This window comes from Maniola jurtina, chromosome W, assembly GCF_905333055.1.
Source record: "Maniola jurtina chromosome W, ilManJurt1.1, whole genome shotgun sequence".
In the NCBI taxonomy this organism is placed as follows: Eukaryota; Metazoa; Arthropoda; class Insecta; order Lepidoptera; family Nymphalidae; genus Maniola; species Maniola jurtina.
This window is the reverse complement of record NC_060057.1, coordinates 5812978-5873925: the sequence shown is the minus strand read 5'-3', so window position 1 is coordinate 5873925 and position 60948 is coordinate 5812978. Positions and strand designations below refer to the sequence as shown.

At 37.1% G+C, this 60948-nt stretch overlaps 4 protein-coding genes and 2 long non-coding RNA genes across 6 annotated transcripts; 2 read left to right on the top strand and 4 right to left on the bottom strand.

The window, feature by feature from the left end:
* Positions 1 to 3651: 3651 nt before the first annotated feature.
* On the bottom strand, positions 3652 to 9558 carry LOC123879849 (transcription factor EC-like). Its single transcript, XM_045927740.1, has 8 exons — positions 9534 to 9558; positions 9092 to 9333; positions 7826 to 7960; positions 7211 to 7325; positions 5146 to 5270; positions 4660 to 4777; positions 4259 to 4378; positions 3652 to 3945 (listed from the first exon to the last, which is right to left on the bottom strand). The coding sequence occupies exons 1-8, from the start codon at positions 9556 to 9558 to the stop codon at positions 3782 to 3784; spliced, it is 1044 nt and encodes a 347-aa protein (XP_045783696.1). The 3' UTR covers positions 3652 to 3781.
* A 7844-nt stretch (positions 9559 to 17402) lies between these two features.
* Positions 17403 to 18257, top strand: LOC123879848. Its single transcript, XM_045927739.1, has one exon. The coding sequence runs from the start codon at positions 17403 to 17405 to the stop codon at positions 18255 to 18257; it is 855 nt and encodes a 284-aa protein (XP_045783695.1).
* A 9092-nt stretch (positions 18258 to 27349) lies between these two features.
* LOC123879868 lies at positions 27350 to 38225 on the bottom strand. Its single transcript, XR_006799080.1, has 4 exons — positions 38081 to 38225; positions 34574 to 34580; positions 34519 to 34522; positions 27350 to 27361 (listed from the first exon to the last, which is right to left on the bottom strand). It is a non-coding gene; the product is annotated as an uncharacterized LOC123879868 (long non-coding RNA).
* Positions 38226 to 39003: 778 nt separating this feature from the next.
* Positions 39004 to 45526, bottom strand: LOC123879846 (protein will die slowly-like). Its single transcript, XM_045927738.1, has 6 exons — positions 45509 to 45526; positions 44811 to 44955; positions 44001 to 44103; positions 42853 to 43084; positions 40186 to 40383; positions 39004 to 39636 (listed from the first exon to the last, which is right to left on the bottom strand). Exons 1-5 carry the CDS (start codon positions 45524 to 45526, stop codon positions 40195 to 40197), a joined length of 687 nt encoding a protein of 228 aa, XP_045783694.1. The 3' UTR covers positions 39004 to 39636; positions 40186 to 40194.
* A 62-nt stretch (positions 45527 to 45588) lies between these two features.
* LOC123879869 lies at positions 45589 to 47011 on the bottom strand. Its single transcript, XR_006799081.1, has 2 exons — positions 46410 to 47011; positions 45589 to 46188 (listed from the first exon to the last, which is right to left on the bottom strand). It is a non-coding gene; the product is annotated as an uncharacterized LOC123879869 (long non-coding RNA).
* A 6211-nt stretch (positions 47012 to 53222) lies between these two features.
* Positions 53223 to 55929, top strand: LOC123879845 (WD repeat-containing protein 5-like). Its single transcript, XM_045927737.1, has 4 exons — positions 53223 to 53240; positions 53794 to 53938; positions 54646 to 54748; positions 55665 to 55929. Exons 1-4 carry the CDS (start codon positions 53223 to 53225, stop codon positions 55927 to 55929), a joined length of 531 nt encoding a protein of 176 aa, XP_045783693.1.
* The last annotated feature ends 5019 nt before the right edge of the window (positions 55930 to 60948 follow it).

Genomic DNA, 60948 nt, shown 5'->3' with positions numbered 1-60948 from the left:
ATTTAAAAGTTTTAATTTAGAAAACATTTTTGTTGAGCCCACACGTGTAACTGCAACTTCAGCTACTTGTATTGATAAAATTTTTGGTGATTGTAAAATTGTTAAAAAATCCATTATCACCACTCTTAGATCCGACCACTGTGGACAAATGATATCTGTTCCCAGCTCTCAACAAAATATAACAAAAGTTATAAAGTATAGGCCAGTCACCACCAAAAAAGTAAGGCAATTCAAACTCAATATTTTATCTACTTTACCTACAATTGACCTTACACAGGGTGGTCCGGATGAACTCTATAAAGCTTTTTTTAGCTGTATAAACTCCCAATTTAATTGTATTTTTAAAGTCATAGAAAAAAGATTGTTTAAAAATCTTAAATTTAGTGAGTGGGCTACTGCTGGCATTTATAAAAGTAGGAACAAGCTGTTTGACTTGTATGCAGAAAAGCAATATAATTATACTCCAACATTTGTTCGTATGTAAGAAATTATTATTTTTATTTTATTTTTTTTATTTTTATTTATTTATGTACCGCCCACAGAGTTACACATTTAGATTAAATACATGTTGTTCCTTAAATTCTTGGGCTCTTATGCAACTCCACTTACGGGCAGTCACAGCATACATTAACATAAACATAAGTCGTACAGTAAAATATAAAATATAATATAATTGCTAACCTAAGGAATATGAAAAAATACCTAAGTTATAAATTTTAAAAGAATATAATAAGATGGAAATTAAATTAAAGTAAAGTTAAGTTAAACTAAGCTAAATTATCTAAATCATCTAAAATACAATATACTTACGGCTAGGGACTGACACTAATTATCGTTATCCTATTGAGGAATCGAATGATTTGAACAACTTGGCTTTAAATTTAGCCAGGTTATCGCAAAACAGATCCGTGGTAATGTCCTTGTCCAAAAATTCCTTATATGTACTACTAAACCTTGGTATTAACGAATGACGACCTAGATTGGTTCTACTGATTCGGTGAGTGAACAGAGGAATAGGATACCGCGGTATACGGGAGGGAACTTTGAAGGATATTTGGCTCAACAGTTCCGAGTTATCCATGGTTCCGTTTGCAAGTTTGTGGAAGAATACCATGTCATGAACTTTGCGTCTGTCCGATAATGAATTTAATTTAAAAAGTTTAAGCCGAGAGATATAGGATAGTCTTTTGTCTTGTCCAATAGAATAAAACTTGGTGAATCGTCTTTGTATGCTTTCTAGACGGTCCTTGTGTACTTGGTAGCTAGGGTTCCATACCACCGAGCCGTATTCTAGTTTGCTTCTAACAAGCGTAGCGAAAAGTATTTTTTTAGTTTTAAGGCTTTTAAATGGCTTAGCATTTCTAAACAAGAAGCCCAACATTTTACGAGCCGATCTACAAATGTTTTCGATGTGTACATTGAATCGTAATTTGGCGTCAATGGTAATTCCCAGATCGCGGACGGCTTCGAGTTTTTGAAGCGAGCAATTGTTGATCGTATATTTGCCTTCAATTAGAGTACGACGACGCTACGAGTAGTTTAGAAATGTTTGCATACAAGCTAAGTCAATTCACATAAAACAGAAAATTATTAATTCTGATAATAAAATCAAAGCAGCTTGGGATATCATCACAGATGAAACTGGGAAACGTAAAGTGGAAAATAATAAATTGGAACTTAAAATTAACAACCATATTACTGACTCCGACTTAGAAATAGCAAACGTATTTGAGGACTTTTTTCGAAACATTCCAGTTACCACTACCAGTTCCCTTAACTCGTCGCCAACGGAAGCCTACACTCTTCTAAGGAGCAATGTTTCTGAGTGCAGTGTATTATTTAAATTTGAACACGTTACCCCATATGATATTGTTAAAGTATTCAAATCGCTACAGTACAAAAAAACCGGAGACCTATGGGGAATTTCAGTAAAAGTAATCAGCAATATTATTGATATTGTTGCTCCATATCTTGCTCTAATCTTTAATGAGTCCGTAGATTCAGGATCCTTTCCAGATCTTATGAAATACAGTAAATTAATTCCTCTTTTTAAATCGGGTAGTAAAACTGACCCAAATAATTACAGGCCAATTTCAATTTTACCGACTTTTAGCAAGATATTTGAAAAAATTATGCTCAACCAACTGCTCCAGCACTTTAATCTGAATAAATTACTTCATTCGGAGCAGTATGGTTTTACTAAAGGTCGATCAACAATCGATGCGGGCGCAATGCTTTTAAAGCATATATTCGATGCATGGGAGAACTCACAGAATGCTATTGGAATTTTCTGTGATTTGTCTAAAGCATTCGATTGCGTTTCGCATGAGACTCTCTTGGCTAAATTGAACCACTATGGAATCAAAGACTCTGCGCTTAGTCTCATTGCGGCCTACCTCAGTGATCGTATACAAACTGTATGTGTAAATGATGTGAAGTCATCCGGATCAGCCTCACTAATGGGTGTTCCACAAGGCTCTATCTTAGGTCCCTTCATGTTTTTGGTATATATAAACGATTTACCATACGATATAGTACAATATCGCAATCATTTTGGACGAAATCGTCCAAAATGATTGCGATATTGTACTATTTGCTGATGATACGTCTTTGATTTTTAAAGTCGATAGAAATTATAATAATTTTGACGATGTAAATAGAACCATATCGCAGGTTACTCATTGGTTTACTGTTAATAATTTGCTTTTAAATGCAAAGAAAACTAAGTGTGTCGAATTCGCATTGCCCAATACTAAGACGGCAAATGATTTTAATTTAATGGTAAATAATGATATGTTGAAAGTAGAAGAAACTACCGTGTTCCTAGGGATAACTTTAGATGCAAAGCTTCAATGGAACGCCCATATATCAACACTTGCTGGTAAACTCAGCTCTGCTGCTTACGCTGTTAGAAAGATTCGACAGATAACTGATGTGGAAACTGCAAAAATTGTATATTTTGCCTATTTTCACAGTATTATGTCTTACGGAATCTTACTATGGGGTAAAGCGGCAGATATTGGAAAAATTTTCGTATTACAAAAAGGGCAATACGCGCAATCTATAATTTAAAACCGCGCGATTCCCTACGAGAGAAATTTAAGGAAATAGGTATTCTTACAGTAGCTTCTCAATATATTTACGCTAATATAATTTTTGTACGACAAAACATTCATAGTTACAAAAAAATCGGTGATTTCCACGACCGGCAAACTAGAAACCGTAATAGGCTCGCATATCCTACGCTCCGCCTCAGGAAAGTGGGAAAATCGTTTGTGGGAATGAGTGTAATATTTTATAATAAAATTCCACAATCAATTTTAGACTTGCCTTTACACAAGTTTAAAAAATCTATTAAAAGTATGCTCCTGAAAAAAGCTTATTATACAATCGAAGATTATGTAAATGACAAAAAAGCTTGGATTTGATTCGCTCCAGCAATATACGGCGCTGCAATTGCTTGTATACAGTATGGCATATTATTGTAAATTGTACATTTGAAAAGAGCAACCGCCGAGTTTCTTGCTGGTTCTTCTCGGTAGGAACAGCATTCCGAACCAGTGGTAGATTATTTTGACGATTCAAAAGCACTTGTAAAAGTTTAATTGAATAAAAATAATTTGAATTTGAATTTGAATTTGAATCATTAAGGTGCTAAACGACTTACGGCGTTTGACTGTACAATATTTCCTGCCAGCTACTGTACTAATTTAGGAACTCTGTTTGAAGATTACAAACCATAGTCGATTTTATTCACTATAGCCGCCGGTTTTTCGCCATGCTAGGCCCCTAGGTCCATGTCAAAGCAGGGCCTGGGATGGGTGTGAGGTGAGTGCGGCGCGTGAGTGGACCCCAGTAGTAGGGGCAGGCTTTCCCCTAAACCTCCTAGACCTCCTAACCCGCCTAGGCCGAGCGACATGCCGCCTTCTGACATTAGTGATGAACCTGGTGAGAAAAAATAAACATTAAAAAAAATCTACAATATTACCTATAGGTACAAACAGCGATAAAGCTAGGTTTGCACTACCAGTGTAAGCGACTATGGACGGGTGCAAATCTAACTTTGTCGTTGACCCTACATAATTTATACGGTTTGGAAATTTTTTAGTTGTCTTAGAAAAGCAGGGAGATTTATGTGCAGCATGGCGGCACAGGATTGGTTCACTGCCTCCGCTACGGCCATACTGAGTCCAAAGTGTGACGTGGGAGACGCACAGAGCATGGGGTCCCCTGAAATATTCAATGATGGTGATCTTACCAGGCGCATGTGAGGAGAGATCTATGTGCAGCATGGCGGCACAGGATTGGTCCGCCGCCTCCGCCACGGTCGCACTGAGCCCGAGGTGTGACGTGGGAGACGAACAGAGCATGGGGTCCCCTGAAATATTCAATAGTTTAATTTACTAATTTTAGACGTTCAAAAAATGGTAACTACTTACTTTCAATGAAATATTTGATTTTGACCTTGACTAAAAATAACTTTTTCGCCACCCAAAAATAATATTTGAAGTAATTAACTCTTTACAGAATTTAATAGTGAGTACGTATACCTACATTTTCCGTAACAGTAAAATTTTTGACCAACAAAAATACAGCAATTAATTATTAAAATGTGTGTGTAACGTATGTGTGTGTGCGTGTGTGGTGCAAAAGACGTACCTGACGTGACAGGGTTATGTGAATCGTCATCCATAAGGTCTTCTATCTGCGCGAGGTTGAGCACCGCGTCGTTGTCATCGCTGCCTAGCATCCCTGGGGTCGGTGATAACCTCATTTGCTGCAAAAACATAATATTTTTAGAATCAAAGAGTTTTTTATTTTTAAACAATATATTTTTACTGCTTTTTATCGCATTCAAGTCATCATCAAAATGACACTACGGAAAAGAACCAGCAAGAAACTCGTTGGCTGCTCTTTTCTAAAAATTGAACGAAATACATGAAAAAAGTCCTGACTAATTAACTGATCCATCAAACCCTTGGATATAGAAAGCTGAAATTTCATACAGAGTTTTATATTGTAGATAAAGGGTACACACCAGGATTATTTGGTTTTAACTGCCGATATTTTCGTACCGAGGCTCCTCTTATGATTATAGACTAGGACATAATAGACAAAAGCGTGTTACTTATTATGTGGACTTACCTTAATGTCTTTGTGGGTGAAGAGATGGTCGGTGACGGGTTCGAGGCAGAGGTCGGGCTCCAAACAGCCCAAGGACAGGCCCTCTTCCCGGCTGAGTGGCGAACACGAACCTAGTTTTAGACCATCTGTAAAAAAAAACTGCTATTGTAATATTATAAATGCGGAAGTGTGTGTGTCTGTCTGTCTGCTAGCTTTTTACAACTGAACGACGAAGTTTTTACGACGAAGTTTTACCGATTTTGATGGGCAGAGTTAGCTCACATCCCTATTCTATTGCAAATCTCGGAAAATCACCCAAGTAGCACATTAGCGATGAATTACGTTATTAGCAAGCTACATTACAGGCTATTGCTTTTATGCAGATGTACTAAAGGATAGAATGAGTCTTTAGGCTGTACTAAGGAAAGATTATACACTATTGAACAGCATAGCTGACTAATGACTTTATAATGGCGAAAAATTATACTAAAGTCATTTAAGTAGAATTTTAAAATGATCTTGTCCAGCTATTGGCTGCATATGATACTACTAGCTGATCTAGAAGGCCAAAGCTTGTTAACGACTGGTTAATACGACAAATTCACCACTCTTGTAATGCGGCGGGCTGCATTGAAGCATCCACTGGTTTTAAATTGGTGTACACTAATTCAATTATAATTCTACTTCAACGAGCTTGTTAATGGCTGATTAAAAGTGCATATGTAATCTCTAAAAATGCCGTGAGTTGTAAATTGGAGTAGCTGTACTCCTTTCTAATTACAATGCATAGAGTATAGCTGGCAGCCAACATAATGCTATAAGCTAGTAAATAGACTTTGGTAACACCACTGCACATTAAAAAACTTTTTAAAAGCATTTATGGAGAATTTGTGCTGGTTAACAAATGGACACCATTTTAGCAGTGCAAAAACGATTTGTTAATAAAAAATATCCAAACACATAGATATATCAAAATGATTTATCTCATATATTTCGGGGTTCTTGATAGCTTTTAATTCAAACTATATATTTTCCACTTATTTCCTAATAGAATACAATGAGTTAGAAAGCTAATCGTTTGAGTGATAAATTTATTTAGTATTTGTATACAATTTATCTTGAGAAATATTTTCGTTAACGCGATATTATTTAGATGGCGCATGAAATATTTGATGTAATTATCTATACACATTTACAGTAAAATGGTACTCGCAACTCAATTTACTTACAATGACACTCAAAACCTAACTGTGAAAAAATATTATGATCTTATAAATAAGTAATGTCCGCCATGCATACTCTAAACAAAAAAGAAATGTAGCTGTCACATATTACACAATTTATAAATAAAAAACTTTTTTTTTTTTTTTTGGTTATTTACATCTTAATAAAAGCTATTACGAAGCGTCAAAACATCTAAAAGCTGTTGAAGAGAATTAAAGTAGCTGAATCTTATGCTGCAATCTGTTGTATACCTGTATAAGCTATTGTACAGGCCCTGTTCAGCTATTTCAATGATTATGCTGCCGTTAACCAGCCACTGTAATGCTCGGAGCTGGTTAATTTGGGGCCCAAATTAGCATTATAAGGTCTGGGTAGCTAGCTACACAGGCCTTATGCAGGAAACTAAAACAGCCTTAAGTAGTCACAAATTCTATAATCGAGTCACTGTGCGGCTGTCATGTGCTACTTGGGCAAGAGTTCTCTCGGGATTTCCAAATACTAAATCCACGCGGACAAAGTCGCGGATACCAGCTAGTATTTAATAAAAAACGGTCAAGTGCGAGTCAGACTCGCACACAAACGGTTCCGTGCCATAGTAAAAAAATAATTTTTTAATTTATGTAAGCAAAAATTCACGGTTTTCGTATTTTTTCCTTTACTTGTGCTATAAAACCTACCAACCTACTCGCTGCTAAATTTCATAAGTCTAGATCAACGGAAAGTATCTTCAAAGCTAGAATGAATAGGCATCTTTTTGGCAGGCGCACTCCAACCTAGACATCATCGCTTTTTTAGGCATGATTGTTGTCAAGCGCAAGCCTGTCACTAAGTATCACATAACGTAATATTCTTCTCTACTAACCAAGTGCATCCAAAGCCTGTAGCGCCTCACCGGACGGCGTGTCCCTCAATAAGTCTGGCGGGGGATCCCCCAGCTCCATCAGTGATGCGGGCTCCGATTTCGGCAGCACCACCTCCTGGAATAAAAGGAGAAACTACCTTAAGAAACTGCTGAACATACCATGTTTCTAGCCTCAACATACCTTCGAGGCAAGAGTGAATCCTGAACAGAGAGTTTTTTGAAGTGAAGCTTAAGAAACTGACGCTTGAAATCGAGACACAAAAGCATAGAAACTATCTTTTTGTCTAAGGTCGTGTGATGGTTATTATACTAGTGTAAATTAAAAATTTATAACACCCCTGACAAGCGAAGGTTACAGTAATTAGAAAAGAGCTGATAACTTTCAAACGGCTGAACCGATTTTCTTGGATTATAGCTAAGAACACTCTCAATCAAGCCACCTTTCAAAAAAAACTAAATTAAAATCGGTTCATTAGTTTAGGAGATACGATGCCACAGACAGATACACAGATACATAGATACACAGATACACACGTCAAACTTATAACACCTCTCTTTTTGGGTCGGGGGTTAAAAATAAATATTAAAAAGGAGTAAATATAAATAAACATTTACCGGTAGAGATTTGGGGGGTTCAGAGAAGTTCTCTGACGGGGTTGTTTCCACCCCCGAGTCGGAGTGGTGCGACGGTGACGACCAGCCATCTGAAGACTTGGGTAGACCGTGCAATCGCGCTAGCCTTTCTAATTCCTGGAAACAATTTTTTTTTTTATTTTTATTCACTATAGGTAAGCGCTACCAGGATGAGCATTGTAGAGTCAGTTTTTTTTTTTAAATTTAAGCGTAGCTCCTCAAAAGACTTTGGGATTGGGATAAAAATCAAGTTTCAGGTGTCTGGTGATATAGGCGGAATAAAATAGTGTCTTTTCTAAAATGATCAAGAAATATGTAAGAAATAAGAATCCTTGCGGACGAATTGTGCACAAAAACACGAAGATTTTTCTAGATCTTCAGTTCGTAACTTGGTTTAGAATTAATTTCAACTACGACGTAAATATGATGGTTTTTAGGGTAAAAGGAAAAACGGAACCCTTATAGGATCACTTTGTATTCTGTCAAGAAAACCTATAGGGTACTTCCCGTTGATCTAGAATCATGAAATTTGGCGGATAGGTAGGTCTTATAGCACAAGTAACGAACTAACACCGAAAACCGTGAATTGTGTTTACATCATTTTTAAAAAAAATTGTTAAAATTTTCAGTAGTAAAATAACTATATCAAGTGGGGTATCATATAAAAGGGATACCTGTTCATCCTAAAACAGATTTTTATTTATTTTTATGCATAATAGTTTTTGATTTATCGTGCAAAATGTCGGTAAAAATACCCGAGTACGGAACCCTCGGTGCGCGAGTCCGACTCGCACTTGGCCGGTTTTTTTGTACTGACCTGTATCCTTAAGGTTAGTTTTCGATTGTGTAGTTCTATTTGCTTCCTCCTCTGCCCGCTGTGCTTGAGTCTGTTGACCTCGTCCCTGAGGCACTTGATATAGTCCATACTACTTTTGAGGATGGTACCCATATTGGTACAACCTCATACAATCTATCAGCTTTCTTCATTAACTGATCTACCATTACGTTTTTTATTAATTATTGGATGTATGTCAACGTACCAAGTGGTCAGAAACGTAGGGCTTGACCCTACGTTTCTACGTCCTGTCTGGTGATATAAGCAGAAAACAATTGTCTTTTCTTAGGGTCAAGAAATATATCAGAAATAAGACTCTATGTGCACGAAAACACGAAGATTTTGCTAGACCTTCATTTCGTAACCTGGCTTAGAAGTAATTTAAATATTATGATGGATTTTTTTCTGCTAACCTGTATCCTTAAGGTTAGTTTCCTATTGTGTAGTTCTATCTGCTTCCTTCTCTGCTCGCTGTGCTTGAGTCTGTTGACCTCGTCCCTGAGGCACTTGATATAGTCCACGCTACTCTTGAGGATGGTGCCCTTGTTCGGCCGCACGTCCCTTATGACGTCATAGAAAGGGTCGTTGGTCTTGGGCAGGAGGGTACCGAGCTCTTTTATTCGATCGTTGATGTTGAATCGGCGTCGACGTTCAACTGGAAATAAAAAGTGGCTGTAACATACGGATGGGCAGACAGACAGACAGACAGACATGACGAAGGGTTCCGTTTTTTGCCATTTGGCTACGGAACCCTAAAAAGCGATGAAATTAATTCTATAAAATCTATGTAGTCTTGAAGTAATTCGCCTGCAATAAAGTTCTTTAGGGATTGATTTTTGGAAGAATACGTCGTACATGCAGCAAAGATCTGAGTTACCATAGTGGTCTAATGGCCAAAGGTATGATTGCATAGATATCTACTTTTTTATTACAAAATGGTTTGCGCTTGATGACAATCATGCCCTATGGAAAACAACGATGAGGTCAAAAAATAGCAACGTCGCATCGGAAGGATGTTCCAAACCATAGCGATACAAACACGTTTCATGCAAGTACGTCAACCACATAAGAATACAAACTCTTGCTCTTTTCCACTCTTCTGTGATTGATTGTCACTTAGAACCGAAACCCAATGCGATCACGGAACGGTATAAGTTTGGCCAGAGATGTCAAATGCCGGGTGAATCGGTAAATAGCTATGTGGCTGAATTAAAGAAGCTGTCCTTATATTGTAATTATGGGGAAAGCTTAACAGAGCAAATAAGAGATAAATTCATTGCGGGGCTAAGTAATGAGAAAATTAAACAAAAGTTGCTCAATGAAAGTGAAGTTTCGTTGGAGAGAGCATACAACATTGCTGTGCAGATGGAGAAAACTGACCAAGACTTGGAAGTGATGACAACCAAGGTGCACAAGATAGGAGTGGCAGGAAAGGATCAACAAGGACAACAGAATGATACCCGAGGTCATCCGAGGCATGTTAGAAGTGATAACCAGTACAATAAGTTGTGCAAGTGCTGTGGAAAGGGGAAGCATACAAAGGAGTTTTGTTGGTTTAAGGATAGGAAGTGCAGAATTTGTGGAAAATTAGGACATTTAATGGCAGTTTGTAGACTTAAAAGGGGTAAAAAGCCTTGTAATTATATAGAAAATGAATATGAACAAGAAAATGTTTTAGAAGACATACAAAATTTATTTGTATTAAGTGATACTCATGTTTCACCCTACAAACTGGAATTACTAATAAATGCAAGAAAGGTAATCTTTGAAATAGATACCGGAGCGGCTATTAGTGTTATAAGTAAAAACATGAAAGACAAATATTTTAATGACTGTGAATTGTATAAGTGTAACCTTAAACTCAGATCATATGTAAATGACTTAATAACTCCTTTAGGTTTTATAAGTGTGGATATTGTATATGATAAAAAGCAGATTAAAGCTGAGGTTAAGGTGAGGTGAGGGTGAGGTAAAGGGAGATTAAGGTTGTATGTTGTTGAGAACGGGGGACCTTCTCTCATTGGACGTGACCTTTTGAAAAAATTAAATATTAAAACATTAAACATAAATTCATTAAGTTGTGAGAATATTAAAGATACATTGGTCAGTAAATTTCCTGAAGTTTTTAGTGATGAGTTAGGCACGTACAAAGGAGAGCAGGTCAACGTCGTACTAAAAGAGAAAGTATCACCCAAATACTTTAAAGCTAGACCCTTACCCTTCAGTATGAAAGAATTGGTTGCAGAGGAAATAAATAGGCTGGTAAGTCAAGGTGTGTTGACCCCGGTAAAAAGTAGTGAATGGGCCACACCCATAGTACCAGTGTTAAAAGGAAATGGAAAGTTAAGAGTGTGTGGTGATTTTAAGGTCACAATCAACCAATATTTGGAGGAGGACAAGTATCCTTTACCAAAAATTGAGGATTTATTCGTTAATTTAAATAAGGGTGAAAAATATTCCAGAGTTGACTTAGCACATGCTTATCAACAATTGATGTTGACAGAGGATGCGAAGAAGTTAGTTTGCATCAATACACATCTTGGATTATTCCAATATAACAGGTTACCTTTTGGTGTTAAAGTAGCTCCGAATATTTTTCAACATATTATGGATCAGCTATTAGCAGGAAGGCCAGGTATAGCTGTATTTATGGATGATGTGGTTATAACAGGGAAAAATGATCAAGAACATTATGAAAATTTGTTGTTTGTTTTTAGCCAATTGAAGGAAATGGGTCTCACTGTCAGTGCAGATAAATGTGTATTTTTTGCAGATAGTATACATTATTTGGGTTATATTTTGTCCAAGGACGGGTTACAACCGGATCCTAAGAAAGTGGAGGCAATAACTAAGGCTCCAGATCCCACAAATGTCACAGAATTAAAAGCATTTCTTGGTTTAATAAACTATTACATGAAGTTCTTACCAAATGTGTCAACAGTGTTAGCACCACTGTATAGTCTATTAAAAAAAGATACTAAGTATAAGTGGAACCAAAAATGTAAACATACTTTTGAAAGTATCAAGAAAATGATGGTATCAACTCACATTTTATCTCACTACGATCCATCGCAAGAGTTATATTTGGCATGTGATGCTAGTGCATATGGGGTAGGTGCTGTTTTATCTCAGAAAAGGAATGGTATTGAAAAACCCAATTGCTTTTATGTCTAGGACGTTAAATGAGGCAGAAAAGAAATATAGCCAAATTGACAAAGAGGCTTTAGCATTGATATTTGGTGTTACAAAGTTCAATCAATACTTGTGGGGTCGAAAGTTTACCCTGATAACAGATTCTAAGCCTTTAGTGAGCATCTTTGGTCCTAAGAAGGGTATACCTACCATAGCAGCTAGTAGACTTCAGCGTTATGCATTATTGTTGTCTGGCTACAATTATAACATTATATATGTCAAGTCAGAGAATAATAATGCAGATGCATTGTCAAGGTTACCATTAGAGAGGGTTGAAGGTAAAAACACATCAGAATATTCATATTTAAATTTTTTGAAGGATAATGTAAGCTTGCCTATTGATTATAAATTAATTAAAAAAGAAACTTTATTAGATCCAGTGCTAAAAAGTGTGTTGAATTTTATACATGAAGGTTGGCCAAAGCATACTAGTGATGATAATTTAAAACCTTACTTTCTTAAGAGAGAGCAATTGTCGGTGGAGCAAGGAATCATTATGTATGGCTATAGAGTTGTAATACCTAACAAGTTAATTGCAAATATGTTACAGGAACTCCACTCAACACATTTAGGTATTGTCAAAATGGAATCAATAGCTAGAAGTTATTTCTGGTGGCCTTCTGTAGATAATGATATACAATTAATGTCAAACAGTTGTACTACTTGTTTATTGGAAAGGCCAAATCCACATAAAGTAAATTTACATGTGTGGGATTATCCTAAAAACCCATGGTCACGATTACATGTAGATTACTTGGGTCCTATACATGGAAAGTATTATTTTGTAGTGGAGTGTGCTTATACAAAGTGGATTGAAGTGGAGGAAGTTACTTCAACAACAGCAAGTCAAGTTATTAAAATTTTAAGCAAGTTGTGGACTACTTTTGGTTTTCCAGATTTGGTCCAGAGTGACAACGGTCCTCCGTTTCATTCCATGGAATTTACATCATTTCTTAAAAATTTGGGAATCAAACAATCATTTTCACCACCATATAATCCCCAAACGAATGGTTTAGCAGAGAGTGCTGTTAAAATAATAAAAAAATGAATTAAAAAAGCAGTTTATGAAAAGAAAAATGTAAATGATTGTATTAATTCATTTTTGATAATGTATAGAAATTGTAAACATATGACTACAGGAGAAAGTCCAGCGTATTTAATGTTTAAGAGAAACTTAAAAACTAAATTTGATTTATTAAGACCTAATGTAGAAAAAAATGTTCAGTATAAGCAGGAGTTGCAAAAGAAGTATGCAGGGGGTAGTAGAGTTAGGGAATTGGAAATAGGGGAATGTGTGTTAGCTCGAGATTATAGAAGTAATGGTAATAAGTGGATGGAAGGAATAGTATGTAAAAACTTGGTCCAGTTACATATTTAATTAAGCTGCAGAATACAAATATAATTTGGAAAAGACATATTAATCAGATTCTTAATAATGTAAACAGTAATTTGGAGGAAGATACCTATGAGTCAGTACCATTAGTGGACACTCAGTTTAAGCAAATAGATGGTTCAAGTGTGACTGGGTCAAGTGTACCAAATTCAAGTGTGCCAGTACCATTGGTGGAGCCTCCGTTTGAGCAAAAAGATAATTTAAGTGTGCAAGTACCAGTGATGGAGCCTCAGTGTGAACAAATAGTTGGTTCTCCACAGAAGGCAGAATCTCCACCAATAGTATTGAAAAGATCAAGTAGAATAAGGAAAAAACCCGATAGGTTGAATTTGTAGCGGGAGAGATGTAATGTCTGACGGGTTTATTACTCTGTAAAATGTCTCTATGTATCTGTACCTACTCTGTGAGTAGTCTTGAAAATGGCTTCGAATAAAGATATGTAACATTATGCAATACCAATAAAAAAGTTTCACTTTGCGGCAGTCCTTGAGACACAATTTTTTCAAAATCTTGCGACGTAACTATATACGACGTAGGTATAATGTTTTTCCATAAAACGAACTTATTCATCTGATTTTAATATTTATTTGCTTCCTCTTTCTCTAGGTTTTCAGTTCGGCCCACACTGCTTATTTTATCACCCACTTATAAAATAACCGATGTTTTCCTTTTTCGCATACTTCATAATATTTGCGAAGATAGTAGACTCCATATTCTTTCCTTTGAGTAATATCAACTTGTATCTATTCTCTGAGAACGTTTGTCGGCGAAATCTCGCGTGTGTAAATATTAATAGAAGCTATGTTTGTGTTAGCTCCAATCGCTACAACATGGACGCTACAATTTTGAATTGTATGAAGAGTTACAGAGATAAATGTTTTTTTTCAAGATTTTGTTCTATTTTTGGAGTAGAACTTTGTTTATAATTCATTTGTACCAACGGCGAGTAAGCTTTGGTAAGCTTGGATCCTTTTTGGAGAACACTTTATTGGCTAGAACGGAATCATTGGTCTTTCATTCAAGAAGTGGTTGTTTCATATTAGGAATAAGATATTATAGTAAGTAAGTTCCTACCAGATCTTTACGAATTTTCAAAAGATCTTCTGCAGAAACTCATGATGATGTCAAACACAAACGAAACGTTTTTGGTTAATCGATTCAATACAGTTTAAGGGTTAAATTTTTTTAAAGGGTTGCTCTAATACAAAATTTACGCATTTGAAATCGTTACAATCATCAAATCAAAAGGATAACGATAATTTTTATCACCTATCAAATTCCTTGGAAACAAAGTTTTTCAGTAATAATTTGGTACCATCTTGAAAATATCAGCGCGTGACTGGCAATCACGGAACAGAAAAAACAGTGGAAGTGCAATGCACCAAAATTACTATAGGAAGTTAGGAACCGCTGTCGCCAAACTCATACAAATATACCGATAAACATATATTGCACTACAAAGAAACAAACCGTTTGATTTGTCGTTTTAAGTTTAGTCAAAACTAGCCTACGTCACAGATTTGGAAACAAACCCTGACGTTCTAGAAATAAGATTTATTTTGCTTTAGCGGAAGAACGTACTTACGAGCTATAGTCACACTAGATTCGATTGTCCAGTTAATTTCCCTACTTGACCATAGATGGCGGTATTCTAAGTGGTAGCAATTATAAACTTAATAGCGTTGAACATATGGTTGACATTTTCGTGATCGGTCGATTTCTAATGCTACTCAGCCAAGGCCGCACCACGTAGCTCATTGAATTATCTATCGATATCGATAGATACGCGTTATTTTGTTCATTCGCTAAAATAAAATTAGAAAAAGGTAAATATAAAATTGAATAAAAGTGCTGGTATGTGTGCATGCCTTTTACAAGTATGCACTATAAATACTGCAACGTATGAAAATAGTAAAATTTTATTTATTGCCCTTGAAATAAAACATATTTGTTAAGAAACTGGCGTTTCGAAAGTCTTATTTTTAATTTTAATAAATGATGTATGCGAACATTTATATATTTTTCGACTATTGCGTTTATCAAATCGGTAACGTGATTGGACGCAAGAAATTCGCCAATTTGATGGGAGGCAATATCGTTAAATAAAAGAGTTCCTATGAACTTTCGCATTATTTGAGTTATCGCTACTTCTTTTCGAAAATCTCTGGTTGAAAATGATGTGTCACTAATGCGTCAACACAGACATCACAGTTTATTTTTTTCATTAACATTCGGGCAATGTAACCAGCAATATGGCCTATTGCTTTATTACTGAAATCAGAAAAGTGCACTCCTAGTTCTTCAATTTCTGAATCGTCCTCAATTTGATCGTATTGTGACATATCTTGAGACATACTACTTCTGTTTATCCTTTCAACAGCTGACGAACAGTTCGGTTGGTATCCAATTAACTCTACTCGTTGCATCTATCCATTTCTCTTTGATGCTTGCATCTTTGGGAAACCTAAAAATATTTAAAATGAAGGTTAAAGGAACTACTGATGTCTATTTAGTGATCAATGCAACGTCTCACTCATTAATAAATTATAATTATTACTTTACTATTTATTTCCTTGTACCGATATAATCGATAAGTTCAATATTCGACTTGGCCACATCACTACTTGAGTAGCGAACGAGCGCTATTGAATAGAATCAATCCAAAATAAACTTTATCTTAATGGTTTAAGGTTGATTTTGACTAACCATTCTATTAAATATTAGTAAATTGAAATAAATTAAGATTTACAAGAAAACAATGAAAATCCTACTTACCGATGATACGAAATACCTCCATTTTTAAGATTTTTTGTCCTACTATCATTTTTACACTCCAAAACGGAACAGTACGGCATTGCTAGGGCAATATGAATTTGTCGCGAGACTACCAACTCTACGCGATGTTAGAACGCGACTGGGATCCGTTAAGCATAACGATGCTTAATTGTGGCACGCGTGCCACGCCTACTTAGCACTTCCACTGTTTTTTCTGTTCCGTGCTGGCAATGAAATTGAATTTAATAACTCGTTCAGGAACTTGATAATATTCTGAGGCGGATTCCGGCAGAGCTCTGAAATTGTCTATTTCTGCTGGAATTGATTTCCCCCTCAAACATTCACATAAATCAGGAGTAGGTTTGAGTCGTAACAATTATAAATCTTTATGGTGCAATTTCGTTATTGGAAAATGTATCATATCACATCGAAAATTATTATTAATTTTGCAGGAATTCATCATAATAATTCTAATCACACTAATATTATAAAGGAGAAAGTTTGTGTGTGTGTGTGTGTGTGTGTGTGTGTGTGTGTGTGCGTGTGTGTGCGTGTGTGTGCGTGTGTGCGTGTGTGTGTGTGTGTGTGTGTGTGTGTGTGTGTGTGTGTGTGTGTGTGTGTGTGTGTGTGTGTGTGTGTGTGTGTGTGTGTGTGTTTGTTACTCCTTCACGCAAAAACTACTGGACGGATTGGGCTGAAATTTAGAATGGAGATAGATTATACCCTGGATTAGCACATAGGCTACTTTTTATCCCGGAAAATCAAAGAGTTCCCACGGGAATTTTAAAAACCTACATCCACGTGAACGAAGTCGCGGGTATCAGCTAGTAAATTATTATAAAACCGTTTTGGTTTGTATGTTTTTAATAGAGACAGATTGGACTGTATAGTAATTAAATGATGTGATGTTTTGTGTAGCGGTAATTTATGGGGCTAGAATTCATTATTAAAGAGAACATAATTAATAGGACTTCGTAAGCCATCGAGTTTAGGACAACTTTTTTGTTTTAAGTTTTTGAAAAACACCATGCTCATAAAATATTTACATGCATATTCCATGAATGTTTCACTGGAAATAATAATATGAGTATATATTGTGTAATATATCTTACAAAAGAGTCAAGGCGAATACTCCAAGCTTTCAAGTGACTGCACGGGTGTGGGGAATTGGGAGCTGAGACGTACTTAAATTTGAGTTTGTTGTCGTATTATAATAGCACGTCTTCCAAGCATTAATATTGTAGTGTAGGATAAGTGCGGGTGTATGAATAAAGCAGTTAGCTACCTACCGCGGTGTTTGATTGACGTATGCAATATTGGCGACGAGTCGGGAGTTAAAACGTGTGAAGTAATAACGTGGTAAAATGCCGTTCGGTAAAATTGAACCGTTTGATCTTTTCGGGGGAAAGTGGTCATTATATGTTCGAAGAGTAGAGCAATTTATATTTTTAAATGAAATCAAAAGTACGCATAAAGTGGCTACGTTGGTGACGTTGGTAGGTGAACGCACCTATAATTTAATGTGTGACTTATGTGCACCAAACAAACCGGAAGAGAAAACATTTGAAGAATTAGTAACAATAGTAAAAAACCATTTAGAACCTCAACGTTCAATATACGTGGAGCGGGAAGTGTTTCGACAGCGAAAACAAAAAGCTGGGGAATCCATACTAGAATTTTTGCAGCAGTTAAAGCATTTAGCAACGGAATGTAAGTTTGGGCAAAATCTAGAAGAAAATCTATGTGAACAGTTCCTTACTGGATTACGAAGCACGGATATTAAAGCTAGATTGCTGGTCGAGACTAATTTAACATACAAGAAGGCGGTGGAGCTAGCTCTAGGATTAGAAGCTGCGGAGAAGCATGTGGACAGAGTGAGCGGCCGCAATAGTTTGGGCGGTGCATATTCTGGGGACTTCGGCAGCAACATAGGTGCAGGCGCAGGCAGCGCGGCCGGCTCAGGCGGCGCGGCCGGCTCGAGCGCGGCCGGTGGCAGCGGCGAGGCGGGCGGCGAGGCGCTGCACGCGCTGCGTGGCGGACCAGCAGGCCGGGCCAGGCCGGCGGCCTCTTCGGCGCTTTGCTGGCGCTGTGGGAAGCCTCATCGGGCAGATAAGTGTCGTTATAAGCAGTATAATTGTGATTTGTGTTTACGTAGAGGGCATTTGAAGGTGATGTGTAAAGCGGCCAACAAAACGGCCGAAAACGCCATAATTTTATGAGTGATGACTCGGAAAGTGAAATGTACAATATACGGGCGGTTGCAAGCGGAGACAAGCCGTTTTTTATTAATGTTAAAATAGGGAATAAAATACTAAAATGTGAGTTAGATACCGGTAGCAAAATCTCGGCTATTAGTGAAAGATGTTACAATAGTATGTTTTCGAATTATACGATTTTGAAAGATGAAATTAAATTATGCTCATACTCGGGCTCGCGAATTGAACCGATCGGGTTTATATTAGTAGATGCATGTATCGAGGACAATCATCAACAAAACTTACAATTGTACATAATAAAAAATGGGAGTCGTCCCTTGTTAGGTAGGAGTTGGATTCAAAAATTTAAAATAAATGAATTATGCATTAATAACATTTTACAAGATGATAGTGATAATGAGTATCGCGATCGGTTCATAAACGAGTTAAAGACAGAATATTCTTCGGTATTTACGGACAAGTTGGGCGAATGTAAGAAACAAATTCGTTTACAGCTCACAGATAACAAACCGGTTTTCGTTCGCGCCCGGCCGGTACCTTTAGCATTGCGAAGCGCAGTGGAGAGAGAAATTAAGCGTTTAGAAAAGGAAGGATCGATCTATCCGGTTGAACATTCGGACTATGGTACACCAATAGTTCCAGTTATTAAGCCATCGGGGGATATTAGGTTATGCGGGGACTACAAATCGACTATTAACCCAAAATTAAAAATGGATCATTATCCGCTGCCGCGCATCGAAGAATTATTTGCAGCCTTGAGCGGTGGTCAGGAATATTCTAAAATTGATCTGACGACCGCGTACCTACATGCAAGTACCTCTCCACCCCGAGTCGCAAGCGTGTACTGCGATTTCAACGCACATAGGTACCTACGCTTTCAAACGTACACCTTATGGGTTGAACTGTGTCCCTCAAAAATTCCAAAAAATTATGGAAGAGACTCTTAGAGGTCTACCAAACACGGTTGTCTTTTTAGATGATATTTGTATAACGGGAAAAGATCGCGAAACACATAAAAATAATCTGAGAGCTGTAATCGAAAGATTGGCGACTATGGGCCTAACTGTAAAAATAAATAAATGTAAATTCTTACAAAAAAGTGTGTCATACCTAGGATTTATTATTGATAAACATGGTTTGCATCCGGACATGACAAAAGTGGAGGCTATTGTGAAAGCTCCAACACCGGGAAACGTGACTCAATTGAAAGCTTTTCTAGGCCTAATAAATTACTATGGCAAGTTTGTTCCTAAACTAGCGGCACGCTATGATGGCCGGTTTGACGTTTGTCCGCTCATGAAGTTCCGTATTAATTGATAACGACTTTGAAGGAAATAATTGTATTACTTTATTGACGATAGTGATGTGCAGAGATTCATAAATTTTATCGAATGTAGTTTTAGGTTTAGGACTCAAAATTTATTTATTAAATTGATTTCTTAAATGTATACAAGTGTAGAAAAATCAGTTTGCACCATTTAAGGGGTGAATGTACTTGTGAATATGAACAATTTTCACTATGTGGACAAACCTCTGAAATCGCAAAAAAATATCAATAAATTTTTAAAAATGGAATCTAATACGATCGTCACATAGGATCGCTGGCTAGCACAACTACTACCTCCGGCAAACTCGCGTCAATGCTCAATGCAAAACAAAGCAGTTTCGAATTGACGTTGCTTCGAAAAGTATAAACTGTCAGTGCAATGCGATTGTGATATAGTTTTGACCTGGCTTTGGATTTCAAATATTGATACTGCATTACTGTTGACCCTTGCTCGTTAATTTGGACTCTGTTCAAGCCCTTTGTTGTGGATTTCGTCGATATGACCGAACGTACGCAGAGAACTGTTCTAAATAGTCAGACACGTGAGTTCGTAATACACCTTCGTAACTATTTCGATCGTGAAGCTCAAAATGGAGGGCCAATTTTACCTATAACGTCAGTGGTTGAACGCGTAGCTGATGCGCTTAATATTGGACAACGAACTGTTAGACGGATAACTAAAAAAAAATATGGCGAGACTGGCACAGAAGAAAATAAACTTCACACACCAAAAAAGAGAAAACGAGCAAAACCAGTCGTAGGCATCGATAGCTTTGATGCCGATGCTATCCGAAGACATGTTTACGGCTACTATTTACAGAAGGAGTATCCAACAAGAAAAAAGTTGGTGCATTCACTGAAGGAAGCTGGATTATTCTTCGGTAGGGAAAGTTCTTTAACGAAGATTTTGAAGACCATTGGATTTCGATACAAAAAATGTAACAAACGCAAAATATTGATGGAAAGATTTGATATAGCGATGGCAAGGTATACTTTTTTACGGCAAGTGAAAGAAATCAAAAATTGGCAAAATGTTGTGTTCTTGGATGAAACATGGCTTAATGCTAACCATACTGTAGGCCGTTCTTGGAACGATGACACAGCAGCATCTACTTCCAAAGTTCCTGTAGGAAAAGGATCGCGACTTATAATTTGTCACGCCGGAACCATCAACGGGTTTGTCGAAGGTTCTCTCATGGCTTTTGCGTCAAAAACCACTGGAGACTATCATGAAGACATGAATGGAGAAAAGTTTACTGAATGGTTTACCTCAATGTTGTGTAGCCTCCCTGAACCATCTATTATAATTATGGACAACGCCCCATACCACTCGATGCAAATTGACAAGCCACCTGCCCAATCCCAAAAGAAAGCTGATATCGTCGCATGGCTTCGTAAAAATGGCGTAGATGCAAACATGAATATGTTAAAAGCGGAATTAGTACGTCTTTTAAAAGAAAACAAACCAACCAAGATCCGATACGTCATTGACGAAATAGCATTAGAACATGGGCACAGAGTTATACGGTTACCGCCTTACCATTGTGAGTATAATGCGATTGAGTTGGTGTGGGCTCAAATTAAGGGATATGCTGCAAGACACAATACAGAACCCCCATTTACCACAAAAAAAATGCTAAAATTATTAGAAGAAGCTTGTGAACATGTGACTAAAGGAGACTGGGAAAAGGTTGTGAATAGAACTGTTAAATTAATAAAGGAAGATTATGAAAGAGATGTGAAAATAGATAATATTATAGAAAACGAACATATAATTATTAATGTATGTGATGATAGCAGTGACGACAGTGAAAATAGTAGTATGGACGAATCTGATTAATTATGGCCTTTTGTGGCACCTTTTTTGGTATCTTTTGTATTCATATGTTTCTTGTGTGCATATAAAGTATGTATATTCATTTTCGTTCAAATATTCAGTTCGTTCAAATAAATTAAATAAACATATACATTTTTGTTTTATTAAACCTATTTAATCAGGTACAAAAACAAAACTTAATTGTTTTTTGTTCGAGAATAAATTGACATTCCACATCACTATTGTAATGTGTCAAACCGGCCATCATAGCGTGCCGCTAGTGTAACTTAAGTTCATTGCTACATCCATTATATTCTCTTTTAAAGAAAAATCAGCCGTGGAACTGGGATATAAATTGCGAAGACGCATTTATAAACATAAAGAATATTTTAGCAAGCGACAGAGTGTTATGTCATTACGATCCAGCGCTTCCGTTAGTTTTATCAGTAGATAGTAGCTCGTATGGTATAGGGGCAGTTCTGGCGCACGTATTTGCCGACGGAACGGAACGGCCGATCAGCTGCGCGTCTAGAACGCTCGGGGATACAGAGAAGAACTACAGTCAACTAGATAAAGAAGCATTGGCGATAATGTACGGGGTACAAAAACATCACCAATACCTCTTTGGTAGAAAATTTATTTTAAAAACGGACCATAAACCTCTGGTGTATATTTTTGGGCCAAAAGGGGGCATTCCACAAACGGCAGCAAGTCGACTACAACGTTGGGCGGCTAAATTGGCAGCGTATGATTTTGACATCAATTACGTGAAATCAAAATGTAACGGCAATGCGGACGCGTTATCTCGTCTACCATTAGAGGGAAAAAAACACGACAGTCCAGTCAAATCCGAAAATCATTATTTACTATATATGAATGAAACGTTACCGGTAAGTTATAAAGAGATTGCAGTAGAAATAAAAAAAGATAATTTATTGAGTCGAATTTATGGATATATTATGTTCGGATGGCCAGAGAAGTGTAAAGAGGATGAGCAGGCATTTTTTGTGAGGCGCGCAGAGCTGTATATTGATCATGGGTGTATTTTATACAAATACTGATTAATAATTCCTCAAAGTTTACAGGAACGAGTCTTATTTGAAATACATTCAGGACATTTAGGAATTGTAAAAATGAAGTCTATTGCCAGAAATTATGTATATTGGCCTTCTATAGATAAAGATATCGAGTCGGTGGGACAGAAGTATGAAGCATGTCGAAATGTACGGGACGCTCCTCCTAAAACCACTTTACATCCATGGGAATTTCCGGCGGGACCTTGGAAACGACTACATGCGGACTTTGCTCAATTCCATGGTAAATATTATATCGTCGTAGTCGATGCTTATAGTAAGTGGTTAGAAGTGGAACAAATACGTAGTACCGCGGCGTACGATACCATTAAATTTTTTCGTAGTTTATTTTCTAGATTTGGGCTAATTGACCAACTGGTGACCGACAATGGCCCGCCGTTCCAAAGTGCAGAGTTTAAGGAGTTCTGCAGTAAAAATATAATCAGGCATGTTACATCTTCACCGTATAGACCGCAAGGAAACGGAGCAGCCGAGAATGCGGTTAAAACCATGAAGAAAACTATTAAAAAGGCGGTGTTAGAAGGGGAAGACATACACGCTAGCTTATGTCGATTTTTATTACAATATAGAAACTGTCCACATGCAACCACAGGAGTAGAACCGGCAGTAGCTCTGTTAGGGAGGCGCCTGCGGAATAGACTAGACGCGATGCGCTCGAGTACATCGAAGATAGTTGCGGATGCACAAAGCAAGCAAATAGAAAGCTCGGGCGGAGTCGTTCGAAAATTCGATATCGGAGATAAAATATTAACACGAAATTACTCCACAAAGGACAATAAATGGATCGAAGGGGATATAATAGAAAAAACGGGGCCAGTATCGTACAAAATATTGCTAAACAAAGGAAATATTTGTCGCAGACACACAGATCAAATATTACCACTGAGGAATAGTCGTTTCTCATGGAACGTCGGACCCGGATCAGAACCAGAAAGTACGGAGATAAGTATTACGGATCAATATGTAAACACAAGACCGCGGAGACGAAACCAAAATGCCAAGGAGTCGTATTCACCCGAGAAGGATGTCGAGGAGTCCACAACTCAGTTGGAGTCGCAGGAGTGCGGGGAGCAAACGTCGACCTCGACGCCGCCGCCGCGACCTGGGTGGGTACTATCCCCGACGTCCGAGCTAGACGACGACGGGGGACGGTCGCCATGTCTAGAATCCCCAGTTGAAATTATGGAAAGACCTAAGAGAGCGTGCCGGCTACGTAAAAAAGAGTGAGAAGTAATTATTAAGAAAAACACTTAACTAAGGATGTACATAAAAATATTATACATGCATTAAAAAAAAAAAAAATTAAGGAATAGAAAGCTTCAATTGAGGCAGGTTGATTAATTAGATAAGTGGTACATTTTAGCATTTTTTTAAAATAAGTATTACCTAATATAACTTCTTAGTTACGAGAGATAAGTTAAAAAGTTTGTTTTTGATAAATTTGGTTATATTACAAAATGTACTTAAAAGACTTCATCAATTAGTTCTTAGCAGATAAAATAGAATAGGTTTATTTTTTAACGATTTAAGTTTTTAGTTAGGGGGGAAGGAAAAGCAGATAATTATGGTATACTTAATTAGTAGATAGGTAAGTGTTAAGATGAATTACCTAAGTGTTCCCTATGTAAACCTAGTAAATAAGACTTTTTATAGGAAAGAGATGTGTAGTGTAGGATAAGTGCGGGTGTATGAATAAAGCAGTTAGCTACCTACCGCGGTGTTTGATTGACGTATGCAATAAATATAAGTACATATTTTGAAATATAGAATTATTTCTTAACGATACAGTGTCGTTAAATTAAGTAATATAACTTAAATTACGTAAATTCTGGATCCGGTTGGAAATAAAATGAATACTTATTGGATTTTAATATCTTTGTAACGATCATATATAAGCCTCAATAGCTCAACGGTTATAGGAGCGGTCTGAAAACCGAAAGGATGGCGGTTCAATCCCCACCCGTTGCACTATTGTCGTACCTACTCCTAGCACAAGCTTTACGCTTAGTTTGAGGGGAAAGGGGAATGTTAGTCATAATTAAAATGGCTAATATTCTTTAAAAAAAAAAAAGAAAAAAATAAGATATCGTATCGTATCTTTAACAAGTGTAAATTAAAAATTTATAACACCCCCGACGATCCAAAGTATTTGAGTTTTCCAAAACATCATTTTCAAATAAATAATTATGTATTTAGGCAACGTCCATCTTGACAGCTTGACATTTGTCAATTGACATAATATTAAGAACCTAACGGTTATCTAACCTTCTTTTCTACAAGAAAACTAGAAAAGAGCTGATAACTCTTAAACGGCTGAACCAATTTTTTTGGATTATAGCTAAGAACACTCTCGATCAAGCCACCTTTCAAACAAAAAAAACTAAATTAAAATCGGTTCATTCGTTTAGGCGCTACGATGCCACAGACAGATACACAGATACACAGATACACAGATACACAGATACACAGACACACAGATACACACGTCAAACTTATAACACCCCTCTTTTTGGGTCGGGGGTTAAAAAATAAGGACTCAGTTGTCATGCTCGTGCCTCGTGCTTGGATAATTATTTCATCCAAGTCTTCGAGCCAATATCTCTGATTAACAAAATAAATTATTCAGATGTCAACGTCGACATATTTCAAACTGAAATTTATTTAGGTACGTAAAACTCGAATTCACTGATGTAACAATTATCTCCCGTCCCTTCAACTTCCCTAAACAAACTATTGAACTCGGTTTATTGAACTAGGCTTTTACAAAGCTCCTTTCAATCGTCAAATATTGAGTCAGTTTAGAACAATCTACCACCTGTTTGAGCATTTGAGCATCTAACAAGAATAATGGGCAGGAAACTTTGGGCAAGTTTGCGTTCCATCATTATAAACATTCGGTCGCCGTAACACGGTTTGTGAAACTCACAATCACAAATTCAAATTGCGGTAATCCCAAACGTTGTTAGAGGTTGATTGGTGGTTTTGGTGCACAAATGAATTCTTTAGCCATGCAACAATAAAAAATAGCGATCTACTGTCAAAATCAGCCAATTAGGTAAGTGATTGCGATGATCACACCGTGAAAATTCTGGAGAGTAAGTATATATATATATATATATAGTATATATAATTTATCTATACTAATATTATAAAGAGGAAACCTTTGTATTTTTGTATTTTTGTATGTTTGTATTGAATAGGCTCAAAAACTACTGGACCGATTTCAAAATTTCTTTTACCATTACTTAGAGGGATTCTTCCGAATCCGTATAGGTTATATTTTATCCCGGAAAATAGATAGGATTTTTCGTGGTAGTGAAAATTGTGGAGTAAGGCGTCAAAAAAACTGCCGTACGTTAACGATTCTCGCGAACGCTGCCTAAATGGTTAGAGATGTATGGTTGACTTCTATAGAAAAGTTGTAGAACTCAATAATGCCTACAAAAAAGTCCGCGATAGTATAAACCAAACATTTATATTTTAGCCATTATAACCACTTTTCCATAGAATAAAAGTAAATGTCCACCCGTGCGAAGCCGGGGCGGGTCGCTAGTAGTATATATAAGTATAGTAAAAGAAATGTAGTAGGTAAGTAAAGAATTTCTTGAGACTTAATTAAATTGAACAAATTGTTTAGCGCAGTTAACTTTCTTGCTCGTAAGCGGTGAGTAAACTAAGTAAGTACCATTTCCCGCCAGCACAGAAACCTTATAGACCAATAACTTACCAAACCGGCTAAGTGGTAAAATATCGTAAGGTGCAGTTCGTGTTTTAACTGTTCAGTCCCGAAAATCCGTAACATTACTACTTCGCTCACGTACTCTTACCTAATAGTGATTGACGTGGCAACACTAGGGCTGACACAACTTTCAGAGTATCATCCACCACAATGGAAACCTGTTTTCAAGCTGATCAATTACTTATTATGATGTAGAAATAGAAATAAAGTTGGCAAAGTTAAAGACAAACGGGAAAACGTTGTTTATCTCAGAAAAATAGTTACGGATCCAATTCATTCAACAAAGAAAATCCTGAAAGATGAACCTAATATGGGGAAATGCGTTACATCACAAATGTTTGTCCGGTTTGTTAGTTTACAACTTTTTCAGTTTATAACACTGTCCGTTTTAGTTGAAAAAAGTGGTAGTGCTACGTTTGTCTTGTTCTTCTCAGTTGGAAGGCATAGTTATTTCAAAATTATTGTGTGATCTCTGTTTTTTTGTATCTTTTCTTAGGCTACGGGGCCAAACACGTTCTAGGTAGTCAACCCTAGCTGAACTCGGTGTCAATCGAAGTTTCTCGATTAAGCTAGCGGTAATAAATGGTGTATAGGGACACACCTTCGTCGTTCCGCAAGACATAATAGTGTCCATCCCTTCGGTTCATAAATTTTATTGTTTGTTTATACGCTGACGATTTAACGGATCATCCGTTTTGTATCTTATTCAACTTGTGTGTTCTTTAAATTGTTTTAGAAATTTTGGCAGTTTTTAGGGTATCTTACCTCAAAAGGAAAAACGGAACCTTTATAGGATCACTTTATTGTCTTTCTGTCTCTCTGTCCGTCCGTCCGTCCGTCGTGTCTGTCAAGAAAACCTATAAGGTTCTTCCCGTTGACCTAGAATCATGAAATTTGCCATGTAGGAGGTCTTATAGCACAAGTAAAGGAAAAAATCCGGAAACCGTGAAGTTGTAGTTAAATATCACCTAAGTCCTATATTGTATGATGGTACGAAATCCTTTGAAATCGGAGTCGCACTTGACCGGTTTTCTTCAATAACGCGAATGCCCCATACAAACGAACTTCTATTCTCATTAATAAGCAGTCAAACTCAATGGAATTTTAAAGGCATACTCTATAACCTAATATCTGTCTATGGTTTGTCAGATTTCCGTAAAAATATATAGTTTCATAGAAAGTTACACGACTTAGTGAAATTCTCTAAGCTCGAAGAAAACTCCTCTTCCGGTTATACTTACCTACTTACCTAAAGATACAAATCCTCTCCTTGCTTACCAAAAATTATTTCTTCAGAAATATTTTATACTTACTTTTTGTTGTAAGTTTTATGAGTTTCTAGTTCTAAAAATATTTTTATGATATAAAAAGTTTATATTTATAAATTTAATGTTTATTAATCTCAAAAGCAAGAAAATGGTTTCAATGTGCATTTTTTCTTTACGTCACTAAAATTTTAATATTTTTAATGGTGAAACTTATTATTTATCGAAAAATATCATGAGAAAAATCGTTAGTTACGTGAAAAAACTGAAGATTTTACCAAGAATTATTATTTAAACTATATTGGTATAACTATATAGGTTTAATGAGAAGCATATTTATAACTTATTAACTTTCTAGCTCAATATTTCATGATATCAAAGCTAAAGGTACTTTTTACACAGCATTTATTATTTCTTTACGTCAATATAATGGATATTTCTTTTTAATACCGTAACTCATTATAGAAAGATATCGACGGAAAATCGTAAAAGCCATGAAAAAAAACAACGACTCCAACAAGAATTTCAGAGCTAATGGATTTGCTCAAATAGACGTGTAGGTAAATGGTTGAGTGAATATTGAAGTGGCTTAATAGAAAATTTTATTTTATTTCAAATGCCTTATTTCGTTTTAGTCTTATTGCATCTAGTCGATCATACTTATTTCGGAGTATAATGGAAAATTTTATTTGAACTTTTCAATTAATTTTTCAGTTTTTTAGTATTTTCGTTTAATTTAAAAATAATTGAGAGATAGGTAGGTAGTCGATTTACGATGTTTTTTTGGAGGAAAGCCGATTATTATAGATCATTTTAAAATTATTTTTAAATAGGTATATAGGAAAGTTCCCTAGGTCGAAGTCATAATGATCCACAGAGCAGACTGAAATTCAAAAGGTGAACTAATTTCAGCCGGACTATTGTTGTACATACTTACCTACTCTCAAGCTTAAATACGCTTAGTTAGAGAAGAAAAGTTGATATTAGTTATGTTGAACTTGCCTAAGTTCTACAGTAAGAAAAACCTTTATACTTAAAAACCTTTTACATACCATTCTAACGATAAAGACTTAGGACTATGGGGCTTTTTGAACTGCCGTAGCGTTTCCGCTAGTCCGAGCACAGACAACTGAGTGTGACAAAAAAATCTTGGTTTTTAATCGTCAAAATATTGCACAAGCCGCGAGAGAGGTGTCGCACCGATTGTGCTCGGGCTGCAGGTTAGCCTTCTATCATGATACATGAGGCAGCTTGATAATCTAATGACTGTCAAGAGTTAGTTTGATATCGAATAAAAAACAGTGTAACTACATAGTTCGTTTGAGACGGGATGTTGCATTTTACGTTCCAAACTATGATATAATATTTACCTTTATACATGCTTTATACCTACAGGCTACATACGATAGATATGTTACGTTCATATTGCCTGGTATATAAAATCCGCTATCACTGGTATCCGGTATTTTATAACCGTCTTACTTAGTCATAGTAAGACAGTTATAAAATGCACGAGATTAAAAGAGATAGCTGTCTACAAGGTAGAGTCAAAGTCTTCACTATAAACGCATGCTACTTCTTTTAAATGACTACCATAAGTTATTCCAGCAAGATCCTGGGTACTATCTCCTATACTTACGTCAATTCCTTTTTGATGTTGAAGCTCATTATGTGGTGACATATTACAAAGAAGAGGAAAAGCGTGAAAGCCACGGAAAAAACAAAGCAGAGCGTAGGAATTACCCGCCAAATGGATCTGCCTCAACGTATAACTGGATAAGCGAATAAAATCAGGCGTAGCTTTTTTTATTCCCATATCAAACCCTTGACTGCGATCTTAGCTGGTGTTTTTTTTTTTTTAATAACTAAATGGGCTTATGCTTGTCTGTAATCACAACAAATGGGAGACGATGCAGCCTAAGATGGAAGCGCCTATCCATAAGCTAGCAAGCTACGAGTAACTTAAAAGGATATGATAGTTTGATTCCTTATCAGTTTCTACACGGCATCGTACCAGAACGCTAAAATCGCTTGGCAGTACGGCTTTACCAAACCAAAGATCAAACCAGAGACAATTCAGAAATTATAAATTCTCGAATTGCCCCTCCCGAGAATCAAACTCGGGACCTCCTGCTTAGAAGAGAGCGTTCTTCACTGCGTCAGAGAGGTCTCATAGAACCCAACCAGGGGTACGAGTTTAATGAAACTACCATACCCCTTTTAAGTAAGCCTGCTTCCATCTTAGACTGTATCATCACTTACCATAAGGTGAGATCGCAGTCAAGGGCTAACTTGTATCGGAATAAAAAATTAAAAAAGTTTGAGCAAAATTAGGCGGCTTCATCTACTATCTCAAAGTTGAATAAGTAACTGAAAGAATTACATTTCACTTTTCAGCAAAATATATATAGCCTTTGTACGAAACTGGAGTAAGACAGATAGTTACCTAAGACTAAGGACTAGCTACTTCCGTTCGTAAAAAGCACTTAAGATGAACGCACGCTAATCTGCACACTAATAGCGTTTAATTTGATAACACTTCGTTTGCCGTTAGCTGTCAGAGTTGTTAAGATAATTGGCTGAAAAAAACTACTAGCCTGATCAGCACACTCTACCTATCTTCAAACGCATTAGATAAGTGCCAATTAACTACCAGTACCTAGCACTAAATTAAGAAATCTGAAACCAATTTTTTTTTTCTTAAAAATCATACGCCCATAACATAATATACAAAGTTTAAAAAAAACTAAATATACTGACCCTGTGATGTTCACCGAACAAATCCATACAAGCAATCACGACACTACAAAACACTTATATTTTAATTAAACAAAAAATCCGCACATCATACAAAAGCTAATGGAAAACGCCCGATTTTCAAATTGAAATTCGCGCGGTTAAAAGCTCAGTGCGTTGCGATAACGTCCATACAATGATAAATCGCGTCACTCACTGGTCGCTCGCCGGCTACGCGCAGCTTTCGTTCACACCTATGTATCCTGTCGTATAATATTTTCTGAAACGCTGTGCTCGTCGTTGAGTTCGACGACGAAACATATTTCATGAAAATATATTGTTTGTTGTTGTTAAGTGTTTTCGTTTAGCAAAAGAAAGTCAATAGGAAAACCACTTAATACACATTAATAGGATAGAAGTTAAATTATATTATAATCATTGAAAAAGATTAAATATTTGCCCTCCGAAAAATAAACTAAATCCATTCTAAATTATCTGTTCTTGCTGTGACACAAAAATGCAATAGTTGATCATGAGGGAAACACTTGTCTTCCTTTTGCCCTGTTGGTAAAGCAAGATGGACAAGATAAAAACAAAAAAAAAAATCTAGTCTTGTTAACAGTATACGAGTATAAGCAGCCTACAAGCCAAATGTAGCCTTAGTAGACCATCCGACCCAGGTTCAATTATTTAAGTACAAAGCCGACGAAGGCTACTTGAATACGATCTACTGAAACTGCGACCCGGCCGTCGGTTTTGTACATATCATTAAGATTCTACGCCTGTTACACAGCCTTATAGCCAGCGCTACTGAGTTAAATACTCGTGTTTTATTTCGTAGATGCGACACTGTTGAAGTAAGGCTTTTCACTTAGAGAATAGCCCTGTAGGATGGTAGAAACTGTTGCTTCCAATAACAAAATATCAAATTGAAATAAATTATATTTTGTCCCGCGGCCTACTTATAAATATTGCTTTTATTTCATTATCGCGTCCCTTTTTTCACTTTAGCTGTATTTGACTCGACATTTCAGGTTACGAGAAATTGTTTACTTTTTCAGGATTGTCACCAGAGCACAGTAATTAAGACTGGGCAGAGTCTGTTAAGGATTTCGTCTGTATAAAGAGGAATAGCAGATGTCCGGGTAGATGTTGAGACTATAATGAAGAGGAGAGAAGATAGGGAATAGAAAGGAAGGAGGAAACGAGAGATACCTACTCGTAACACCCAGAGGAGAAATCTCTCACGAGAGTTTAAACACTAGAACACCCAGAGCAGAGAACTGGCACGAAAGTTGTCTCGTTTTCAAAGAAACTTTTTTCAGATCTTTTTTGCGAACTTTCTGATATATTATAATATTATTATCTTTCACTTTGTTTCTTTTTCAATTGTGTGAATACTGTATAATCCTGACTGAATATTTGTATGATTTACCTGAACGGAGCCTATCTGGTTCTGGAGACGGGAATTTGTTATAGTCCGAGCGAATTGTAAGAATACTGCCAGCAGCGAGAATTCTTCTGGGACAGGGTCGAAGATCAAAGAAAAAAGAATTAAATTAAATTAAATTCAATTTATTTATTTGCTGATACTGTAATTATACAAATACTGGTCCAGCTGTATCACGCCAAGCTGGCATGCAAATACATTAATTTGTGTTAAACATAGTAAATAGAAAAATTAAAATAAAAGTAAAATTTGTCATAACTTTTCAAATTGACTCTCCCAAACCTGGGACTTTTGTTCTTCCAATGTATTAAAGAAAGGCTTCTTGTACCAGAGAAGACATCTAGATAATACAGTTACAAGGCACTATACCACTAAATGGCTTCTACGTTACATCTAAGCTAAGTCGCTTATCGGTCCAGCTTTACCGGTAGAGTGGCTATTAGCTAAGCTGAAATCCCTAACTTATGGAACGATTTGTAAAAGATTGAATTAGAAGATTTATTAGGATTAGGATTAAAATAAATGTCTCTCTGTGATTTCAAAGTCCACTATGGTCTATGGTTAATTACGGTAAAAAATAACTTGTTTTTAAATATTTGATGCAACGTCAGGATGACCATTAAGATAATTTTATTGAAATTAATAAACTGCTATCCCACTTCAATAAGATGATTAAGATTAAAGAGATGAACTAATTCAACTAAACATGGATAATGTTAAACCGGATACGTCAGGATTACAACCTTTAGATTAACCGAGCCTCCGTGGGCGAACTAACAATACCTACTCTCGCTTTAAGAGATAACATGGACTACAACCCTCACTTATAAGTCATGAAAAGTGTCTCCAATGAATTTAAACAACGCTTATTAACCCTAAGTACCTAAGTCACCCCTTATACCGACTCTCGGACTGACCATCTAGATTAGATGGTTTATAGGAATCTAAAGGAAAAACTCAATAGGTAGGTACCTACAAGTAAAAGGATGGTTTAGGATAAGATACTACATCATGTTCATTATCGTGTGGACATCCACAGTACGATATAGAGCTTTCCTAATGTACGCTAATACACTCGGTAGTCTTCAGTTTCATCCGCATCCAACCATTCCCCTCTACAATCGTCGCTTCGTCGGTTCATCTTGCGCTGTGTAGGGTGGAGAGCGCCTCACGCTACACTTTGTCAGGTTAGCTAGCTTACATAGTTAAATTAGATAGCTTAGTTTAGCTTCGTAGTTCGCGATGAGAACCGAAGTATGAAAAGAAGCCGCAGCTATGAGAACTAAGCTAAACAAAGTTAGCAAACCGCATTGTGGCCTGTGCTTTACTCGTATATGTTACGTGAGATATTATAACGTCTACATACGTAATAATTAAATATATATGTATACATAGATTACTTTGTTCAAAAATTAGCAAGATCCATGACTTTCAACATATACGGTACTAGGTACTTGTAAATAAGCAACAAAAACGAACTCCTACCTGAACCTCAGTTCACAAGTTAAATAGTTCCTTCTCAGACGTTAATCTCAGAGTTACTTACTACGAGTACCTACCTATGTGGCACAGTCTTTGAGCTCGTTCCGCGTAACTTGTCACAGAGCTAATCTAAATAACACACACCCACTAACACAGAAACTGCTTGGGGAAATATTCCACTTAACTTGGAAGTATTTTTTTAATTTATGTGTAGATAAGCGCTTGGCTGCAATCAGACCAGCTGGCAAGTGATGATACAGCCTACGAAGCGCGCTTGTCTAGAAGAAAAAAAGGATAATGCCTATATTTGTCCTGCCCTACAAAATCCTACCACAAGTACCTACCTATCGCTAGAGATGTCGCAGGACATTAAGACGTTCTTTTCAATCTTTTCAAAATTGTTTTTTTCGCTTGTTTCACGATTTTTTTAGTAATTTCACGAGAGTTTCTATGCGCCGTAACAGTGCACTTACGTGCTTCAAGAAGCCACTTTGAAAAATACGTGCCTACTGATATGAAACGTCTAGTCTAAACATATAAAAAGAAAAGGTGACTAACTGACTGATGCACCAACGTACTGATTGACAAGAGTCGGGCTGTTATGTCGGAGATAGCTATTATGTCGTAGACATCAGCAAAGTAAGGATTTTAAAAACTTCAACGCTTAAGAGGGTAAAATAGGGGTTTGAAATTTGTGTAAGTAGTCTACGCTGATGAAGTCGTGGGCACAAGCTAGTCACACTAATATTATAAAGGAGAAAGTTTGTATGTGTGTGTGTGTGTGTGTGTGTGTGTGTGTGTGTGTGTGTGTGTGTGTGTGTGTGTGTGTGTGTGTGTGTGTGTGTGTGTGTGTGTTTGTTACTCCTTCACGCAAAAACTACTGGACGGATTGGGCTGAAATTTAGAATGGAGTTAGATTATACCCTGGATTAGCACATAGGCTACTTTTTATCCCGGAAAATCAAAGAGTTCCCACGGGAATTTTAAAAAACCTACATCCACGCGAACGAAGTCGCGGGTATCAGCTAGTCACAAATAAAAATAAAAGGTCCCGCAAAATACCGTTATTCAAATAGCGATCTTGCCTAGCAAAGACGTGCAAAAGGAAATAAATCCAAACTTATTATAAAAGAAACGTGAAGCATCGAACGCCGCGTAACTTGTTCCTAGGGTTTTTATTCGAGATACTTTTTCAGAGAGTTGCCAAGTACTAGAGGGGGTATGCTAGAGGTGGTTTTCCGCAAACGCCCTTAGCCCTTTTTGATTTTATATTGGATATGCGGCTTTTTTAACCGACTTCAAAAAGGAGGAGGTTCAATTTCTCAAAGATTTTAATGGGCATCAGTATTTTTAACATAACTGCACAGTACCTAATGGTAATAATATATCGTACTGTCTTCTGCCCGTTACAATATACCTACATATAGTTAAAATTATCTTATGTGAACTATGGGATACCGCGAGGTCTCAGTTCGGGGTGAACCACTAGTAATATTAATATAGTAAAGCGTGCCCTTTTCTTACTTTTTCGAGTTGTATGCTTATGGAGTTGGAGTTTTCCTTTTACCAGCCACTCAGGCAAATAAAAAGCCCTCTGACGTCTTACCATTCTGACGTCTTATTTAAAAAAAAATGTATCTCTATGGTCTATAACTCAATGCTAAAAAGCGGTGGAAAAATCCTCCGCCCTGTGTCTCCTTATATTTCTATTTTAAATGCAAGAGCCCGCAACTTCCAATACTTGAATACTTCTTTGGCGTTTTGTTTGCTTGCCCACAAACGAGGTCGTTTATTCAATTAAGTTTTTATGCTTACAATTTGTCTGTTTTTTTATGCAAAATAGAACATTTTTATTTAAGTTTAACTTTTTAATATCCCTGTTTTAAGGCGTAAATTCAGCACCAACAGCTCTTTCTATACTTAGGTACCTACTACCTTGTGCATAAGCGTACTTTATAAATATACTATTTTAGTATAGCTAGTTTACGTACTTACCTAATTAAATTTTATCATGATTATCTTACAAATTCAACAAAAGACAATCAAACAAGAACTAATGAAAGGAACCTCCCGTGTCCAGTGGTACTTAAGCACCGTGGTCTTATTAGCGGGAGTAAAAGAGAGAAGGAGAAGAAGTAAAAGTAGGTACCTACGTAGTACGTACCTACCCATAGATAAAGATATTCCAAAATATCCTGCCACGCTAACAAAGTCGCAGGAATTTCTAGTAATTATATGGAGCTATTCATTTTCGCGAGATAACGAAGCATCCTGGAAAGCCTCTTGTCGCCGGTAAGAACTTAATTAACCGGCGATGAAGCCAAGTATGCACAAGTTAAAACATTCTTTTCTTACATCATCACTACATTAGTAAGTTAATGCGTTTTATTTATGACTTTAATAGGGCTCCTATGGGTACTCTAGGTAGTTAACTGAGTAGATTTTGGATTTCGGGTAGGCCAAAGTATGAACCTAATATGCCATTGCCATTACGGTACAACCTTGAATGGGGGCAGGGTGGTATCACAGCCAAAGCCTCCCATCAGACCAAATAAATTATTGCCAAAAATTTTACGGGCTATAGGGTAGGTAGGTACCTACTAATTAAACACATTTTTTTTATAAATGTAAAGCATAGTGTTTTTCACCTTTTCACCTCTGCTATAATTGTCGTATTTATCTATTTTTAAGCTTGTAAGTACGATAATTATTATTGACGCTAGTAGATCAGTGGGTTTAGAGATTGTGTAGGAACACAATTTCTAAACTACTGATTTTTAATTTAATTGACAGGTCTCAATTTATTGCTACCCCTTCCATAATACTCGTACTTCCTGTGGAAAAGAATGGCACTAGATTTAGAATTCAGAACAGAACCAGACAAAATAATGCAAGGGATAAGTTTGAAGCTACAACGGAACCTTTAGAACTTAAGTTCGCCCCACACGCGCCAATTAGCGACCCGCGCCGGCTTCGCACGGTAGCTTATCGTACTGTATCCATAATTTTTGAAAATAAAATAAAGCCTAAGTCACTCAGCATAATGTGGCTTTCTACTTGTCAAAAAAAATATCTAAATCGCTTCAATAGTTCCAGAGATTACCCCCTACAAACAAACTTACAAACTTTACATTTTTGTAATATGAGTAGATATCACACTAATATTATAAAGGCGAAAGTTTGTGTGTGTGTGTGTGTGTGTGTGTGTGTGTGTGTGCGTGTGTGTGCGTGTGTGTGTGTGTGTGTGTGTGTGTGTGTGTGTGTGTGTGTGTGTGTGTGTATGTTTGTTACTCCTTCACGCAAAAACTACTGGACGGATTGGGCTGAAATTTAGAATGGAGATAGATTATACTCTGGATTAGCACATAGGCTACTTTTTATCCCGGAAAATCAAAGAGTTCCCACGGGATTTTTAAAAAACTACATCCACGCGAACGAAGTCGCGGGCATCAGCTAGTAGATTATAAATCCATATTGAGGCTATAGCTTTTCTACTTGCATTTGCTTATTAAACAGCATAAAGCGTTTATCTAGCAGCACTTACTGATTGTAGCGCTTTGCTAAGTGCCCCCCTTTCTACACTTAAGCTGTAAATCTACCATTCCATTTGTGTTGTGACCATAAAGCAAATGTTTATGAGCCTTTCTCATTTATGGCTAGTACCTACTACATGAACTTACCTAAAATAAAAATAACGATATTTTGGCACCCAGATTCCAGAAACAGGATTTTAAGCCACAGTCACTGCTGTGACGGATAACCTATCATCAATATACTTAGGTGTACTCTCTCTGCGCTTCGTCTTTCTCATTGCTGAGGGTCGTACCTCTTATCATTAATCACATAGGGGAATGAGTTTACTTGGAGATTTTGGTTGTTATTGTATCAGATTTTAGTGAAACCAACGTACTTAATACGAGTTGAAATGCCTAGGCGTAAATACAGCCTTTAATCATGTTTAGGCTTTAATTTGTTAAAGGCCGCTTAATATACTTTTTTAATATAGGTAGGTGGCTCTTTAATTTTTCTAAATCAAAGTAAGCTTTGACTACATCCATTAAAGAAAATTCCTCGAGGTTCAACGCACACCTGCAGAAAGGAGTGAACACGTCATGTATGTGAACTTTAATGCAAGTTATATTCAATTGCTTAAACACACATAACTCCGAAAAATTAGAGGTGGGTGCTCGGGATCGAACCCCCGACCAGCCCAGTAGGAGGCCGGCGTCTTAACCACTAGGCTATCACCGCTTCTACTACTCTCTCTACATAGTATAAAACAAAGGCGATTCACGCCGTCTTCTGTCCTTATGTAGGTAGGTAGGTACGCTTTACGCTTACCTAGTTCTTTTAAACTACGCAACAGATTTTAATGCGGTTTTCATTAATAAATGGAATAATTCAAGAGGAAGATTTGTACGGATAGTTTAATATTGTTTTGTGTTCATTTGTTCAAATGTGACGATAATTGTTTAAGATGTCGGAAGAAATCAAACCGATTAAAGCTTTCATTGAAAATGCTATCTTATTCTTTTGAAATATACTTAACAAACCACACATACGTTAGTACCTATCTATCTACATTGCATCCGTGCGAAGCCGGGGCGGGTCGCTAGCAAGTAAATAAAAAATCTAACTAAACCCACGAGACCTCCAGTCAATTACCTACATTATAACTTAGGTGTAGGTATCAAGCGGATATAAGGCGTTCGTCTAATATCCCCGGGGCACGCTGACCTAATTTTTCTCGTTTAGTTTCAGTAATAACGCCCTGTATAAAATTATGGCCGACACATTTCTCAATACCCCGCGGCTTTTATGTGTTTTCGTACATTAAGGCTCTTTACGCATTGCATCCGATCTTAATCCGAGAGTAAATTCTCGATCCAAAGTACCTAACCGTAGCAGTAGCCTAACTCTATCCGCGGAATGAAATTAGTATAGCGCTCTTTCTTTTACGTAATCCCATACAAATGATAGAGACAAAAATCTCAGTAGGCGTTAACCATTTTGAGTCGCTAACCGATCACAAACACGTTTTCAAAGACATTCTAAATTCAATTAGTGATTGGTTGGTTACTCACGATAGTTATAAGCGTCCACTGAGATTTTTGTATGTATGCGCTATAATAACTCCTATCCGCGGATATATTTAGTACTTACAAATAATAAAACTCATCTCTGGCCGGAGGTCTACTAAAATATTTCTATGAGGTTGAGATATGATTTATAGTACGCACTTGCTTTCGTTGTCGTAAAATGCGAATTTTGAAATTTATAAATCTACTGCGCAACCAGTTTCGTTTTCGTAAAATTCGGATAGTACTCGTATTTAGTGCGCAACCCGTTTGTTTAGTTTTCATAAAATCAGTCTTTCAAAATTCAGTTTTAGTGCGCACCTACCCCTCATACAAATAATACTTGTTACTTTGGATATAGAATTCTCATATTCGGGTGGAATGCAGTGCGTAAGAGACGTCGACCTCTTATAAGGGGCGTCGGGGGTCCGAACCTCTAACTTTTCAGAGTTATGTGCGTTTCAATTAATTGAATATATCACTTGCTTTAACGGTGAAGGAAAACGTAAGGAAACCTGCATGCCTGAAAGTTCCCCATAAAGTTCTCAAAGGTGTGTAAAGTCTGCCAATCCATTCTTGGCTTGCATGGTGAACCACGGCCAAAACCCAAGGTTTCTCACTCTGAGGTGCTCAGTTGATGATGATGATGACACACAGACAAACGCGGCTGCATCTTCATGCTGTATAATAAGAGTTTATTCTATATCATTTTGATTGGGTAAATAAAATACTCTTTAGGAATGTACAAGAAAACAACAATAATAACTACTAAATTTTTAATTGCATCCAACAAGTTATTCTTAAGCTTTTTTAATTCTTTAGGATCCTTATAACTTAATATAAACTAAAAACAAAAAGGCAACACACTTTCTCCACCTTTCATTTGCACGCCAGTTACAAAAATATCTAAGGGCCATAACAGACCCGATGCTTTCAGCATCAGCGATCGGCGATTCACTTGCTTTTCGCAGTTTGCTCAACTCCGCGCACATACAATCTCCAGTCGCAGCGATCAAGTCGATTTCATTTATACAGCGATCGAAAGCAGAAAATCATCAAAACGCGATGCAGCATCGAAACAATCGCTGAATCGCGCGATTTTAATGCAGCGATTGAACCCAGAAAGTCGTCATGAAGTCATGAAATCGCCGTTGCTAAAAGCATCGCGTCTGCTATGGCCCTAATATAGTAATAACAAAGAAAGGAAAAAATCACACATTCAAAGGTTGATTGATTAAGTGTATCTTTAGATATGAAATAACATTTCGTCTGACTGTCTGTTACACTAAGTAAACCTTAAGTAAAACTATGTATTCACAAAGCCAAAGGCCAAGGCTCTCAATATGGAGCCAATTTTTTTTTTTTTTTGTAAAACGCTGTCTGTGCGTGTGTTTCCTGGAACAAAGGAAAATAATATACTTAAATGTATTCTTTTCATTTTTTTTCGTAAAGTAAAAATTTAGAAACACCTTGCCAATGAATACAGGTCAACTAACAATGTACAAATTAAAATGTAAGGTAAAACTGCTTTAAAAATTATTTAAAGTTAATTCATACAATCGCGTATCATTGAGTAACACCCCTAGAAGGCGACTTAGCACTTCCTTCCCATACAACCATTGATCTATATTACTATAGATGACAGGTCACAAATAAAATGTTGTCGCTCAAGTGACCACATTTACACACATCTGTACAAGGTGTATCTGTGAAATAGCTCTTTTTAATTTTCATGGTGACCATTTTTAATTTTTTATTATTTGTTCTTACACCGGCAATACACGTTATGAGAAAATTTCAACGCTCTACTTATTACGGTTCACGAGATACAGCCTACTGACCGACGGACGGACTGACAACGCAGGCTTAGTAATAGTAGTGACCTAAATCCACGCGGACAACGTCGCGGGCAACAGCTAGTAACAGATAAATATACAAACCTACCAATCAGTATTACGTGTCACTCTTCCAGAGCTTTATGGTCTTGTCGTTTTCGAGCGCCGCGGACGCGATGATGTTCTCGGTGGGGTGGCACGCCGTGCACAGCACTGTGTCGGTGTGGCCGGACAGCCGCTGTACTATCTCTTTCGACTGCAGGTTCCATATGTACACCAGGTTGTCCTCTGAGCCCGATACTATCCACTGTTGAATAAAGTACAATTTGTATCACATGAAAATATATAGCTGGATATTAAAGTAAATGGAGCTCAAGAAATCAGAAGACAAATCACAAAGGAAAATTATATCTTTGTGATGCGGCACGTTATTTTAAGGTAAACGCTCAGCTGTATACCTCAATTATGACTTGATTGTGGGTTGGAACATTTTTCGTAAAATATTTATGTGAAATTAACACACAAAAATTGTGACCAACTGGAGTACTTTGGAAGTGGGTAAATATGGCAACTTCCAATAAAGGGGACTTACTCAATGGAATGTATTATGCATACAATCTGAGACAGGACTCGCCATGTATTTTGCTTTATGTGCCAACTATCATATCAATAGACGCGTAATATCAGTTTAAAATTATATTAAAATATTGTTATAGACTACAGGCCCATGTTCAAAAATGGATGGGTCATATGACCCACCAGGTGACGTATACAGGACGATATAAGAGCATAAAATAATAAGATTCAGCACTATGCCGTCACTTGTAAGCTGTCCAACAGAATGCTGGTGAGAATTCAAAAGTGCAGGTAGAGTGAGTACATTTTGGTCATATATTTTTGTACGGCATTTTTACCATCGATAGATCCATGAAAAATAATAAGAAAGCGCGCAGTGCCGTAAAAAAATGGTGCGCCACAAAGTCAGTAAATTTTTTGATTTTCTGATAATTTCCAGGATAAATTTGGTCATTTAATTCTGTACGGCATTAGTTTCATACTGTTTCAATACAGCCTCTAATCCATTATTCCGCAACGCCGTACAAAAATCATGCGACAAGGGGAAAAAATTGAGGGTAGCAACCCCCTCTCTTTCCGTGGTCCAGGGGGTGATTTGAAAAAGTACGGCTTTGGTTCCAAAACATTATCTAGCACTCAAAAGTACTATTAAAAATAATGCCGTCAAAAAATTAGTGTTCATTTGAATGTGTATCAATAATTATCTTAATTTCATGGTATACTTGATTTTTAAAGCTGTAAAATCATTTGACTCTGTACGGCAACTTTTTTTTTAACATGATAGTGTAAAATACTATTGTTATATAGTATTGCCGTTCAAAAGAAACTGTTCTAAAAAAATTATAGAGAAATACAAAAACTGAAATTTTTCAAATTATTGCAAAAGTTTAAATATTCATAAATTTATAAAATATAGCAATTATCTACGCTTTTCCCTTGTTTTAAATAGTATTAAGATAAATAAATTAGAAAAAAATTATGCCGTACATTTTAATGCAGACCATATCTTTTAGGCTGATGAAAATGACGCTACCATTTTAAGGGTGTAGTACTTTATGGCCATCTGATACTGTACGGCATTAACATATTTTTGAAGAGAACAATTGATAATATAATAAAATCACTATGCCGTCTAACTGAAGTGAACGGGTGTGTATATAATATTCACATCCCCTACAAACCTTTGGACCTACGAAAATGTACGGCATGTAAAAAAATATTATCTATGCATAAAACACTTTCAAAATAAATTAATTTTATGTTGTTTCAAATCATCCCCCGGACCACGGAAAGAGAGGGGGTTGCTACCCTCAATTTTTTCCCCTTGTCGCATGATTTTTGTACGGCGTTGCGGAATAATGGATTAGAGGCTGTATTGAAACAGTATGAAACTAATGCCGTACAGAATTAAATGACCAAATTTATCCTGGAAATTATCAGAAAATCAAAAAATTTACTGACTTTGTGGCGCACCATTTTTTTACGGCACTGCGCGCTTTCTTATTATTTTTCATGGATCTATCGATGGTAAAAATGCCGTACAAAAATATATGACCAAAATGTACTCACTCTACCTGCACTTTTGAATTCTCACCAGCACTCTGTTGGACAGCTTACAAGTGACGGCATAGTGCTGAATCTTATTATTTTATGCTCTTATATCGTCCTGTATACGTCACCTGGTGGTTCATATGACCCATCCATTTTTGAACATGGGCCTGTAGTCTATTAGGTTTTGTAATGACGATTCACAATACAGGTCACTCAACTATAGCATCAAAAAGTGAAGATAGTAATTATGTTAGAAAATGTATAAAAATAAAAATTATTATAAGTGTTATTCTCAGCTTGCAGCTAACCACTTATGGTAAATGGGCTCTTAGGTCGAGATCTATAGAGCGCACTTTGACTTTGTTCAGAATTAAGACACAGTTAAAACCGCGCCATGCCGCTGGTATAAATCTGTCTCGTTTTAACTGAAACTTAAGTCTACGCAAAGTCAAAGTGTGCTCTATAGATTTCAACCTTAGAGTAAGTCTGCACTGCGAATTTTCACTGCGCGATTTTTCCCGCCGAATTATGTGAAATACTTGTATGAACCGTATTCGAAAGAATTCTGCGGGAAAATCGCACTGTGAATTTTCGTAGTGCAGGCTTACCTTTAATCTCATAAGAAATTAAATACTTTTGATAATATTACCTTTCCACCAGTGACGCTGAAGTTGGCGAAAATGCAATACTTTTCGTTCTTATGCCCTGTGTACGTCTTGAGACATTTGCCTCTACTGTAGTCCCAGAGCTTCAACGTGTTGTCCAGAGTAGCAGCGAGGATGTACTTGCCATTGGGAGAGAACTTTACAAAGGACACCGGTGGGTTGTCGTCGTCTATGAGTGTTTTTAGGCACTGTCCGGAGGCTGTGTCCCAGATTCGACTAAAATAGACACAAGTGTAAATTAAAAATTTACAATACCCCTGAGAAGTGAAGGTTACAGTAACTAGAAAAGAGCTGATAACTTTCAAACTTCTGAACCGATCTTCTTGGATTATAGCTAAGAACACTCTCGATCAAGCCACCTTTCAAACAAAAAAAAAAACTAAATTAAAATCGGTTCATTAGTTTAGGAGCTACGATGCCACAGACAGATACACAGATACACACGTCAAACTTATAAGACCCCTCTTTTTGGGTCAGGGGTTAAAAACAAAAATATTTGAAGTTATTCATCTATGTGGCCAATCAAAAGAATTACTGAGATAATTATGTAGCATCAAATTTGGCAATCAGGAAAAATAGATGTAATTCAAATGCCATTCATCTGTCCATTCATTTATTTTACTTTTGGCTGCACAAGCTACTGCTTGGTTAAGCTAAGTTTGCACCTCGCGTCGATTACGTCACACTGACGTTCAGGTACGGTGTGCGAACCGTACCGACGCGATAAGACGACCGCGGGGAGGTGAATGGGTAAGTGGGGAAGGCGCCGCATTCCGGCGAGGTGCAAACTTAGCGCGACCGAGTTGTAGCGATGACCTAATGCGTTTCCGATTTAATTTCTTCAAAGAATCAACTTAACTATATAATTTAAATAATTGGCAGTCAGTGGGAATTGCTGACAGGAGTGTTAACTGAAATTAATTTTAGGTTCGAAAATTTAAATTTCATAATTTGTAAACTACACCAACTAACAGTTTAGATTTCGCGTCTATCGGCACTTCGAGGGCTATTAACATAAGCATGTGTGTGACGCGACCCCAAAGTTTTTACCCATCCCAAAACTACCCAATGCACCTAAAGAAATTTTCACTTCAATAAAAAAAAACAATTTATTAATGGTTTAACAACTCACCATAGACCATCATAACTTGAGGATACAATGAGGCTTCCGTCTCTGTTGAAATGCACCGCTGATACTGGATCTGAGTGTGCTGGTAACGTTTTCAAACATTTACCTGCAACCAATACATTTGAAACTTAGTTTTGATCTACCTGTTTGGGATGAATTATCAAAAAAAAAAAAAAATGAAACTGATGATAGTTAAGGCCTCAATTTCTCATAAAATGATGACACAGGTCACAAGTCACAGGCAAAATGTGTAACCATAACCAACTCCCTTAGGCAATATTCCCACTAAATTTTAATGGGGGTTTCAAGGGGTGGATCAACAAACTCCTGTAAGACCGACAATGCATCCACAGTTCCTCTGTTGTTGCAATTGCTCATGGTCGGCGGTAATTTCTTGACATCAGGTGACCTGCCTGCTTGATTGCCCACTATTTTTATCACAAAAAGGTATTAATATGGGGCTTAGAGCCTCCATAGCTCAACGGTTGAGGAGCGGACTGAATTCCGAAAGGTCGGCGTTTCAAACCCCATCTGTTGCACTATTGTCGTACCCATCCTGGCACAAGCTTTACGCTAATTGGATCGGAAAGGGGAGTATTAGTCATGATTAGCATGGTTAATATTCTTTTTTTTTCAAAAAAGAAAAAGAAAGAATATGCATTGTGTGCTTTGGGTACCACTCTACAAAACTGGCAATATTAACGGCGTAGAAGTACAAACTGAAAGCATGAATGCATAAGTGCAGATAAAAAATGCTTTGTTTCAATGCCATTTTTCATTTTTTAATATTAGTATATTTAAGATATTATTTACCTGTTCGTACATCCCATATTCGAACGCTTTCATCAAAACTTCCAGATACTATAAGATTACTCTGTGGGTTGAAATTGCAACAAAACACATAGTTACTGTGACCTTTCAGCGTCTTCAAACATTTGCCAGAACTTAACTCCCAGACCTAGAAATAAAAGTTTTTTTTAATGCAACATTGACTTGCGCTTGATGACAATTATGGCTAATGAAAGCAATGATGAGGTCTAAATTGGAGCCTAGAAGATGCCTATTCACTCTGCCTTAAAGTTACCTAAGTTATTACGTGGCAGCAAACACGGACACTTGTTCCAGACCTTAGTGGTTTGTATCAGAAATGTTGAACAATTCGTGAAAATATGTACATGGAATAATAAACCTCTTTTTTTTATTCAATGACTAGCTGACGCCCGCGAATTTGTCCGCGTGGATTTAGGTTTTTCGAAATCCTGTGGGAACTCTTTGGTTTTCCGGGATAAAAAGTAGCCTATGTGCTAATCCAGGATATTATCCATCTCCATTCCGAATTTCAGCCAAATCCGTCCAGTGGTTTTTGCGTGAAGGAGTAACAAACATACACACACACACACACACATACAAACTTTCGCCTTTATAATATTAGTGTGATATGTTAGCCCTTGATTGCTAACTTAGCTAGTAGCTATAGCCACAGAACAGATTTTATTTTAACCAACAATTACAGTACAAAATATTGACATCAATATTTGATTGTTAGTAATGTTTAGGCTCGCAGGAGGTGGATGGAAGAAAACTAGTCGGCGATAATATCCTTATAATAATTATATTCAAAGTTACATTTAAATGAAAAGACTAAAAACTAGTGCTTATCTCTAAGGATGAGAATATTCTAACTTAATATTACGATTCCCACATCGCGCGGGTTCTGGTATTACGCCGCGTCAGCTATACGGGTCGTATTCGTACGTGGGAATGGGAATGCATGTTGCGCTGGCTCACTATGTATCAGCCGCTGGCTTCGCCTGCGTAACACCTCCCCCATCAGATCGGCGCTTATGGAACACCTTGGCTGTGAATTGCGCCGGGAGGTCATCGGATGAAGAACTCTGAATTTCGGCTGTGCTTCTTATCTGCAATGTCTTCGTGCGCTGTATTTTACGATAAACTATGATGATTATACTCAGTCCGCAGGTTCCAACCAATATGGTGTATATGGGTATGGTTGTGTGGTAAATACTTCCGTGGTCCGAACTCGGAGGTAAAGTGATAGGTGTTTGAGATGAAACCTTTGCACTTGCATGATGTAGGTGATCCAGTTTTGTGGACTTCAATTCATAATGCGGAGATGGTCTTGAGTCATAGGGTTCTTCTTTAGGTAAATCCATAACTTGAATTGCTTGGCCTTTTATGCGATCGTTTCTATTGAGAATCATAAACTCTGGCGTTTTCAAAAAGCAATTTTGTGGAATTACTGCTAAGTAGCTGCCTCGAAGTGTCCGGTACAGGTCGTGGCCACACGATAGGTGAACTTTCGTGGGCAGCGGAAAACTCATTGTATAGTGACGTTCGTCAAGTTGCTCGAACGCTGGTTTTTCCAAAGTTACTTTCACTGGATGGCAAAACCTGCTTCTATTTTGGGCGGTTATAAGTTGTTGGATACAATCTGGTTGATTTGAAGGTTCACGCTGTAAGCTTCTAATATCGGCACATAGATAACCCTTGCTGGTCTTCGGGCATTCAGCCTCTATGTACCTGTACTCGTTCAAGCTTATTGCCAGGAATGGATGATAAGGAATTAGGATCTCATGATTCTTGTTGGGTACAATGGATAATTTATACATATCATATACTTGGGTTAGAATTATAGGAAATTTATAAACTATGAATATTTCGTTTCTTACATAATACGAACCTAATCCTATAATATCATAATACTCTCTATCATCTAAAGATATAATTTTACCAGTACCATAAAGACTGGTTAACCTACTAACTAAATATTTAATTGTACTTAAGCTTATAACTGAATGATGTGCAACCGAAACCTTGATAAAACCTAATACATTTTGTAATTTCACAACTTCTTGAGAAATTGAATCTACATTGTCACTAAGAATGAGAAGAACTTGTGCTAAATGTGCATATTTTATTAAATCAGAATCTCTTTCTGAATTGCTCTGACTTATTCGACTTACTAAGGCTGTTAATCGATTTTGATTTTCTACAATACTATCTACGACGTTTGCATACTGCGTCATCCAGTCTTTGGATATACTAACATGACTATTATATTCGGCCACTAATTTATTGTCATTTTCTTCCAATGATTTTATAATGCTATCATAATGTAAGGCATCAGTATAATCGAGGTTACCAGTAATACTTTTAACGACAGATCCGAGACCATCTATGAGTCCTCTTTTTACTCGAGTTGTTTCGAAACTCTGAAGCTGCTCAAGCACACTCAGGAGTTTTTTCTTTAAATAGTTTAAATGAGATTCAAATAAGTTCTTTGTTTTATTATTTAAATCAGGAGTGACGCTATCTAGTTTGAATATATACAGGCAATCCTAAACTGTTTAGAAGAAAAACAGTACGGTGTCGGACTGCTCCTAGATATGACTAAAGCATACGACAAAGTTTCACACAAACTACTATTAAAAAAAATATACGACTCAGGTATACGGGGAAATGCTCACCGATGGCTGGAATCCTACTTGAAAGACAGACAACAATTTGTACAAGTGCAATATCGCGATGAACGGACTAACATATTAAGCGACTTTGAATCGAACGTACGCGTTACGAACTGGTCTATACCACAAGGAAGTGTCCTCGGATGTATTCTTTTTTTGGTATACATCAACGACCTTACTCAATGCCTGAAGAAAAATTCTAAAATAATAATCGATGATGAATACATAAGGTGTTTCGAGCACTGTAAGCAACTGCTTACCAATGATCCCATTTCACAGTATCCGGATTTTACTAAAGAATTTTTGCTAACAACTGATGCTTCTAATGTCGCAGTAGGTGCCGTTTTATCACAGGGCCTAGTGGGGTCTGATAAACCGATCGCATATGCATCTAGAACTCTTAATTCTAGCGAATTGAACTATAGTACGATAGAAAAAGAACTCTTAGCAATCGTCTGGGCCACCAAGTATTTCAGGCCTTACCTTTTTGGACGTAAATTTAAAATTATTACAGATCATAAGCCCCTGCAATGGGTAATGAGTCTTAAGGAACCTAATTCGAGACTTACAAGATGGCGTTTAAAACTCAGCGAGTTCGATTTTACGGTGTTGTATAAGCAAGGAAAGTCTAATACCAACGCGGACGCGTTATCGCGCATTGAAGTTCATGTGGAAGAGCTAAGTTCGGTTGCTGTGAATCTATCGGACGGAGCTCCCTCTTTAGATGACTCTGGAACTCTTTCAGCTCCGGAGGCTGAAGATGGTTCTAGAACAGCAACTGTCCATACTGATGACGAAAGCCCCATCTTGGAAATCCCGATTACAGAACATCCGTTGAATAAATTTACTAGGCAAATCGTTTTTAACGTTGTAGGTGATATTAAAACCAAACCAGTCACTACAAACCCCTTTGAAAACCATAAGCGTACGACTGTTCAATTATCTGAATCAAATTTAGAAATAGATGTCATCAATGCTATTAAAGAATTTGTTCAACCTAAAATTAAAACTGGTTTATTAATCAATCCACCATTGGCTATGTATAAGATAATTCCAATAATACAGAAAACCTTTAAAAATTCGTCAATGATACTCAATTTAGCTAAAACAGAAGTAGAAAATGTTCGAGAATATTTAAGGCAGCAACAAATTATAGATAAGTACCATGATGGCAAGACAAACCACCGCGGTATCAATGAATGCTTTCTTGCTTTATCTCGAAAATTTTACTGGCCAAAAATGCGAGAGCATATTTCAAAATTTATCAACGACTGTGAAGTATGCGGACAGGCTAAGTATGACCGTAATCCAATCCGACAGCAATTTCAAGTAGTTCCACCACCCAGTAAACCTTTTGAGCTTGTGCACTTAGACCTCTTAAGTGTCGAAAGCTGTAAGTTTCTGACAATAGTCGACTCTTTCTCCAAATATGCTCAAGCATATTTCTTAGGAGACAGCACGGCAGTCAGTGTAGTTCAAGCATTACTTAAATTTAGTACGCATCATGGAAATCCTTTAACTGTAGTTACTGACAACGGTCCGGAATTTAACAATCAAGTTATATCTGAGTTCTTCAATCTTCATAAAATCCAGCATCATAAGGTCGCACCACATACTCCTAACGAAAATGGTATCGTTGAAAGATTTCACTTGACACTCTTAGAACACCTTCGTATCTTTAGAATCAGTCAAAAGGATGAATCAGTAAGGAACCTGATACCTTATGCTCTTCTAGCTTACAATAGCAGTATTCATAGTTTCACAAAATGCAGACCAATCGAAATAGTAACTGGACATTTTGACCCACGCGACCCACTCGACATAGACCTCACGACACATGTCTTACAGCAATACATACAGGATCATAAAAATAGAATGAAAATTACATATAACCTTATCCACGAATCGTGTAGTAGTCTACGCAGAGATTTAACTAATAGTCGTAATAGAACTAGAGAGCCCGAAGCAAATTATTCCCCAGAGCAACAAGTTTTTGTTAGAAACCCTGTTGCCCCTCGTCAAAAGGCAGCTCCCCGCTATACTCAGGATGTAGTTGTGGCAAATCTCCCAATCCACATTTACACTAGAAAAAAACGAGGCCCAATCGCGAAGTCAAGACTAAAGAGAGTTCCTAACACTGCCCAATTGTTGCAGGATCCTCCTTATAATCAATCTACTTCTGCAGCCAGTGGTAATGCAGGAGATCCAACTTGAAAATCTCAGCGATGGACCCGGCTTGCTACCTTTTAAATTAGGAAGTACCTTTATTATTTCCCATTACCATTCATTTGTACAATGTATTAATCTTTCGGAATTGCAAGAGAAAATCAGCTCCATAAATGTCCAACTATTATTCTTTATTATTATTATTATTCTTTCTTTATTTGCATTCATGTCTTCATAATAAAAAATATTATTACAACATGAAGCCCCGTCAGGGCGCTGCAAAGTATAACATTGGTGAATAAAACAATTACAATTCTATTGTTAACAATTATGAAAATTATGAAATGTAAATAACAATTTTGAGTTAATTTAATGGTAGGTAATTAATTAAAAAATACAATGTCACAAAAAAAATACAATAATTAAAAAATACAATAATTAAAAAAATTGTATTTTTTTTGTCACGTATAAATAAATGTTCTTATCCATTGCTCAGAATACATCTATCGTAACAATATTCATTGGAGTACATAATTTATCGTGGAATTGAGGTCATATGCGTAAAAGTAGGTGCAGTTAGTTACGAGGAAAGTTCATTTATGTCATAAAAACAATTTAGTGTGAGCCATTGTTTGAGTTTTCGCCTAAAGGTCGTATCGTTATTTTCATCTGTTATGTATTTTGGGATTTTATTATAAATGTTAGTAGTTCTGTATAGTGGGCCGCGGCAGGAGATTTTAAGCTTGTAAGTAGGGTATGCTAGTTTGTTTTGCAAACGTGCACTTCTTTCGTGTTTCTTTGTGTTCTCCACAGTTTTGTATAAATTGTAATGCTTCCTAACAAATAAAGCCGCCTCCATTATATAGATTGAAGGTACTGTCAGGATTTTTTTGTTTAGAAAGTGCGGTCTACAGCTATCGCGTGGTTTTATGTTGACAAGGATGCGGATACATTTTTTTTGCAGGATGAAGATATCCTCTGCATTGGTGCTTTCCCCCCAGAGGATTATACCATATCGGATCCACGAATATGCGTATGCGTAGTAGGCGGAAAGTGCAGTTTCGTAATTTGTATTTGCTTTCAGTACGCTGAGAGCATACACAAATCGCGAAAGCTTTACGCTCAGGTTGTGAACATGGCACTTCCAGTCCAGGTGAGTATCAATAGTGAGGCCGAGAAGAGTAAAGTCACTAACTTCTTGAATTTTAATGTTATTTGCAAGTAATTTGAGGTTTAGTGGATATTTCTGGTGCGGTTTAAATTGTATGAGTTTAGTTTTATTTAGATTTATTTCGAGATTATTGTGTGATAAGTAATTTTGAATGTTTGCTAGGTTTTCCAAGATGAAATTTTCACAATCTGTCACATTCGCGCACATGGATAGGACTGACACGTCATCCGCAAACATAATGCATCGCGAGTGTGGGTTTATTATGTTAGGTAGGTCGTTGATGTATACCAAAAAAAGAATACATCCGAGGACACTTCCTTGTGGTATAGACCAGTTCGTAACGCGTACGTTCGATTCAAAGTCGCTTAATATGTTAGTCCGTTCATCGCGATATTGCACTTGTACAAATTGTTGTCTGTCTTTCAAGTAGGATTCCAGCCATCGGTGAGCATTTCCCCGTATACCTGAGTCGTATATTTTTTTTAATAGTAGTTTGTGTGAAACTTTGTCGTATGCTTTAGTCATATCTAGGAGCAGTCCGACACCGTACTGTTTTTCTTCTAAACAGTTTAGGATTGCCTGTATATATTCAAACTAGATAGCGTCACTCCTGATTTAAATAATAAAACAAAGAACTTATTTGAATCTCATTTAAACTATTTAAAGAAAAAACTCCTGAGTGTGCTTGAGCAGCTTCAGAGTTTCGAAACAACTCGAGTAAAAAGAGGACTCATAGATGGTCTCGGATCTGTCGTTAAAAGTATTACTGGTAACCTCGATTATACTGATGCCTTACATTATGATAGCATTATAAAATCATTGGAAGAAAATGACAATAAATTAGTGGCCGAATATAATAGTCATGTTAGTATATCCAAAGACTGGATGACGCAGTATGCAAACGTCGTAGATAGTATTGTAGAAAATCAAAATCGATTAACAGCCTTAGTAAGTCGAATAAGTCAGAGCAATTCAGAAAGAGATTCTGATTTAATAAAATATGCACATTTAGCACAAGTTCTTCTCATTCTTAGTGACAATGTAGATTCAATTTCTCAAGAAGTTGTGAAATTACAAAATGTATTAGGTTTTATCAAGGTTTCGGTTGCACATCATTCAGTTATAAGCTTAAGTACAATTAAATATTTAGTTAGTAGGTTAACCAGTCTTTATGGTACTGGTAAAATTATATCTTTAGATGATAGAGAGTATTATGATATAATAGGATTAGGTTCGTATTATGTAAGAAACGAAATATTCATAGTTTATAAATTTCCTATAATTCTAACCCAAGTATATGATATGTATAAATTATCCATTGTACCCAACAAGAATCATGAGATCCTAATTCCTTATCATCCATTCCTGGCAATAAGCTTGAACGAGTACAGGTACATAGAGGCTGAATGCCCGAAGACCAGCAAGGGTTATCTATGTGCCGATATTAGAAGCTTACAGCGTGAACCTTCAAATCAACCAGATTGTATCCAACAACTTATAACCGCCCAAAATAGAAGCAGGTTTTGCCATCCAGTGAAAGTAACTTTGGAAAAACCAGCGTTCGAGCAACTTGACGAACGTCACTATACAATGAGTTTTCCGCTGCCCACGAAAGTTCACCTATCGTGTGGCCACGACCTGTACCGGACACTTCGAGGCAGCTACTTAGCAGTAATTCCACAAAATTGCTTTTTGAAAACGCCAGAGTTTATGATTCTCAATAGAAACGATCGCATAAAAGGCCAAGCAATTCAAGTTATGGATTTACCTAAAGAAGAACCCTATGACTCAAGACCATCTCCGCATTATGAATTGAAGTCCACAAAACTGGATCACCTACATCATGCAAGTGCAAAGGTTTCATCTCAAACACCTATCACTTTACCTCCGAGTTCGGACCACGGAAGTATTTACCACACAACCATACCCATATACACCATATTGGTTGGAACCTGCGGACTGAGTATAATCATCATAGTTTATCGTAAAATACAGCGCACGAAGACATTGCAGATAAGAAGCACAGCCGAAATTCAGAGTTCTTCATCCGATGACCTCCCGGCGCAATTCACAGCCAAGGTGTTCCATAAGCGCCGATCTGATGGGGGAGGTGTTACGCAGGCGAAGCCAGCGGCTGATACATAGTGAGCCAGCGCAACATGCATTCCCATTCCCACGTACGAATACGACCCGTATAGCTGACGCGGCGTAATACCAGAACCCGCGCGATGTGGGAATCGTAATATTAAGTTAGAATATTCTCATCCTTAGAGATAAGCACTAGTTTTTAGTCTTTTCATTTAAATGTAACTTTGAATATAATTATTATAAGGATATTATCGCCGACTAGTTTTCTTCCATCCACCTCCTGCGAGCCTAAACATTACTAACAATCAAATATTGATGTCAATATTTTGTACTGTAATTGTTGGTTAAAATAAAATCTGTTCTGTGGCTATAGCTACTAGCTAAGTTAGCAATCAAGGGCTAACATATCACACTAATATTATAAAGGCGAAAGTTTGTATGTGTGTGTGTGTGTGTGTATGTTTGTTACTCCTTCACGCAAAAACCACTGGACGGATTTGGCTGAAATTCGGAATGGAGATGGATAATATCCTGGATTAGCACATAGGCTACTTTTTATCCCGGAAAACCAAAGAGTTCCCACAGGATTTCGAAAAACCTAAATCCACGCGGACAAATTCGCGGGCGTCAGCTAGTCATTGAATAAAAAAAAGAGGTTTATTATTCCATGTACATATTTTCACGAATTGTTCAACATTTCTGATACAAACCACTAAGGTCTGGAACAAGTGTCCGTGTTTGCTGCCACGTAATAACTTAGGTAACTTTAAGGCAGAGTGAATAGGCATCTTCTAGGCTCCAATTTAGACCTCATCATTGCTTTCATTAGCCATAATTGTCATCAAGCGCAAGTCAATGTTGCATTAAAAAAAACTTTTATTTCTAGGTCTGGGAGTTAAGTTCTGGCAAATGTTTGAAGACGCTGAAAGGTCACAGTAACTATGTGTTTTGTTGCAATTTCAACCCACAGAGTAATCTTATAGTATCTGGAAGTTTTGATGAAAGCGTTCGAATATGGGATGTACGAACAGGTAAATAATATCTTAAATATACTAATATTAAAAAATGAAAAATGGCATTGAAACAAAGCATTTTTTATCTGCACTTATGCATTCATGCTTTCAGTTTGTACTTCTACGCCGTTAATATTGCCAGTTTTGTAGAGTGGTACCCAAAGCACACAATGCATATTCTTTCTTTTTCTTTTTTGAAAAAAAAAGAATATTAACCATGCTAATCATGACTAATACTCCCCTTTCCGATCCAATTAGCGTAAAGCTTGTGCCAGGATGGGTACGACAATAGTGCAACAGATGGGGTTTGAAACGCCGACCTTTCGGAATTCAGTCCGCTCCTCAACCGTTGAGCTATGGAGGCTCTAAGCCCCATATTAATACCTTTTTGTGATAAAAATAGTGGGCAATCAAGCAGGCAGGTCACCTGATGTCAAGAAATTACCGCCGACCATGAGCAATTGCAACAACAGAGGAACTGTGGATGCATTGTCGGTCTTACAGGAGTTTGTTGATCCACCCCTTGAAACCCCCATTAAAATTTAGTGGGAATATTGCCTAAGGGAGTTGGTTATGGTTACACATTTTGCCTGTGACTTGTGACCTGTGTCATCATTTTATGAGAAATTGAGGCCTTAACTATCATCAGTTTCATTTTTTTTTTTTTTTGATAATTCATCCCAAACAGGTAGATCAAAACTAAGTTTCAAATGTATTGGTTGCAGGTAAATGTTTGAAAACGTTACCAGCACACTCAGATCCAGTATCAGCGGTGCATTTCAACAGAGACGGAAGCCTCATTGTATCCTCAAGTTATGATGGTCTATGGTGAGTTGTTAAACCATTAATAAATTGTTTTTTTTTATTGAAGTGAAAATTTCTTTAGGTGCATTGGGTAGTTTTGGGATGGGTAAAAACTTTGGGGTCGCGTCACACACATGCTTATGTTAATAGCCCTCGAAGTGCCGATAGACGCGAAATCTAAACTGTTAGTTGGTGTAGTTTACAAATTATGAAATTTAAATTTTCGAACCTAAAATTAATTTCAGTTAACACTCCTGTCAGCAATTCCCACTGACTGCCAATTATTTAAATTATATAGTTAAGTTGATTCTTTGAAGAAATTAAATCGGAAACGCATTAGGTCATCGCTACAACTCGGTCGCGCTAAGTTTGCACCTCGCCGGAATGCGGCGCCTTCCCCACTTACCCATTCACCTCCCCGCGGTCGTCTTATCGCGTCGGTACGGTTCGCACACCGTACCTGAACGTCAGTGTGACGTAATCGACGCGAGGTGCAAACTTAGCTTAACCAAGCAGTAGCTTGTGCAGCCAAAAGTAAAATAAATGAATGGACAGATGAATGGCATTTGAATTACATCTATTTTTCCTGATTGCCAAATTTGATGCTACATAATTATCTCAGTAATTCTTTTGATTGGCCACATAGATGAATAACTTCAAATATTTTTGTTTTTAACCCCTGACCCAAAAAGAGGGGTCTTATAAGTTTGACGTGTGTATCTGTGTATCTGTCTGTGGCATCGTAGCTCCTAAACTAATGAACCGATTTTAATTTAGTTTTTTTTTTTGTTTGAAAGGTGGCTTGATCGAGAGTGTTCTTAGCTATAATCCAAGAAGATCGGTTCAGAAGTTTGAAAGTTATCAGCTCTTTTCTAGTTACTGTAACCTTCACTTCTCAGGGGTATTGTAAATTTTTAATTTACACTTGTGTCTATTTTAGTCGAATCTGGGACACAGCCTCCGGACAGTGCCTAAAAACACTCATAGACGACGACAACCCACCGGTGTCCTTTGTAAAGTTCTCTCCCAATGGCAAGTACATCCTCGCTGCTACTCTGGACAACACGTTGAAGCTCTGGGACTACAGTAGAGGCAAATGTCTCAAGACGTACACAGGGCATAAGAACGAAAAGTATTGCATTTTCGCCAACTTCAGCGTCACTGGTGGAAAGGTAATATTATCAAAAGTATTTAATTTCTTATGAGATTAAAGGTAAGCCTGCACTACGAAAATTCACAGTGCGATTTTCCCGCAGAATTCTTTCGAATACGGTTCATACAAGTATTTCACATAATTCGGCGGGAAAAATCGCGCAGTGAAAATTCGCAGTGCAGACTTACTCTAAGGTTGAAATCTATAGAGCACACTTTGACTTTGCGTAGACTTAAGTTTCAGTTAAAACGAGACAGATTTATACCAGCGGCATGGCGCGGTTTTAACTGTGTCTTAATTCTGAACAAAGTCAAAGTGCGCTCTATAGATCTCGACCTAAGAGCCCATTTACCATAAGTGGTTAGCTGCAAGCTGAGAATAACACTTATAATAATTTTTATTTTTATACATTTTCTAACATAATTACTATCTTCACTTTTTGATGCTATAGTTGAGTGACCTGTATTGTGAATCGTCATTACAAAACCTAATAGACTACAGGCCCATGTTCAAAAATGGATGGGTCATATGAACCACCAGGTGACGTATACAGGACGATATAAGAGCATAAAATAATAAGATTCAGCACTATGCCGTCACTTGTAAGCTGTCCAACAGAGTGCTGGTGAGAATTCAAAAGTGCAGGTAGAGTGAGTACATTTTGGTCATATATTTTTGTACGGCATTTTTACCATCGATAGATCCATGAAAAATAATAAGAAAGCGCGCAGTGCCGTAAAAAAATGGTGCGCCACAAAGTCAGTAAATTTTTTGATTTTCTGATAATTTCCAGGATAAATTTGGTCATTTAATTCTGTACGGCATTAGTTTCATACTGTTTCAATACAGCCTCTAATCCATTATTCCGCAACGCCGTACAAAAATCATGCGACAAGGGGAAAAAATTGAGGGTAGCAACCCCCTCTCTTTCCGTGGTCCGGGGGATGATTTGAAACAACATAAAATTAATTTATTTTGAAAGTGTTTTATGCATAGATAATATTTTTTTACATGCCGTACATTTTCGTAGGTCCAAAGGTTTGTAGGGGATGTGAATATTATATACACACCCGTTCACTTCAGTTAGACGGCATAGTGATTTTATTATATTATCAATTGTTCTCTTCAAAAATATGTTAATGCCGTACAGTATCAGATGGCCATAAAGTACTACACCCTTAAAATGGTAGCGTCATTTTCATCAGCCTAAAAGATATGGTCTGCATTAAAATGTACGGCATAATTTTTTTCTAATTTATTTATCTTAATACTATTTAAAACAAGGGAAAAGCGTAGATAATTGCTATATTTTATAAATTTATGAATATTTAAACTTTTGCAATAATTTGAAAAATTTCAGTTTTTGTATTTCTCTATAATTTTTTTAGAACAGTTTCTTTTGAACGGCAATACTATATAACAATAGTATTTTACACTATCATGTTAAAAAAAAAGTTGCCGTACAGAGTCAAATGATTTTACAGCTTTAAAAATCAAGTATACCATGAAATTAAGATAATTATTGATACACATTCAAATGAACACTAATTTTTTGACGGCATTATTTTTAATAGTACTTTTGAGTGCTAGATAATGTTTTGGAACCAAAGCCGTACTTTTTCAAATCACCCCCTGGACCACGGAAAGAGAGGGGGTTGCTACCCTCAATGAAGATAGGTGAATGAAGATAGGTGGGGGGTGCTCGAGCAAATGTCATTCATGACGTCATCCAATTGCCAAAAAGCTGAAAAAAAATTCAAAATGGCGAAAAAAAGATGGCCGCCATACAAATTTCGCCGGCGTCCAGCTCGGAGGGTATAAAAGATGGAGGTGCGGTTTCTTGGCAAAAGAGGATCAGGATCCAAAGGTTTACTCGATGAATAGAAAAAAAATTCAAAATGGCGGAATTTAATTTTCCATACATTTTGTATGGCGAATATTGAATGCCTCATTTTCCTAGAAAGAGACAAGAAACGATACGATGATGTTTGGAAGATATGTTTGGGTGCGGGATGGGAGTCGGGAAAAATTATGACATTTTAAAAAAACAAGATGGCGGCCTATATGATTTTTGTAACTCTTTTGTTTTCCAACCGATTTCGTTGAAACTCACAATCTTTTGAAGAAAGTACCAAACGATTAATAGAAAAAGTGGAAAATTTTGGAAAAACAAGATGGCCGCCGTACAAATTTTGTCGGTGTCTATCTCGGAGGCTATAAAAGATGGAAGAGTGGTTTCTTGGCAAAAGATGATCAGGGTCTGAAGGTCTACTCGGTGGAACAAGCTCTGCATGCTCGCGGACCACTTTAGTGGTCCGCGCACTCACGCACCCTACTAAATTATTATCCTAATCTACAAAAAATAATATGGATGTCGTTTTCAGGGTTTTCCAGGGTGCTGATTTTGATAATGACATTTATTTTCAAATCCAAGATGGCGGACTTACATTTTCTACAAAAAATAGAAATGCCTGTCATTTTATGGTTTTTTTCGGGGTGAATTATGTATCTTAATAAATCAATTTAATTTTATATAATAAAGTTAACCTTACCACGTCACGCGAGCTGCTTTAGCAGCTCGCGCACCGAGCAAAACACTAGTTATTATTATACTATATATAGCTCGATTACCACTCACTGACTCACTCATTGACATAATTGTTCTCCTAGAAAGAGAAGGAAAATGATATAGTGATGTAGGGAAGATATGTTTGGATTCGGGAACCCTCTGGGGAAAAATTATGACTTTTCGGAAAAACAAGATGGCGGCCGACGTGATTTTTGCAGCTCCGTTGTTTTCCAACCGATTTCGTTGAATTGTGCAATCTTTGAAGAAAATAGTAAACGATTAATGGGAAATGTCGAAAAAATTGAAAAAACAAGATGGCGGCCGAGCTGGAGAGTTTTCAAAATTTTCATTTTTCGATCCCTAACCGCGGCGCCACTGATCCAAGACGGAGAAGTCGAGGATAATTATTTTTTCGTGTTTCGCCCACGATCATCCTGTATTTTGACAAAACAGGAGTGGTTTTTAAAAATTCAAGATGGCGGCTGTCATGGCGGCCGTTAAGTTAGAGGTACGAAAAATCGCAATTTTAAAATTAAAATTTCTCCCAGTCGACGACGTCGGACCGTTTTGGTTTCTATGAAGCGGTTGTACGTATAGACTCGAGGTATAGATCGGTGGGAAAAAATTACCCCATTTTTAGGGAAATTTCAAGATTTTCGGGAAATTGTAAAAAATCGAAATAAGGACTTTGTGCAAAATCCGAGTATGAGCGATTATGTGTTTTGCTTGTACAAATGACATTTGGGTATTTTTGTCGCCGGAGACTGGCAACACTGGAATTCATCAAAGAAAAAGTGATTTTCGACATGGTCTTTTTTCAGGGACGATAGGTTCGCGTGGGTGCGAGCGAGATGAGAGATTGAAACGGTATCGGGAGCGGTATATCCTTTAGTTAATGGGAAAGTTGTAAAATTATCTAATTTGCTTCTGCAAAAAGAGTTGGTGGCCATTTTGTATTTTCCTTAAATTTTCCGAAATTTTGATCACGTTTTTGAGGCAGTTGGCAACATTTTGGAAAGTCGACATGTATCAATCGATTGTGTGACTCGACCAGCAGTATCGAAATATGTAAACAGTGTTGCCACATTTGGGGAGATTTTCGAGATTTTCCCCAAAAACTCCTCCTGTAAAATTTTGTATGAATTTTTTTTTTCACTGATGGTTTCGTATAGAAAACAAAAAAAAAATCGAGGAAAAATTTGGAAATAGCTGATGATCGAGGATGTCGGAGACGGGTGAAGGGTCCGCTCAAGGTATTGAAGATAGGTGGGGGGTGCTCGACCAAATGTCATTCATGACATCATCCAATTGCCAAAAAGCTGAAAAAAAATTCAAAATGGCGAAGAAAAGATGGCCGCCATACAAATTTCGCCGGCGTCCAGCTCGGAGGGTATAAAAGATGGAGGTGCGGTTTATTGGCAAATGAGGATCAGGATCCAAAGGTCTACTCGATGAATAGAAAAAAAATTTAAAATGGCGGAATTTATTTTCCCATACATTTTGTATGGCGAATATTGAATGTCTCATTCTCCTAGAAAGAGACGGAAAACGATACGATAATGTAGGGGAGATGTGTTCGGGTGGGGGAGGCGAGTAGGGAATAATTATGACATTTCAGAAAAACAAGATGGCGTCCGACGTGATTTTTGCAACTCTTTTGTTTTCCAACCGATTTCGTTGAAACTCGCAATCTTTAAAGAATGTAGCAAGCGATTAATAGAAAAAGTGGAAAATTTTGGAAAAACAAGATGGCCGCCGTACAAATTTCGTCGGTGTCTATCTCGGAGGCTATAAAAGATGGACGAGTGGTTTCTTGGCAAAAGATGATCAGGGTCCGAAGGTCTACTCGGTGAAACAAACTCTGCATGCTCGCGGACCACTTTAGTGGTCCGCGCACCCACGCACCCTACTAAATTATTATCCTAATTTACAAAAAATAATATGGATATCGTTTTCAGGGTTTTCCAGGGTGCTGATTTTGATAATGACATTCATTTTTAGATCCAAGGTGGTGGACATGCACTTTTTAAGAAAAAATTTACATGGGTGTCGTTTCATGGGTTTTTCGGGGTGGATTGTCTATCTCAATAAATAAATTCGGTTTAATACAAAAAAATTAACATAACCACGTCACGCGAGCTGCTTTAGCAGCTCGCGCACCGAGCAAAACACTAGTTTTATACTATATATAGCTCGATTACCACTGACTGACTCACTCACTCATTGACATAATTGTTCTCCTAGAAGGAGACGGAAAATGATATAATGATGTGGGGGAATTGTGTTCGGTTTCGGGAACCCTCTGGGGAAAAATTATGACATTTCGGAAAAACAAGATGGCGGCCGAGGTGATTTTTGCAGCTCCGTTGTTTTCCAACCGATTTCGTTGAATTTTGCAATCTTTGAAAAAAATAGTAAACGATTAATGGGAAATGTGGAAAAAATTGGAAAAACAAGATGGCGGCCGAGCCGTAGCGTTTTGAAAATTTCGATTTTTCGACC

Bases quoted from the DNA above. Each gene is read 5' to 3' on its own strand.
- LOC123879849 (XM_045927740.1), bottom strand. From the start codon at position 9,558: ATGGTAACTCAGATCTTTGCTGCAT. The intron at 7,326-7,825 runs GTAAATGTTTAT...CTTTTATTCCAG, and splicing joins AACCCCCCAAATCTCTACCG to GAGGTGGTGCTGCCGAAATC. The intron at 3,946-4,258 runs GTAAGATCACCA...TTTTCTCACCAG, and splicing joins TCTCTCCTCACATGCGCCTG to GTTCATCACTAATGTCAGAA.
- LOC123879848 (XM_045927739.1), top strand. From the start codon at position 17,403: ATGCCGTTCGGTAAAATTGAACCGTTTGATCTTTTCGGGGGAAAGTGG.
- LOC123879846 (XM_045927738.1), bottom strand. The intron at 44,104-44,810 runs GTAAATAATATC...TATTGGTTGCAG, and splicing joins AATATGGGATGTACGAACAG to GTAAATGTTTGAAAACGTTA. The intron at 40,384-42,852 runs GTAATATTATCA...TTTATTCAACAG, and splicing joins TCAGCGTCACTGGTGGAAAG to TGGATAGTATCGGGCTCAGA.
- LOC123879845 (XM_045927737.1), top strand. The intron at 53,939-54,645 runs GTAAATAATATC...TATTGGTTGCAG, and splicing joins AATATGGGATGTACGAACAG to GTAAATGTTTGAAAACGTTA. The intron at 54,749-55,664 runs GTGAGTTGTTAA...TGTCTATTTTAG, and splicing joins TCAAGTTATGATGGTCTATG to TCGAATCTGGGACACAGCCT.